The sequence below is a fragment of the Pteronotus mesoamericanus genome, unplaced genomic scaffold (genome assembly GCF_021234165.1).
Source record: "Pteronotus mesoamericanus isolate MK-2021 breed Mesoamerican mustached bat unplaced genomic scaffold, CSHL_Meso_final scaffold_118, whole genome shotgun sequence".
Lineage (NCBI taxonomy): Eukaryota > Metazoa > Chordata > Mammalia > Chiroptera > Mormoopidae > Pteronotus > Pteronotus mesoamericanus.
The window spans coordinates 14413807-14485895 of NW_026555301.1; positions in this window are offsets into that span (position 1 = coordinate 14413807).

Sequence of the window (72089 nt, forward strand, 5' to 3'; positions counted from 1 at the left end):
CTTGTTACCAAGTTACTCGTACCTCAATTTTCTCACTTGTAAAGTGGGCTAATGTTAACACTACTTACCTTCTATGGGTATTATGGAGACAGAGAGTTAATGTACGCAAAGGGTTTTGAACTATGCCTAGTATATACCAAGTAGCCAATGAATGTGGCTGTCCTGGCTGATGCTATTTTTTTATTGTTATTGACTAGTGCTCTACCAACAGGCTCCTTTGGTAACACTTAACTAACAATTCACTGTTTGTAACATTTCCCTGCTTTCAAACTATAACTACATCCATCGTGCTATTACCCAATCCTCATCACAAACCTTGGCTGGATGTGCAGCTCATTGTTCTCTTTATTTACCAGCTGCAGAAAATGAACTGCGAACACGGTGTTTATCCAAGGGTGCAAAGAAAGTGTCAGGATCAGAATTAACCCTGGCTTTCTAACCTTCGGACGTGGACCCTTCCCATAATATTGAGTTATCACACATACTTTGCTGGTAGTATAAATTATAATTATGAATTTTATTTCCTGGAAATAAAACTTTGCTTCTACTACTACAATAGGAAATTATTCCTATTTTTTCATGTAAACACACACACAAAAATGCTCCTTGTGTGTTCAGCGGTGCAGTGATTTTTAACAGTGGACCATGACCTTGTAGTGGATAATGAAATCAGTTTAGTGAGTTGCACTAGCAATTTTTAAGAAAAATGAAATAGGCTAGATTATACCAGGGTAGAACAGAAAATATCAGAATGTGATATTATTTTGTGAAACTCTTATTTGTTATTTTTTGTATGTGTCTATAATAGGTTGTATATAAAATGTAAATAATTTTTAAAAATGTACTTTTGCACCCACTAAGATGGCTATATTTTTATAAACAATGGAAAACTAAAAGTGTTGGCAAGGATGTGAAGAAATTGGAACCCTTATACAGAGCTGATGGGATTGTAAAACAGTACAGCTACTGTGGAAAACATTTTGGCAGTTTCTCCAAAAGTTAAACATAGAATTGCCGTATGATCCAGCAGTTTCACCCAGAAGAACTGAAAATAGGTATTCAAACAAATACTTGTACACAGATATTCACAGCATCACTATTCACAATGACCAAAGGTGGAAACAAAGTCAGCCGTGGGTGAATGGGTAAACAAGATGTAGCACATCCATACAATGAATCATTATTCAGCCATAAAAAGGAATGAAGTAATGAGGGATGCTACAACCTAGGTGAACCTCAAAAACGTTATGCTAAGTGCAAGAAGCCGGGCATAAAGCTCACATATTGTATGATTCCATTTATATGGACTATCCAGGATAGGTAAATCCATAGAGATAAGAAACAGATTAGTAGTTGTTTGAGTCTAGTGCTTATGGGGAATGGAGAGTGGCTACTGAACTGGGATAGCATGTCCTTGGGGGTGATGAAAATATTTTTGGAAGCAGAGACAAGTAGTAGTTGCACAACTGTGTCCATGTATTAAAAACCACTGAATTTTACACATTCAAATGGTTAATTTTATGTTATATGAACTTCACCTCAATTTTTTAAAGTGAAAAAAAATCTACTTTGTGTCATAGTCAAAAGACCTTGAAAGCCACAGAAATGTGGGGGTCATGTTTGGTTAGCTGAGCGCGTCCTCCAGGCACAGTGCCATGACCTCGCTATCTGTCCTGACCCCATGGGGGAGAAGTGAAGCACGTTCCTTCTTCAGTTTCACACCTGTCCTGCTTCTCCCTGCTTCAGGAAGGGGAACTGGATTTTGAGAAGTAGGCTGCTACCTATCTTGGACTTCTCAAGAGCTGAGAAAAAGTATGGACTTCTTCCATCTTAAGAGCAACATGGAAGGAGAGGCAGCAGCTTGACCTAGAGAAATGGGTATCGATTTTAAAGTTAGGTCTAGAGTCAAATCCTGATTTCACCACATACTTAATTCATGACCCTGGGAAAATATTGTACCCCTCTGTTTCTTTACATGCTGACTTTGCATTTTTGTTGTGAGGATTAAGTGGGATAATACCTGTAAAGCTCACACAACCTAGTAGATGCTTAAGAAACAGTAATTGTTATTATTATAATGGATATCATTTCAATAGTTCATCAAGACTAAGTGCCACATTTTTTCATGTTTTAACCTCTCCAAAATCAGAGTGTATCTTGCAATGGAAAACAGTTCACAGTTTAATTGGCTTCATTTAAAAATTTTTCTCAGTGGCACACCTTAAAATTGACAGCATCTTGGATATGAAGGAATGCTAGTTCTCTAGAAGAGTGAGTCTCAACACTGTAAAACCTAGTGCCTCTTTTCAATAAAAATATTTCGTAATTCTCTTTTTAATCTGAAGTAAAATTTGTAGTTAACATAACGAACCTACACATGTAAGTTTAAAACAATCAATATACTGGGCCCTGGGTGGTGTGGCTCAGTGGATTGAATGCCAGCCTGTGAACTAAAGGGTCGCTGGTTTGATTCCCTATGAGGGCACATGCCTGTGTTGTGGTCCAGGTTCCCAGTAGGGGGCGCTTGAGAACCAACCACATAATGATGTTTCTCTCCCTCTTTCTCCCTTCCTTCCCTTCTCTCTAAAGATAGATAAAATCTTCAAAAAGAACAATCAATATACTGCTCTGACAGTCATATAAGTAAGAAATTAAAAAAATTAATTTATACTAAGTAATTACATATGTCAATATGTAAAAGATTAGGAATAATCATACTAGAAGATAAAGTGGATAAATATTTTATCCATATGTAAAATCACTCCAAATACTACTACAAAAATCTTAGTATTATATTGATGACTTAAGAACTTAAACACGTAAGTGATATTGTTTGATGACATTTCCTGAAATAGTAAATAACTTTTGGTAAATTCTGAATAAAAACATTTTTCCTTGATTCTTGTGGTAATTGTATTCCTGAAATTTTTAGTGTGTATTAAAATGGTACAAAATACTTTGTGATTAGACATAACATGAAATTAAGTCTTACGTTCAGATTACTTAAATATAGGTTTTTCACCTACATATGAATGTCCAGGACTATATTGAAATGTCACAAGTACATGGGAAAATATACAGCATTGCCAGATGCCTATCATTCTGTCCCACAAATGCCAGATGAGCCCCCAATTTTGACAACTAAAAACGACCCACTTCACATTTCCAAAAGGCACGTTGCCTGGATGAACAGGGCTCTTCCATGCTGACCCATGAGAAAGCTTGTTAAATTTTCTATGTATGAAGTTAAAAGACCTCTCCAATCCACAGACTCAAACTCCACTCCACTGCCCTGCCCCATACATGTCTGGACACTGAGAAGCCGGGTTCCTCTGTGGGACTCATTATCCACCCCTGACACACGGGATAACAAAGCCTGCATTATTTATCCCAGTTACCTCAGAAGGCTCAGGTGTTGTGAAAATAAAATATGGCAATTGTTGTTGAAAGCATCAGGAAAACCTACCACATTATATGAACGTTAGACAGTGTTTTTTTTCTCATCATTAGTCAAAAATGTGAGTATGGAAGAAATTTTCAATAGGACAAAAAGGTAGTACATGATGCATCAAACTATTGCTACATCAGTGAAACTCCTATCAATCTTATTCTCAAATAGTTGTTGTGGTTCTAAGACAATACATTTGTGGTCTGCTGAAAACCTCATGAAGTAGCCTATGCATAACCAACGTTACCAATTAAAAATTTAATTCTAGCTTGCAAGTTATCAAAGTGGAAGTTTTGAAGATAAGATGGACTAGGAAAACAGAATCCCAAAGATTCCTGGAAATGGTATGTTTTTCAGTTAAAAGTAGAAAAATATTTCAGTCCTAGCCTGAGAGAGAAAAGAATATAACAGGTTTTTTTAAAATCCTGCAGCTTTTCCTTTAAGTCTAGTAACTCTTACTTAATCCTCAATAATACGCAGATGCAAGTACCAGATGTTTCTATTGGTTTCATTTTTGCTGCAAACAAACATTTGTCTCATCAGAAGGCAAAAGCCTACTACTAAGTGAACTGTCTTAACAGGATGGAGACATAATTTCAGAAAAGCATACATTAACCTTACAATAATAACTACTAATACATCTTCCATGAGAATAATGGGAAATTGTTTTGCTTAGAATTTACCCACAGCCAAAAGAAAGATTAAAGGTATGAGATAGCCATTTTTAAATTCACACCTTTTTAAATATCAAAAGATACACTAAAGAGCAAATGTGAATAAAACATGAAGGATATATATTTACATTTGACATAAAATAAATATGTAGTGTTTGTATATTTTAGAATCAATAAATAAACAAATACAAATAAAACAAAAATAGTTTTATTACCTATAGGAAGAGGAGGGAATAGGATGGAATGGAAGGAACAGAGATTAAGCTAGATTTCTCTAAATATACCTAGGAAACATGTAGATATTTTATAAGTACAATTAAAATTTAGTTCAAAGAAATAAATATAAATCTCAAAATCATATATGACATTAAACAATGAGCTTAAATATGTACTTGGTGGCTTAACTTTGAGCAACTCTAGTAGGCTACACCCTAAGTAAAAGAATAGCTAATAAAAATAATAATATAATTTTAAACCTTTTCCTACTAATCATAATGTTGATGGGAGTGTTGGCATTATTATTCTGAAGTGATTGTATACAGTGTGTGATAAGGTAAATGAGTGATTATATTTCTCTCTTTGAATACCAAGATTTTTGGTGTGGGCAAGAGGAGAAAAAGATGTAGAGTTGATTTATTACTGAACCTAAAGTGGAAATATCACTATGAACCCCTGATATATTTTATCTTTAAAAAGCAATGCATATGCTTATTTCCTAGTTCTGTTTACTGAAAAACCTAGAAACAATGACTAATCCAATAGCAATGATACACACAGAATCCAGGTTGTATTCTCTAATTACCATAGCTCACTAAAAAGAATCAAGGCTTGCAACATCTTTTCAAACCAGATATCAAAAACTTATCAAATATTACCAGGATCGTAAATAAGCTCCTATGCAATAAGTGTAGGGCATCAATGAAAATAATAATGCAGAAGATTGAAACATATCGACTATGTTTAGTCTTTGGTTGGTGTTTAAAGGACAAGCAATTCATACACTAGTAATCAAAAGCAAAAATCAAGCATTTATCCTGTCTTTTCAAGTACCCAGGCAATAATTATCAGTGTAGTTAACATCACATAAAGAAAGTCAACCAGACAGTATCTACTTCCTAATAGAAGTAAATACTTCTATCTATGAGGAACTCTTGGGAATAAAACAAAAGAAAGTAAAGAACTAGAATCCAATCAAACATCTAGATATAATTACCATTTCAGAGGCAGTACAGGTAAGAGAGAAATAAACATGTTAAATGACACCACAGGAATGTAATCAGCAAATACACACTTTGAGAAACTAGTAACTGTAGAGGACAAACAACCCTGTTTATGAGAGAATGGGTGGGGTGGAGAAGAATTGGAGAGCCTATAAATAAAAAGAGACTTCAACAACTGATTAATTAACTGTTATGTTCAAAACTGGTCTGGATCCTGAGTCAAAGAAACAAACTATAAAAACCATTTGTAGTACAGTTAGGGAAATACAAAAACTGGCTGGACATTTGACAATATGTGTTCTAGAATTACTCTTTGGTGGGGGTGGGGGAGGTGGTGGTTATTGATATTGTGCTTATGTTTAAAAAGGAAAAGTTCTTGTTTTCTTAAAAGATACTTGGAGAAATATTCATAGATGTTATGATATGACACCTGAAATTTGCTCTAAAATAACCCAGAAGGGCAAGTATTGGGGAGGAATACAGAGGAAGAAAGACTGGCTGTCAGTTGATAATTATTGAAACTAGATGGTGAGTACATAATGGCTTATTACCTCTATTATTGAAAATACTTGAAATTTTCCATAGTAAAACAGGTGAATGAAAACAAAAATATTGTACATAAAGCTTTTTTAGAAAAACATTTAGTGGTTCACTAAGAGATAAGAGCCTTTAGACTAGCCTTAGGAAAATAAACAAATGGGACTATATCAAATTAAAAAGCTTCTGCACGGCTAAAGAAACCATCATCAAAATGAAAAGGCAACCAACTGTATGGAAGAACATATTTAGTAATAATACATCTGACAAGGATTTAATCTCCAAAATATGTAAAGAACTCATGCGACTCAACACCAGGAAGACAATCCAATTAAAAAATGGGCAAAAAACCTGAAAGACACTTCTCCAAAGAGGACATGCAGATGGCCCAAAGACATATGAAAAAATGCTCAACATCACTAATCATCAGAGAGATGCAAATTAAAAGCACAATGAGATATCACCTCACACTTGTCAGAATCATTATCATCAATAAATCAACAAACAAGTGTTGGCAAGGATGTAGAGAAAGGGAACCCTGGTGCACTGTTGGTGGAAATACAGACTGGTGCAGATACTGTGAAAAAGAGCTTGGAGTTACCTCAAAAAATCAAAAATGAAACTGCCTTTTGACCCAACAATTCCACTGTTGGGAATATATCCTAAGAATCCTGAAACAGCAGTTCAAAAGAACTTATGCACCCCTATGCTCACAGCAGCGCTATTTACAATAACCAACAGCTGGAAACAGCCTAAGTGCCCACCAGTAGATAAGTAGATTAAAAAACTGCGGTACATCTACACAATGGAATACTATGCAGCAGAAAGAAAGAAGGAACTCCTACCTTTTGTAACAACATGGATGGAACCAGAGACTCTCATGCTAAGTGAAATAAGCCAGTCAATGAAAGAACAAATACCATATGATCTTACCTGTAAGAGGAATCCAACGAACAAAAGAAACTAATGAGCAAAACAGAACCAGAGGCATAGAATCAGGGAATAGACTGGCAACAATAAGAGGGGAGGGGTTGGGGGGGATTGTTTGAAAGAAGGTGAAGGGATTAGTCAAGGAACACATACGAAGGACCCATGGAAATGGACAATGGGGTGGGGATTGATTAAGGAAGCAGGGGGCAGGCTAGGTGGAGAGGGGTGAAAGGGGAAATAATTGGAACTGTAAAACATTTAAAAAAAAGTATAGCCACAGGAAAATATGAGTTTTCAGGAGAGTAGTTTTGAGGATGACAAACCATATGGTGAACAAAATTTATTAATCTAAGAAAGACAATGCAATCTTTGTTTATATTAACTGTATACCCATTGGCTGAATTTTTTTTGAAGTCATTTAGAAAAATCCTCACAGAGTAACTAGAGATTTGAATATGGCAAAAACTTTGACAAACTACAAAGTTGGAATTTTACCACTCCAGACATAAGACATAATCTTCACCGTGGCCAAACTCACACTGGAAAATTAACCTAGTCACTCAAATGGATGAGAAATGTGACATTTTGTGTTATATTTGCACAACCAAAAAAATTTCAAAACATACATCGATTTGTAAAGTTTCATTTGAAATCAATGGGGCAAGGACAGATAAACTTAAGTAAAAACCCCTAATATAAATATGTTGCCACAGTCGAGGGAAATTCCTGCATTTCTGCAGATATAAGGAATTCATTGATTCACTTGTCCTAAGTCAGCCAATCTCTTGAAAAGTGGCCAAATTGCATGAAGCCTATAAAGCAAAACCTCTGAAACAGTCCATTCCCACTGAGATTTAGCAAACTAAATTTCCTTTAATAATTCTTCCATATGCCTAAGTAATTCTCTCTGGAATATTAACTTACCCAGTTAAGAGACAGAAGAAACAAGAGAATACCGTATTTTACATTATCCACAGAGTCACTTGGAAAACCATTAACTGGTACCACATGGGATGCTGACAAGCTAGAGTGAAGTAGTCTTTGTGCCTTTTCATTTGTAGGAGGCAGAGCTGTGGAAAGCACACTGGACTGACAGTTGGAGACTTGATGCAGGGCCAAGACTTCAGTACGTATTAGCTGTGAAACCTCGAGCTGGTCCCACTTTGCTCACCTGAAAACTGAGTAGAACAGGGTAATAAAGGAAGACTCTTGTGCTTCTCTTCCAGCATTCACCACAGGTTTTATGCTAGTGAGTTGGACAATGCTTGACTCAATTTTTTATCAGCAATAGCAAGCATTTATTAAATGTCCATCCATTTCCAAGTACTATATTTTTTACTAGGATGGAAAAATAAGTTAAAAAATACTCTTTCCCTCAAAGCTGTTATGGTTCACAAATAGACAAAAAAACAAACAAACACACAGAACAATTAAAATACTTTTAAATACAATATGCCGTGGCAGCCTAGAAAGTGTGCCCAGGGTAGTGTCTATTTGTGCTGGTCTGGAAAAATGAGGAGGCTGGAGTGGAGAGGAGCAGGAAGAGGAGAAGGGACATTCAAGGCAGAGTTAAGGCTCAGAAACAGTTTAAGAAAATCCAAGGACATTGAGCAAGTATCTCAAAGTGGCTTATAAATGGGGAGATGAGATTGGAAGGCAGATTTGCTCATTTTATAAGCTGTCCCTCCAGCTCTTTCAAACCATTAAGACACATTTATTTTCCTGGGCTGTATATGATATATTTGCATTCTGAAAGAGTGAATATAATTCCCAAATGTGTCTCACTTGTTTCCTGAGACTATCTGAACTGTGGTGGAGGAATCTTTCTTATTTAGAGCTAAGAAAGTCAACACGTATTTAATATCATCTTTAAATACAGTTCTACACAAGTTAAAAGCCTCCTAGAGATTACAAAGGAAGAAAAATGGAGAAAAGCAGATTTCTGTCCTGGAGGGTTGGCAATTCACTGAGAGGCTACATAAGCACAAATAAAATGATTGAAAAGATTTTGATAAAAATATATTAAGGAGCAATTTAAATGTGACATACTTCAAACAATCTCCGCCAAATAAGATTTCAATATTTTTAAGGTGATCTCTCTCCCAGAACATGTCACTACATCTCTATCAATGCTTTTAAAAGTAAGCTTGCTAGGGAGAAAATTTTAAAATATAACTTACTTGGTAAATATCATTCTAATTTTGAGCCCTTAATGCCTGTTCCAATATAAGCCTTTTTCTTCATTAGTAGTTCTCATGCTTGGACACAGAAAACTAGGCTTTTCCTAGGTCTTTATGTAGTCATTTTGCCCAGTGCAAGTTCTGAAAATGAAATATCTCAGAGAGAGTAGTCAGCATCAGAGTTTACCCAGAATGATGGGGACCACGTGGAAATAAACAGGATCAGCTCAACATTCTCACTGCCCTCACTCCAGGCCTTCATGCTGATAAACTCTGTAGCATGCACATAGGACCATGAAGAAGTGGTTTTTACATGAGTAGTTCTGACCCAAAATCCCTAATCTATGATTCTAAAACCCCCAGAGCTCTGGAGACCAAGCATTTTTTGAAATTACTGGTGACAAAACCTGGCCCTTACTGATAATTAGATATATTATTTATTTCATTGAGTATAAACATATTTTCCTACAGAAGTATGTGTTTGATCATAGAATGTTGCCCCATCCCCCACTGACCACAGATATATAATTTATGCTTTATTTTATTGTTTAAAAATGTTAAAATTCTTAATTCTGAAAGAAATCTTGCCCTGAGGGTTTCAGACAACAAATCATGGCTCTGAAATAGTGGCTGCTGTTAAGCAATTTTCACTTGCAAAATGTTATATGTACAAATCTCACTGTGTCCTTTATGAACAGAGTATTAAAATTACTCTTTCAATGATGAGGGTACTAAGGCCCAGCAAAGTTAAGCAATTCGTCCAAGATCCCATATCTAGCAAGTAATAGAATGAAGATTCGAACTCGGTCTTTTGTATTCCAAAGCTCGTTCATTTCACTCTGTCTGGGGCTTCTCTGCTGCTCTGGTCCTCATGTCCCTACCCACCCACCCCATGCGGTGAGCCATGGTGTCCAGGATCCTTCAGGATTACGTAGATGCTGAGGGAGAGGAAGGTGTTAAACATCTATAAACATTTCTCTTGCGCCTTTCAACTATTTATTAATGGGTGTCTTATTGCGAGACCTACATTTTTATGCTGATTCATTGCCATCTAGTGGTTATTTTTAAGATCAGTGGTACATAAAATAATTAGGATATAGCATCATTTCTAACAGGTGATTTGGTCCTTAGGTGTTGTTGAAAAAAGTAACAAAATTTATAGTAAAAATAAAACAAAACTGAGTGTTTATAAAGTTCAATAAATTTTTATTTTCATCCTTTAGATAAAGGATTAGCAAGATGGATGGGTTTTGCTAAAGCTTTATAAAATCTCATCTATAAGAACTGACCTAAATAATCAGATTAAATCTCTATGTAGGCTGCTTAGGAAAATAAAAGCTTCCTCTAAAACCATTTCATCAGCCTTTCTCTAAAGATTACCAGGGATTGTTTCAATTTGAATTACAATATTTACAATGCAAATTGTGGTTGCAATGTACATTCTTTTCATGAAATTAAAAATAGTCATTAATATCCTCATTTGCATGTGTTTCTTTTCAAGACAGAGAAATTCTAGCTTTGGTAACAATAATTTATAAATTTGAATGTGGGTCAAAGGAAATCATAATATTTCCCATCAAAAAAAGTTTTGAGGCATTGTAAAATACTTATTTAGTGTCTTTTAGTTTAATAATATTTATTGAGCTTCTGGAAAGTCCTGAAATAAATTCAGATATTGGTTCAGCAGCTTCTTGGCCTCAAGTTACTCAGAATCTTGAGAAGGGAGATTGGCAAGTACATAGTTAAGGGGAAATACAGATGCAAGAAGATGATGCAAGAGAATCTGTCCAATACACTTGGAAAATGAAACTGCAGAATTAAAACCCCGAAGACACTCATTAGCTTGCTAGTTATGATGGCCTGGGAACCTCATGACACTAAAACGTTCTCAGATAAATTAAGATTAACCTTAACTGTCTAATTAATACACCAACAAGAGAGTTCAAGTTGCTTTGGGGTTAAAAATGTGTACCTTCAGTGGGCAATGCACAACCTTCTACTTGTTTTTCCAACCCAGTCCAGTTAGAAGGAAAGTTATGTGAATGTCAGAATCATGTGAATCTTCCATTACACATTGCCTTAAGGTTAAACAGTGAAATTTGTGAGCAAGGAACATGCTACAATATAGCATATTCCAATAATTCACTTTATTTTTTTTATTTATGTGCCTCAAAAGAAAAAAAAATGAAGACTTCTACTTGCTGTAAGTGCAAGGATATAGTAAGGGGCCACCAGCTGTGGGACACTAAGGTGTTTTCTTTTTTGAAACCAAAAAATCCTTATCACAATCAAGTAGTAGCCCAGTGCCATTGGTCTCAGCTTTTTTCCCTTGGGCACATCTCTGTCATGTTTCTTGCTCTCTAGATTCTGAACTGTGACAGTGTCTTGCTTTGTTACAAATGTTTATTTATGGGTCCTATTCACAGATTTCATTCCATCCAAGTAAAAATTCAGTAGTAATGTGCTTTCTATATTTTTGCCTCCGAGTGTGTGATGGTTCAATAAGAGCAAACTCAATAAAAGGCAAGACCCAGTAGAAAGTAGAACCCAGTTTGTGCCAGGGAAGTTGGAAGGTACACGGCACACTGAAGAGGGGCATCTGAAACGTTGCTCAGAGGCAGCATGCATGGCTGAGAGCAGAGAGGAAGTGACAAGGGACCCATGTAGCACTCAATTGCCCAGCTTTTAATGAAAACTCAGTACATCCTTCATTTATTCCTGAACTCAATCCAAATCCGCATTAAAGAAACAGAAGGTTCTCATCTAGGGTAGGCCAGCACGGAATGCACCATTTGTCCACTTGAAATATTAAAGTAATGAAATTACCGAAATGATTTCCAGAGTTTCTAATATATGTACAAACTTCATCTGAGCCTTTAAAAAAGCGAGCCTTTTGATGAGTTGTAAAACTCCTCAATGTGTTTACTGGCAACACATACTCTATTGGAAGTCAGCAATATAACTGTGGATAAGGGCACTTACCAACTCTAAATCCAGACTGCTTAGGATCAAACTTGACTAGCTATCATGACCTTGGCAAGTTCCTTAACCCTTCCATGTCTAGATTCCATCATCCATAAAGTGGGAAAGGGATAGGATTTACCTCACAGGGTTATTCCAAGGAGTGAATGAATGAATAAGAATAAGGTATTCAGCATGGTGCCTGGAACAGAAAAATCTCTCAATAAATGTTAGCTGTTTTTATTACTTAGTTCCAATAAAGTTTTGAGTTAGCTTTAAATAATTTAATGTAAAACTGTGAAGTGGCTATTGCATGCAACAAATAATAAAATAAACTTTATATAACAAGAAAAGATTGATGTTATCTATATGGAAAGAGAAATTAACAATAATTAGTGAAGTACCATGGAAAATGCTCTACGTATTTTAACAAATTTAATATTCCCTGGGGGAGATATTTTATTCCCATTTCACAGGCAAGAATACAGAGACTTAGAAAAGTTAAATAATATGTCATATAATAAGTACTGGATTGGCATTCAAAACTAGATACATCTAATTCCAAAGCATGGGTTCTTTCTACTATATCTCAAAGACAGATTCAATTGTTAAAAACACAACTTTCTTCTTAGCTTCTTGGAATCCAAGATGAAAAACAGAAACAGGATTGATGCATTCCTTTCTTTAAAAGAATTAGACTACTCTATCAGAAAAACAAAAGCAACTAAAGGGTCAAAATCTGAAAGGAATTCATAAGTATATACTGAAAATTTTAATAGGCAATATTCTCAAATGCAGTACTGTATTATGGAAAAACAAACAAAAAAGTTTCTTTGAATAACTGATTTTTTTTGTAAATGTCCCTTGCTGAAATTCATATTATTGAAGATATTTCTGGAGGCAGATCTATATTAATAACATATAGAAATAAGTATAGTATTCATAGACTTTAACTTGTTTCAAGGAGACAGTTTAAAAAACTTAAAGGACCAAATGTTAAGCACATACTTTGGAAAATTTCACCTCATATATCAAATTCTTACTTTGAATTCTTCAGGAGCTAGTCAATAATCAATTTTGCATTAAGTTCTCAAAAAATGGCAAAAGTACTAGCAAACTAGGGCATAACCTTGTTTGGGATTCAGTGTAATTTTTTCAGTTAAAAATTATTTTTAAAATGTCAGTACATGCCAACTGTGCAAGAAAAAGTCATAAAAAGAAAACCGCCAACCTCCAGTATATATAGAAAATGGAGAGACAAAAATTCAACTTAAAAAAAAAATTCAGGTTCTGGCTTCCATGGAGTTCCATATACTATTTGTATTTGGAAATAGTTTAAAATGATGTAATTAGCAATGTGTGAGAAATTACTAATAGTTCACTGGTTTATTGTGTACTGAAGCAGTACACAAGCAGTGGACTAATTATCTCATGGAGAATGTGATGAAAAAGTTAATGTTTGTAAAATGTTTAGAACTTTGATGAGCACTAGAGAAATGACAGAAACTGAAAAATCAGTGTTCTGACCAATTTTGTTGTTCTTGTTTTAGCCCCTCCCTTTCATATCTCCAGCCCACATTGCTCTCCTGAACTTACTTACTCACCTGCTTACTTGACATCACTTCAAAATTTATATTAGGAACACTGAGCAACCTACTTTTGTCATAGTCTTACCCATTGAAATAAATGGCAATGTCTGCTTCCGATTGCTCAGACAAAAATTTCCAGAATTGTCCTTGGTTTTGTTCTTCCTCTAAAAGCCCCTGCTATTATGTCAGCAAACCCCATCAGCTCTGTCTTCAAAATCTATGCAGAATCCATCCATTTCCTTCCAGTTTCACAGCTCCCTGATTCAGTCACCATTATCTTCCCCTAGGGCATTGCAATAACTTCCAAATGGGCTTCCAGCTTCCTCACTCATTGTCTTTGATCTGCTTTCAAAATAGCAGTTAGTGTGATTCTGTTAAAATTTTATGACAGATCACGTCAATCTGTTGTCTAAAATCTTTCAATGATTTTCCATTCTACTAAGTGATAGCCAACATCCCTATAATAGCCAAAGGCCCTGAACTATCTGTAGGTCTCTGCCCCTTGGTTCTCTGAACTAATTTCTTCTCTCTCACTTTCTTTCTCTCTCTCTCCCCCCACCCACACCCCCACTCCCTCCATTTTCCAGATACTCTGAACTATAACACACCAGTTCACTTCTCAGGGTCTGTTCCTGGCCCTTTACCCTGCTTAGATGCCCACTTTGTCCAATAGCCCCCCACCTCACCCCTCCTTTCATTGTGTTATGTACCTTCTTAGTAAAGTCTTTCCTCCTGGTATCTAAAAATTACAAAACCCACCCTCCATACCCTTTCATTCTCTTTCTGTATTTTACTTTTCTCTTAAGCATGTGTGATCATCTAACTTACTGTGTGTTTTATTTTACTCAGTTGTTTATCAATGGCCCCTGTCAGAATGTAGTTGCAGGAAGTGGAGGGAAGGAATAATTTTTGTATTCTCAGTGTCTGTCACTGGTGATCCTAGTGAGGAATCAACAGGGCTAGACTCAGGTTTATGAGGTTTAAAGCTTATCTATGCATTCTGAAGGACTCTCTTTAAAAAAAATACAAAATTATCAATACAAAATTAGGTATAAAAGTGAATATATAATTAGAATTAGAAATCACAACAAATTTTTTTAATTTTATTTTTTATTAAAATATGTCTTTATTGGTTTTAGAGATAGAGGAACGGAGAGAGAAAGAGATGTCAATATGAGAGAGAAGCAGTGATCAGTTGCCCTCCATTCACACTTCGACTGGGGATCAAACCCACAACCTTGGTATACAGGACAATGCTACAACCAACTAAGCCACACCAGCCAGGGCAGAAATCACAATAAGTTATTTTTTAAATAGTCAAAAACTAGCCTAAAGGTCACCAAGTCCAGAAAAATGACAGAATACGAGGTCTGTCCAGAATGTATTCAGCCATGCACTATGAAAAATAGACATTTTTGAGCCCTAGCTGTTGTGATTCAGTGGAGTGAGTGCCAGCCTGTGAACCAAAAGGTTGCTGGTTCGATTCCCAGTCAGGACACATGCCTGAGTTGCAGGCCAGGTCCCCAGTTGGGGGGCATGTGAGAGGCAACTGATTGATGTATCTCTTGCATATTGATGTTTCTATCCCTCTTTTTCTCCCTCCCTTCCACTTTCTAAAAATAAATAAAGAAAATCTTTTTTAAAAACAAAAAAACAGGCATTTACTGAAAAAGATACAAGTTACAAGAAACGTTGCACAGGACAATGATGCCTCATTCCCCTTCAAAGTAGGCACTTTGGGAATTCACACAATTCTCCTAGCATCTCTTCCACCATTCAAAACACTCTGCAAAATCCTTTCCTGAAATTGTTATCAGCTGCCCCATCGTATTTTCCTGCACCTCATTGACAGTCTGATATCTCTTCCCCTTCAAAGGTGATTTTAGTTTTGGGAAAAGCCAGAAATCGTAAGGTGCCAAATCTGGGCTGTAGAGGGGCTGAGTCACCTGCGTGATTTGATGTTTTGCCAAAAAACTGCAGGAAACATGATGCATGAGCAGGTGCATTGTCATGATGAAGCTTACAATCACCAGTTACCCATAGCTGTGGTCATTTTCATCATATTGCATCTCTCAACTGACCAAGAACATTGAGGTAGTACTCCCTATTAACGGTTTGGCCTGAAGGGGCGTACTCCTGATGGACAATACCATCCCAATCAAACAACACTTAACCTGGTCTTGATCTTGCTGCAATTTTGCTGTGCCTTCTTTGGTCGTGGAGAGCCAGGCAACCTCCATTGGGATGACTGGGCCTTCATTTCCAGACCATAGCCATAGATCCACCATTCACTTCTGGTTATGTATGACCGTCTTGAGGAAATCTGGTTCATTGGTAATAGTTTGTCTCAAGACATGAGCAGCTGCAGTGTGATGCTCCTTCTGCTCTGGTAGAAGAAGCCACGGAATGAATTTTGCCACAACACATTTCAAGCCAACGTCCTGCATCAAAATCTCAGACACATTAATTTTTGGAATCCTCAGATCAGCTTCTAGTTCTCCCACTGTCAGTTGCCTATCTTTGTTGATTATAGCCTGTACCCGTTCAACGTTCTCAGGTGTTCTGCTTGTTGCAGGCCTTCCAGAACATAGGTCACTTTGAACAGATTCTCAACCATCTTTGAAGCATTTGCACCACACTTTTATTTGTGACGCATTCATTGCATTGCCCATGAAAGCCTTCTGAATCGTTTCTGCAGAGGAATGTTCAAGCTTAATGCAAAATTTGATGCAGATTCATTGCTCTACTCACTTAGTCATTTTGAATGCTATGGCCACACAATCAATACATATTCTCACTCAACGGCATCTACTACCCCCACTGACTAGTACAGTGAAGTTATCATTGTTCACGCATGTGCATTTCAGTCTACTCTCCTTGGCTGCCACATTACATCGATGTCATGCAAACCGTCTTCATTGTATTAACAATGGCTGGACTTTTTTCCAGACAGACTTTCATATATTTATTAACTATCTACTTATATCTATAATATTTTTCTCTACATTTTTGGCTATGTCCTCTTAATGTCTCTTTTTATGACAACAATTTTATAATATTTTCTATAGAGAAAATTGAAAAGTAATTTAATCTTTTCTTTCACATAGTTTGTTAAAGTTTCATTTTGTTTTTTTATTGATTGATTGACTTTTTGTTTAGTTTGTATAGATAATTTTGCTTTAAAACTTGAAATTGTTAATGTCCCATAAGATATTAGGATTGCTGGCAAACTGGATAAACATCTATTAAGTTTCTTTCATGTAGGATTTCAAGTTCTTGTGCTGTAACCAATTTTAAATACTGTTTGAACTGATGACACTCAACAGTTTGTCATTGATGTCCTCATCTTAATGGCTTAATAGGATTGTCTTGTTATCTTTTTAAATGTCAATATTTCATGGGCATAAAACTTTCAAGTTCACATACGAATTCACTGTTTTTATATACAGGTTTCCATCCTACAAAACTAGGAATTCTGATAAAATATAGTACATATAATTCTCATCAAAAAGAAAATATTGCCCTGTGCATTTATAGTTGTATCTGCCACATTTTTTTAAGTGTATTCCTAACCAGAGAGAACTTTTGTTTTGACCAGGAGTCAATGAGAACTGAATTTTCTACTTTCAACTTTACATATCTGGTGATTAAAAAATTGTCCAAAGGCTAGTTCTGGCTAGTTTCTCCTCTATTGTCCACATTCTTACGATGTTAATCACCATAGGACAAATTCAAGATAACCTCTGGCCTTGTACTTTTATACCAGAACCTTGAGCAATTTGATGAAGTAGGCAGTAGGTGTATTCCTGGAAACCTTTATTACCTGACCACATGCAGAAATGATTTGTGAACTATGTACACATAGTCATGATACTCAAACTAAATGCATCCTCAATCAGTTTTCCCTTAGCCAGACCCTCAGAAATGCCTGTAGTCCTCTATTCCCAGAAAATACAAAGGGCAGTCTGAGTGGAAAGCAACAGTTGGTCTTAAGTGATTATGGTGAAAATATGTTATTGTTGCAGTTTTTACAAAAACATATGACCAAATGAGTGCATTTGATAGAACCTCTCCAAAGACTTTGAAAAAAGCCTGTACAAATGAGAAGCCCTGAAGGTTAAGGTTTCATTAGCTTTATAATAAATTAGCTTTTGACACATAATAAATGTCTGTTGAATAAAGTAAAAAAAGGGATAAGCAATGTCCAAGACTCAAATCCAGTTCTCCAAAATCCAAATACTATGATATTTCTATAATACTGGTGAATATGATGCAGTCTTATATGTTGAAGAATTCAAGCTACACATGCATTGAACCATTAGGAATGTTCTTAATATCCCTCTAGGTTAAGGAAACGTGCTACAAGGATTATGTGGTGATGGAGAGAATAGCAAAAAGAAACACTGAAGAAATGGTGAGATAGTATTTTAAAACTAGTAAACTTTCTATTCATGCCCCTGACACTGGCATGAAGTCAGAGAGATCAGGGGGTAAGTTACTATGACCTTAGGCAAGTTACTTTACTTGTAAAAGCCTGAGTTTCCCCTATCTAAAAATGTCTGGACCATAGTGGAAAGTCAACAAATAGTAGCCACCGTTGTTATTGTTGTTGTAATGAGAAGACTGTTCTGACACATAATTGATTACTCACCTCAGCTTCCTCTGTTCACCCTTCTAGATCCTGCCATTCCCTTTTTTATAAACATGCCACAAAGCAAACGAGGTGGGATACCACATTTGGCTGTCCCCTGTACATCCAAGAAGTTGGAATATGTAGGATCCCTCACAAATCAGGAAATCAGTCATTATAGTCACAGTTTCTACATTATTTCTACATTAATGTTTTGTTTGTATTTACCATTCAGCTAAGAGCTTTATCTGAAACCAATCTCCTAACTGGCTGCTGTAGCTCAGTCCATTATTGCCCTTTCCAAGAAGCTAGAATGATACTAGAGGAGGAAGAAAATAGCTAGCCCAAAATATTTTTTCTGCCTACTATGTCAGAAAGAATTCTAAAAACTCAAGATCAATGAGTTTTGACCAGATGTGGCACACTCAGTGGGCCTCTAGTTGACCAGCCCCTGCTGGCTCACCATTAGTATTAAATGTTGAAAAAGGAAATAAAGTTGAAAACTGACAAAATAATATAGAAATGAATAAGAAAGACACCCCTCTTAAAGTCAATGATATTCTTTATGAATTACATTTCAAAGCTAGAAGGCTATTTTAAACTAATTACATTTGAATGTTTTATTCATTTCTTTCTTACAGTGAAAAAAATTCCCAAGTTTAAGTATCTGAGGGTTTTCAGTGGCCACTGCAATGAGAAAAAAAGGCAAATGACGCTTCAGTAAGCAGACGTGGCCAGGAGCAATGACAGATGTATTGCCCATTCTGTCATTATTAAGTTGGGGCTTTTCCAAGCACAAATAGAGCTATTATTGTCACAATGAGTAAATGTACCCAAATCCATTGAGGAAGAGATTTAGACGGGATCTTACTTGGTGATAGAGGTAAATGCCATCATAGAGTACACCAGTGGGCAAGAATGACATAAAAATTAATAAAATGCAAAGAAATTATTTGAAAAATAGACATGTGTATTCTTGAAACTGTCTCTGGAATTTTTGTGGGTTTTGAAGCAGATATATAAATGTAATCCAATCTGTGTCAGTTCTGTGGACTAGTTATATTACATTGGAATTATCTCTTCCTTTAGAACATTCGGCATCTGCACATTGTCTCCTATTTCCTTACCAGTTTCATACCAGTTCCTGACCACTTGCCGACCTGTGCCCGTGCGGGGCCTCGACAGTGCCTGTGATCATTTACAAGGCAAGTGCTTTTTCCCAGGTGCATTTTCTGACTTCTAGCCAATTTCATGATCAACATTGGCCTCAATTATATACTTTCTAAAATCAATGAGAAGGATTTATTGCTCCTTTCTCCTGATGTAACACGCAAATTAGTGAGAAAATACTCTTGTCTCATTTTATATATTTTTTTCTTTCCAGTAATATTGATTGTCCCATTTTTCTCACTTGTCTCTGTGGAAGCCCATAGGGCTGATAGGGAGACAGCTAATTTGTTAAATGAGCCCCACAGCAGATGAAATTAGTTCATACTTCTTTCCAGGGGTTTTCTCTGCCAGGGTTAAAGTCATCCGTCAGTAGCAAAGCACCACAAATGCCAATAATATATTTTAGATAAAATGAGTCCCAAGACCAAGGACGACAACAGTTACAAGAGATTTGCCTGCAATTCTGTGCAATTATTTACCCTGAAGGTTGGACCTTAATTCCCAATAGGAGATTCTAAAGTTGTTGGGAAATTAGAACAGATTCATTATAATGGTCTATTCTCATAGCCTTTAGCACCCACACAAAAGACTCACAGTCTAGAAACCTCAACCTACCACAGCCTGAGAATATTTAAATAGTATTGGTGAGAAAATCATCTTCCTAATGTTTAAACAAAACTAATGTTTAAAAGGCATATTTCTGAATTGTTCTTCTCTCTTCCTATCTAAGCACAGACCTCATACAGGTTACAATCAATGTAAACAAACTTAAAGCTTATTTCTTACAATGATAGGCATAATCAATAATCCCATCTCTGAGGAGTTAGTACAAGGGTGAATGCTGAATGTTCTGGTCCAGAGCAGAAGTTTCTGCCTATGGCCAGATAAAGTACAATATGTTTAGCCTTGGCTGGGTGGTTCAGTTGGTTGGAGTGCCATCCCATCTTGCACACCAGGAAGCTGTAGGTTCGATGACTAGCATAAACATCACAGTGACCTTATGACCTCCTGTGTCATTACTCACCATCCAACTCTTGGCAATAGAAATTGTCACTTAGGCCCACTGAGGTCAGAGAATGATTGTCTCCAACCAAAATCCCTCCTGTTTTCTGCTTATTATCCTTGTTCCAATCTGTAAGGCTTGGCTTTTGCCCCAGCTACGTCCTTTATATTTAGGAGTAATTACATTAGTGTCTGCTAAATTAGCTTAGCTGCTGATAGGTTGGTGCTCCTAGAGCTGATTTAGTGAAGTTGATGCCTACTTTGGTCCTTTTGTTTTACTTGGTTCATATCTGTAGATGGGATTCCTTACCCTAGGTGGCCATGTCACAAATGCATATTTTTTGTCCCAAGTGAAATTGGACAAATCAGGCCACTATAAATACATTACTCCTTAGAAAATTAACTGAAGGTGCTCAACCAATGATGGGCCAGTGGCTTCAATTCAAAATTTCTGAAACATCAGAAGCAGGTTCACCCTGCACATCTTATCAGCCCTTAGTTAGCATCTTTGAATTCTGATAGGAAGTAAAACTAATTTTGTGCTTATTTTTGTGCTTCGTTTTCCATTCTGAAGCAATACCATCTTGATGTCTCAACGTGAGGAGGAATGAGAACAAGAATGATAGTGTTGATACAAATTTGAATGACCCAGTTTACTCAATTTAACATCCTCGCATTTCCAAATTCGGCTCTATTTAAAAAGAATGTTTTATTTCTTCTCTAAGATAAGAATTCATGTACAATGTTTTTATCATAAGACAAGCTTACTGGATGGTTTGGAGCCAAGCAGAAAGGTAGCAGAGTAACATTATCATTCTAAAAACACCTTATTCTTTTTTAAAGTTCATGGTAATTTTTATAATACATATTCACATCATACCCCTACTTGAAAATGGTAAAAGTTATTTTCTCTAAATAGATTCAGGGGGAGAAAATAAAGAAAACCAAAACTGAAAAATTTAAGTCAAACCTCATATCTTGGTAAGTTAGGTTGGCTTCATTGATTCATTCATACATTTGTCTTTTATCCACTCATTTCTTCATTTATTCATTTAATGAATATTTATTAAGTGTCTCCAATATAATGTGCCAGGCTCCAGTTATAAACGACTTGGTCAGGGTGTGTGTGTGTGCGCGTGCGCGCACACGTGCGCAAGATGTACTCTAAAAATGCTTTTACTTTTTAACATACCTGTTATTTAATAGTCTCATGTGTACTTTAGTTTTTATTGTTTTACCTCTAGGAATAATTAACATTCCCCTACATATGAAATTAAGAAAATCTCATACTCCTAGAAAAGAAGCTTCACCCAGCTGCTCATTTTTAAATGTCACTTTAGTGTGTTAAAATGTCAAAGATTTGTAATAGGAGTATGAATGCAAACATCAAGGCTGCACAATACAAACAATATTGCCAGAAAGGTGACTATTTCATCAATTCTTATCATTTTCTTTTAGATTAGTCTGAGCTTGTGTATGCGGCTGACTTTGGACAAATGGACTCAATGGAGGCTGTGGTAGCACTTTCATGGGCTGAAAAAAGTCCTGCCTGAGGAACACAGGCTACAGAGTTTCAGGTGTAAACACAGTTAGCCTGTAAAACAAAATAGTCCTGAGTTTCTCAACTGTCTGTAAGCTGTCTTAGCTTGTCTGTTCTGAGCAAAGACTTCTACATGGTTCTTAGTGTCACAAAATAGTTGAAGGGAACATAAACTATCAGGCAGCCTGCTGGGATACAATGCTACTATTATTTATTATTATTGTTGTTGTTGTTGTTGTTAAACTTTGAGTTGTGAAACCAATTATGAGGGACAAGGCCAGCATAGACTGGAATAGAACAGAACAAATTGGAAAGGAGTGGGAAATATCAGAATGGATTGCATGATACAGTACAAGGGTAAATATATTTGGGGAAAACCTTTTTTTTAAATATAAAATCTCCTACATCATCAGTTTTTCTCTCTCTTTAGTGAATCTTCCCATTATCACAAACATGCAATTATTTCATTTTAAAATGAAACCTCACTTGTTCCCACTAATCACCCTTGTTACTCTAATTCTTTCCCCCCTTTAAAGCTAATTTCCTGAAAGCAGTATCTGTCTTTTCTCATTTCCCTCCTTTCAGTCTATCTTGACTGCCCTTTCCTCAGTACTCTTAGCCCATCACTCCTGGAAAGCTACTATAGTCAAAGTCACCAAAGATGACCAGAGTCTCAAATTCAATGGTAATTTCTCAGCCCTGATCTTGTTAAGTTGTCCAGCGGTTCCTGACGTGGTGGTCTACTCTTTTCCCTTGCCCTCTACTACTGTTACTCTGGTCCAAGCCACCTCTTTCCCCTGTAGTATTATCGTTCTGATTCTTAACTGATTCTTTGCTTCTGCCCTCACCCGCTACCCCAATTCTCCCCTGCTACTATCTATTCTCAACATAACAGTTATATCATTTGCTCAAAATCCTCTATAGGCTTCTCATGTTATCCAGTGTTAAAGTCAATACTTTTACAGTAGCCTGCTGGATCCTACACAATCACCCTCCCCACCCACTGCTGGCCTGAGTTCATTGCCCGCTACTCTCATTCTGCTCTACCATCTGTGCCCACACGGGCTTTCTCTCTGCTCCCTAAACCCACCAGGTGCCTCTTGTAGGGGTTTTGTACTTGCTGTCCCTTGGCCAGGAATACCCCCCACCACAAAGATGTCCAGCTTGCTCCTCCATGTCCTGACCCAAGTACCATCTCAGTGATGCCTTCCCTAGACACTCAATCTAAACTTTAGACATACACACTTTATGTCCCCCTTCCCTTAGCATTCTTTACTATCTAAACACTCTGTAGATTTACTTTCAGGTTTTGTTATTCTCATGGGTCTTTCCCACTTGAATATAATCTTTATGAGGGCAGAATTTTTCTTTATTTTGTTCGCTTCTATATCCAGAATAGTGTTTTGTATATAGTAGGCATCAACAAATATTAATGAATTTGAATGCACAAATGGGTGAATGAATAATCTAGGTAGTTTTATAAATGTGGGTTGGGGTTTTTTGGGTTTTTTTTTTAGTATAGATGTAGTCAAAAAATTTTTAAGTCTTTGATATAATTTAAAAAAACTTGAGCTTTGGACACAGGTGGATTTGGGCTCAAATATAGCACCAATTGCCATCCTTAAAATATATTCACCCTGTTACCTCACAACAAGCTCTCTCAGGCCAGAGAATTCTCCACCCACTCTTCTTAAGTAACATAATAGAATTTTTCTTTCAAAATATAATTCATCAATAAAATACTATGTAGTCATAAAAATGATGTTATTACATAATATTTAATGTTATAGAATAATAATGCTAATATAGCATTACCTGAAAAAGCAATGTAGAGCTCCATTTTGAAAAAATCAACATATATATTGCTCCACAATTCTTAAGGAACAATTTATTTTTCTATGTTAAACCATGGTTATCTGTGAGACTCTGGAAAGGACAATATTCATCATTCTTGTGCCACCCTTGCCACTCCTGTGGTGCCAGACAGGGAATTCAGGTGGCCCAGGATAATGACGATTACCCACCAATCCAGTCAGTGTTGAAGAGCCACTCATTCGGTCCCACATAGTGTATCAAAGCAGGAGATGGTGATGCTGACCATATACCTCAAGGAATAGGCTGGCCCCTGAGTCCTATGATCTGTACCTGGCCAGCGCAGACCTCCACAGCAGCATCTCCCCACCAGGTGGCCTGGGGGGGAGGCCCATCCTTCCCAGGACTTCACACTTAGATTTTCTCTGTGTCCTGATCCAACAGCCTTCAAGGGTAAGCTCACAATCCCCCTCACAAACTTCAAGTCCTCCTCATCCTTGGTATCCAGTCCTTCAAAGCAAAGGCCTAAGGGAGAGTTTCAGGGCAGAAGTCAAGAAAGACCAACTGAACTGTCCTCCTGTGGGAAGAGCAAGGAAAATAACATAATTAATGTGTTGTTGGTGAGCGCCTATATAGCAGGAAAAAAAATTTTATTTTGTAAATAAAACCCACTATGATTGGGATATATGTACATAAAATAATGCATATCTCATCTTTTACCTAGCTGGTATCATCTCTAATAATTTGTTTTCTTTTCCCATTTACATATGTGTATGGAAATAAAAATGGTGAGTTTAGGTAGCATGGCAGACTCAAGGAAGAAAGGGACATGTTTGCGTAGGAAGCTTTGAAGGATGAATACATATCTGCTTCCTTGGTCTGTTTGAGGGGCAGGTCGGACTGGCAGAGAAATTCATCAGATATCTTTTCCCTAGTGAAAGAGGGGATTTTTCTGGTGAAGAGAATCTATTGTCGCTAAAATGTGTATTTCTTTAAAATTCAGGATTGATGTCAACAAGATGGTGGACTAGTAAGCTCCCAGCCTCCCTTCCTCTCCCACCACCCCTCCCACCCACCTCTGGTCCCCAGAAACACAAAATTAGCAATGAATGGGTGAAATGGGTAAAAGATATACATTTCTAGTTTTAAAATGAGTAAGTCATGGGTATGAAATGTACAGCATGGTGACTACAATTAATAACACTGTATTGTATATTTGAAAGTTGCTAAGAGAATGGATCTCAGAAGTTCTCATCACAAGGAAAATAATATTACCCTGAATCAGCATTAACTAGATTTATTGCAATGATCATTTCACAATGTATCCAAATATTGACTCATTATGTTGTACTACTTAAACTATTATGTCAATAATACCCCAACAAAAATAAAAAAATAAAAATTTTTTAATGTCCAAAAGCAACTATATATCTTCAAGGAAATAATATTGGTTTATAGTTTCTCTTTGGAAAGTGAATAGGGAAGACAGACAGATGTTCTTTAAAACAACTACGTGTTTAACTCTAGTTTATCAGCTGTCGGCTGTTTTTCAACTGCCTTTCTTCAGTTTCAACACTTTTGGGATCACTGAGGTACCTATCATCAACTCAACTTCCACAGCCTTCATCCGCTTCATGATTTTGTGTCTATTTCTGGGAGGATGTCATAGAGCATAATGTTAATTCTGGATGTCTCATGGGCATAAAGAAAACAGAAGCAAATGTTGCATTGGAAGGATTACCAGTAACCCTGGGGTCCACTCTCTTCAGGTGACCATTTATACAGTGTCATGGGGATCTCAAGCTGCCATAAGTCTGGAGGAATACATGGGTGTCTGAGGAACCATCTTGAGCTCCTTATAGATAGGTAGGTGGCTGTCTACAGCCAGTTGTCATTTTCTCCGCAATAACCATCTTCAGAAATCCAACTGCCACTAAGGCTGCTTTAGGAAAGCCAACACAAACACCAAGCTGTTTGCCAAATATGTAAACAAATCCCTTTATTTCTGATAATCGACTTTTCCTAGAGAGGGTAGGCTGGTGGACCTGGTGGAAACTGCTGTTTAAATTCACCTGTCCTCCTCTGGGGCAGGGTATTTGCCAAGAAGATGAAATTCTGAGGAGATTAAATTAGTTTGCAGTCAATTTCTGGGTAATTTGTTCAGGCACCAGTGTGTGCTACTTGGACAGTTTTCCCCAATTATGCAGGGTAGTCCTACAGGTCCCGGGAGGATTGGGTTTCAATATCCTCACTCTTCTAATGACACCATCGTGGAGTTTATGTGCCACTCCAAAAGAAATGCTGCGTTAACAGATCTGGGGATGAGCTCATAGCTGGTTAGAAAGTTTCAGGTGTGGAATAAACTCTTCCTTTTTATGCAGGTGTGTAGAACACCCCCCACCCCACCTCAGGGTCTAATCATCTAATCTAATGTGTGACTTCCTGCTACTTTCAGAGGATGCTTATACACAACGGTTTCAACTTATAATTCTTTATGTCCTCTAGTAATCATTTGCCTTTCTTCACATCTAACTCCACTAAAAACAGACAACCAAACAGACAATTGATCCTCTAGTTGCTACCCCCACCCATCAGCTGCCTCTCATGTCTCAGCTGCACAACCAGTTATCCTTTCATTAGGAGATGTGAATGTCCTGACATGAAGGTGAGCTGTATGTCTTGTCTTATTCCCTAGATAAGAGGGGCAGCTCTGCTCCCTTCCCCCATCTGCGAGGTGTACACTCCCATAGGTCTCCCATTCCTGACCCTCCAATGCAGAGAGGGCCAGACCTGACTTCTCCCCTCCTTTATTGACTCCATCAAAGACCCTAATGCCCCAGTGCCCACTTGCTTGTGATTGGAAATCTGCTGCTTGGGTGCTTGTCAGGAGCAGAATAAAGACTGGGTATTAAATTTTAGGACCAAGAAAAGGGAAGAATTTCAGGAATAAGAGGTCGAGAGACACATCTAGGGGTACTGGACATGAAGAGAGGAAGAAGGGCAGAAATTATAAGATTTTAGAGAAATATGAAAGCCGGGACCACAGGGTGCATAGCTTGGTCCTCAAGCTAGGAAGCAGCAGTCGAGGGTTCACCCCCTCACTACCTTGCCCTTTACGACCCATCCTCTAGTTTCCCCCATCTTTACTTTCAGCAGAGAAAGAGTATATTCATGCTGAGAGAGAGCTGACCCAAACACTGCCCATCCCTATGTGGATTGCCAGGGACATAACACTGTGGGAAGCTGTCATTAAGAGCATGCAAACTTAAGTTGTCTCAAGGCCAGACCAGAACCCTCATTAAGAGAAGCGCTGGTCTCTGCCCTCCACGGAGGTGAGAACTGTGACGAAGTAGAGCCACCATGCCCAATGTCATGCAACTTTTTTTTAAAGTCTGTGCTAAACAAACAAATTTTGTTTTGGGGTTACTGATCTTTAAGCCCTGTGGAATTCAGTGTCTCTATAACCCCCTACAAACAACCAGCCAGCAGCGGGAGGCCTTGAGAATTATGCTCCCTCCCATTAACAGAAATTCCAGTGTACCCTCATAGGTCAGACACTGTAGCCAATGTGCAGGCACCTGGAACACTGCTCAGCACACAGTAGCTTCCCAGGAAGTGTTCGTATGAGATCTGACCACCATCACCAAAGAGCTGTTCTGCATGTTGCAGGTCTAGCCCCATAAACACCTGAGCATAACATGCCCTGAACTTTGATGTGAGAAATGCTAACCTGACAAAATGCTGACCTGCCAAAGAGAGAGAGATTTCCACTGTTGCACCAGGTTTTCCAAGATCCTGAAGAAGGCAGGTCCTGCTGCCTGCCTGCACAACCACAGCTATTACAGAGTGAGAAGGCACTGATCATTCAGAGGCCCGGAGAGCTTGCAATACTTATCACAGTAGCAGTTAGGTGATGCGTCACAGTATTACACCTGAGTTAATGTAGAAAAAAAGGGAAAAACCAAGGAAACAAAGTTAAGTGATCTCAGCTAACATAAAACTTTTAATTAATTCACTTATTCAACAACTTGGTTTAATCTAAGTTCCAGGCATGGTCGTAGTGCTGCTTATGTTGTATGTGGAGGCGAGTGAGGAAAAACGAAAGCCTCCTGAAGCAGTTTCCTCAGCTGGTCAATATCTTGCCTTCATCAAGCTCCATGGTCAGCCCCCTGCTCCTCACCTCTACTCAGCAAAGCTGCTTACTACAAATACCTGTGACAATGCTTGAGGGATTTTTTTTTTCTTTCTAAATGCAGGGACACACTTGGCTCTTAGCTCTCTCACAGGGCGAGGCCAAAGCGATGGGAAGATAAACACCTGAAATATCACTCAACAAATGATGATCAGCGCCTGATGGATAAATACCCACGCAGTCTTGGCCCTCCGCTGGGTTAACGCCGATGCATGCTCTATGCTGCCCCCTAGGGGCTTGAGAACTTACAGGACGTCCTTCCCTTCCTTGTCTCTTCCCCATGTCCCTGCCAGTGTTACTTGGCTTCACCTTTCAAATAACTATTTGTGTTCAAATTCTTGTCTCAGGGTCTGCCTCTAAGGGAGCCTAAACCAAAGAACCGTATCACTTAGATTTTCCCGCATAGTTTTTAAAATTCCGTCCCACCACTATATGTCATATCTTCTGATTTAGAAAACCTGTTTGCTGTGTATTTGGGCTGCATAAGATACTTTATTTACCACAGGATGATCTGCATTTGTTTGGAACAAATAAAGTTCCCCAATTCCCACCATTCCATCTCCATACATGGATGCTAGAAATGAAATTAGGATAAAGAGAGAAGATTGTTTTAAATTTTCCTTTTAAGACATTTACTTTATATTTTAATTTCTAAAAATGGAGCCTGATTTATTTTTTTCTATACCCGGGATTGTAGGAAGTCTCCTGGTACAAAGTTGAAGGCTCACCTCCAGCCATGTCAGAGGGCACTGGGTGAATAAGGCCCTCAGGCTGGCTCTGCACAGCCCTGGCGCCTTCCAATGTGCCCTTGCTCCCTGGGGTGGCTTTGCCAGCAGGCATCGTGCTTACAGAATATCCTCGAAGGCAAAAAAAAAATCATCAGCTTTATTGTAGACAGTTTAGAAAAAGTACACGTATGAGATCCAAAATGGAAAAAAGATAAACAGTGAGCTTCAGGATTTGTTTAGTGTCATGTTACTTGTCTCCCAAGTCTTGATTTTAGCCAGACTTCCCACAGGCCAGTCTGAAATAAGGACATTTTGAACAGTTGAATCATCACCAAGCTGCATAAAAAGGATGCTGATATGCTATTTCTATTTTTTATTCAAGGGATTGTGAAAAAATGCATTCCTTAGCAGCTCTGTGTGACTGCAGGTCAAAGGAATCACAAAACTTAACAAATACCTACTAGTTATTTGGCCAGTTGCCTTGTTCTGTAGAATTTTACATGCCAGAGAAAATACAATGGCAGAGACAAACACCCACGTACGTACATACCCAGCAGCACCCCTCCCCAGCTTAACATTTTCTTAGACTCATATATCAACTTGCAGCACATTGCATATTTAGCTCGCAAAGACAAATTAATCTACAGCAGCCACTTACTTGGCATCCTTAAATTTGCTGGAGCATTCCAACTGGCTTTCACCCTCACAGGTGATGTGAGGCCCCATTTCATGGGCTTACACTGGAAAGTGACAGAAGCAGATAGTTTTAAGAACAGTGACATAGTAATCTCAGCCCCTGGGAAAGAAGAAAACAAAAAGAAAAGATTATGGGGAAAAAAAGATTAAGGGTTTTTGTTAAAATATAATTACCATCTAACACAAGATGGAATGTGCTTAGAATATGGAAAAGCAAAAGTGAAATTTTATCATTAATTATGATAAACCCAAACCATTAAAGATACTAAAACATTAGAAATAGTTCAATATGTAGCAGAAAAGTTTCATTTCATATTATTTTGAAATCATCATGTGTCAGCCTTCAGGTATACCACTGAAAAAAACGCTTTAAATTCTGAAACCAATAAAAATTAATATAAGAATATATTTTTACATATGTCAAAATCAGATAAAGACATATCACTCAGCCTATTTCAAAGGGGTAAAATTTAATTCAGTCTAGCTAATATTTACCAAAAACTTACCAGGAGCTGAATAACTATACTTAACCTCTTCCTGCATCAGCTTCCTTATATAAAATAGGGATAATTATAGTACCCCCTTAAGAGGTTGTCATGAGGATTAAATGAGTTAATAAATGGAAAACACTTAAAACGAAGCCTTGTGAATAGCAAGCACTGCATATGTTGGGCTTTCATCACCGCCACCGCCACCGCCACCGTAGCCCCGCCATTATCAGTGTGCTGAGCTCTGCAGAAGATGGGGAGTTGAAGTAGTCCTGTCACGTGGGGTTTGGCATGTTTTCAAGGAAATACGCTAAATACACAGGTAACCTCAACAAAAAGCTCCATGTAGGAAATTCCCTCAAAAGTGACCACAAAACTCAGATATGGAACCCTTGTTAATTATTGATTGATTGGATAGTTGGAAAAATGTGGAAGCTTTGCTGGGTATCAGAAATTTGATTCTTAAAGTCAAAGGTCCCACCCAGTTCAGGTGTCCCAGAAATGTTCCTTAAATCTGGGGCTTACGTGTGAATGGAAAAGGGGTTGTTTAGAATGACTAAACCTAGACTCTGTAGCAAGAACCACTGCCCTTTATGCACAATGACTTATAAAGGATGATGCTCGTGTCTGTTTTCAGGCCACCGTCATCACTAGAACTGGTGGAAGCCCTTTTCCAGGGTGCTAATCATCCACTTGCATCCTCTTTTGTGATGTCCAGACACTGGGATGACTGCATCTTACTTCAGGGCACTCAGGTTTGACCAGCGATGGTTTTCAGTTCCTGCTTTTAAACCCAGAAATGGCTGCATATTAAATACCACAGCTCCATCTCTTTGTCCTGAGTATGTGTCAAGAACTATCGACTGCTCCTCTCTTCCATCTGTGGGATGGGCAGTCAGCTATCCTAACAGCTGTGTTCTCTGACTGCTGTGGCCATGGGGGACGTCTTTAAATCCTTAGAGGAAGCATTGCTTCTAACTTGGGATCAGAGCTAAACATATATCCCTCATTTGTGCTCTGCCACAAAACTTCCCAGGCAACAGTATCTCAGCACTGCTATGAAACATTTTGGGTTGGGTATCATATGGGTTGTGATGTGAGCTGGCTGGTAGATGGGACTGGAGGTTGGAACATATGTCAGAAAAGGTATTTGATAAGGTCCTGGAAAACTGAGTATAAGGAGAGCAAAGAAGCGAAGGAAGGACAGAAACATTCTAGACACTGGGCTGGTCCCTGAGAGCAGCACCTTTCTCCACTGTACACCTAGTGCTCTACACAGTACCTGGCATAGTAGGTGCTCAATAAATATTTAGTGAATTAATGAATGGATGGATGGATGAGTCAAGGGAAGAGCTCAAGCAAGGTGCAATAGTGAATAATGATAAGATAGATTTTTCATGACACATTTATTATTCTATTTGACTCTAACATGAAATCCAAGTTGGAGACCAATGAGAAGCAAAAAGTATCTCTGTGTTGCTTAATAGCAATGCATCATTAAGCAAAAATTATTTATGATTTTAAAGTCTAGGCTACAGTTTTAAATTTAATCAGAATCTTTGCTTTCCTTTTATATTTCCATCTTTCTTTTTTTCCCCCTCTGTTTCTGGTCCCCCCCCCACTTTCATTCTTAAAATATCTACTATATATTATTTAGTTTACAAAGCACACATAATTTGACTTATGAAAAATTAAAATGAGAACCCATGCAGTAATGTATTAGTTGTCATAATTGCATAACAGACATGACTGACTATTCCAAAGAATGAGACAGAGATGACTCTTTGCTGGCCTCCCAATCACTGTCTTAAAGTCAGCCAAATGGAACATGGCTCTTAGCATAGGTGATTGTCAAGGTTAGACACCCATATTACATTGTGGTTACAAGTCTGTGTGCTATAAATAATATTGCATTTACAAATAGGCTTGAGAAAGGTCAGTGCATTTCTCTGCTCTTTAAAGCTGTTCTCTTTATTTATGAAAGTGTTTTAGTTACAGATTTGCTTTCTGCCTTTATTAATGTCTTCTGCCTTGAAACCAAAGTTGTACTTTTATTGCCTTCCTAAGTACCTTTAAGAATTTTTTCATTTGTGAATTTGATTACTGTCTTGAAGGAAAACATTTACCAGCCAAGGAAAAGAATCAAGAAGAGACAGAATCTGCTGTCCAGCAAGAAGTGAATCCTTGTCACAGAAAAAGAATAGAAAAGTAGAATTCATTTTTTTTAAAAGAACTCAGTGTTCTGGGGAAAAATTACATTATAAATAATTAATAATAGAAGGTCAAGTTTCCCTTTTTTTTTTTTTTTTTTTGCCATAGCAGTTTATTAACACACATTTTGAAGAAACACCTTGAAAGCAAAAATGGTGGCTTCACTGAGAACCTAGACACAGGCTTTTCTCCTTTTCTGGAACAAGCTGTTCACCCAGCATCTCAGTATTGAAATCCTGCGCCCGTCCCAAGCTGTGACTGAAACTTCTTCCCTCAGGGAGTCTCGGCAGCACAGCTGTAATTTGAAGGCAACTCTGCCTTCAATTCCCCAGGCCTGCCCACAGTGGGGGGCAGCCTCAGCTTCAGTTGCTCCTCCACTCACCTGGTCTTGTGAACACACACAGACATGCATTATTTTTTCTAGACTGGGTTTTTCACTCCAAACAGCATTGAGTAAAGAAATTCAGGAGCCAAAAGCAGGAAAGCATGCAATAGATGACCCTAAACTGCCCAGTGCCAGGCGCACTCATGTGTGGCCAATGGGTGCTCAAGCGGGCTGGTGCACAAAAGGGCCTGCAAGTGCGCACCGGACGGTGCCCTAGGGGGCCAGTGAGTGCGCCAGTGGGCCGGCATGCGAGTGCAGAGTGGCCCGCAGAAATAGTGGATCCCTGGCTGAAGGGGTCACAGAGCTGCACAGAAACCCTGGAGGAGAGACCAGAGACAGAGGCATTGGGGAAAGAACTGGAGGAGTAACTGGGGAGTCGCGGAGCTGACTCCCTCTCCAGTCCACGTTCTCCACCTTGCTCAGGCGGACCACTCCCCTAAGTGACAGCAGCCTATAAGGACACAACAGTCCCGCCATCAGGAGGCACTGCTCCGCCCTGTGTTGCCTAAGCCTGACAGATGAGGACAGAGTGACCAGATTGACAATTACAGGAGACAGACACAGACAGTAGATTCCTGGAAGGCTCAAACAAACGACCCAAGGTCAGATAGGGTCAACAACTGACACGATCAGAGGCAGACTCAGAAAGAAAAGAATAAATAAATAAATAAATAAATAAATAAAATGACCCGCCTACTACTATAGAAGTTTAACCCACAAAGTCAGGAAATTTAGACAGATCAATTGAAGCAGAAGCAAAAATAAATAAATAAATAAATAAAGACTCACAAAAATGGGAACAAAAAGAAGCTGCCCCCAAATGAGGGGAAAGGAGGAATCCCCACAGAGAGAGCTAAATGAAATAGAGGCAAGTGAACTATCAGATATTGAATTCAAAACAATGGCTCTAAAGAAGTTCAATGAGCTCAGCCAGCTCTAAGATAACTATGAGAAACTGCATGGAAACTATCAGGAATTTATGGTAAACTATACCAACCTGGAAAAGGACATAGAAACTACCAATAGAGACAAGAGGATATGAAGAATACCATTTCTGAATTGAAGAACACACTATAAAGAATGAAAAGCAGGCTAGATGAAGCAGAGGATCAAATCGGCAAGCTGGAGGACAAGGTAGATAAAAGCTCCCAGAAAGAACAAGAAATGGAAAAAAGACTCAGAAAGAATGAAGAGGCATTGAGGGAAATGCAGGACAACCTGAAACGCAATAATATCCACATAATAGGGATACTAGAAGGAGAAGAAGAGGAGCAAGAGAGAGGGAACCTGATGGGAAAATTTCCCATCATTACTTTTGAGGTTAGAAAAGGTCTCCTGGGTCCAGGAAGCACAGAGGAGCCCGTTCAAGAAGAACCCAATGAAGCCCACTCCAAGACACATCATCATTAAAATGGCAAATATCAAAGACAAAGAAAGAATCCTAAAGGCAGCAAGGGAGAAACAGGTAGTAACTTACAAGGGAGCCCCGGTACAGCTAGGAGCTGACTTTTCAAAGAAACACTACAAGCCAAAAGGGAATGGCAACAAATATTCCAAGTAATGAACAACAAAGGCCTACAACCAAGGCTGCTCTACCCAGCAAGACTCTCATTTAAAATAGAAGGGAACATAAGGAGTTTGCCAGACAACAGAAGGCTAAAAGCATATGTCTCAACCAAACCAGCACTACAAGATATGCTAAAGGGACTGCTTCAAGAAGATGAAGAAAAAGAGTGAGAAAGAGAAAAACACAGGAAAAAGGGAAAAAATGAATAAGTTTCTATCAAAAATAACTTTAAATGTAAATGGACTAAATGCCCCAATCAAAAGACACAGGATGGATAAGAAAATATGACCTACACATATGCTACCTACAAGAGACCCACCTCAGAACAAAAGACCTACACAGATTGAAACTAAAGGGATGGAAAAAAATATTCCATGCAAATGAGCAAGAAAAGAAAGCAGGGGTAGCAATACTTACATCAGACAAAATAGATTTCAAAACAAAGGCCATAAAAGGAGACCCAGAGGGACACTTTATAATACTTAAAGGAAGAATCCATCACGAAGACATAAACATCGTAAACTTATATGCACCCAACATAGGAGCACCCAAATATATAAGGAAAATCTTGGACAACTTCCAAAAAGATATAGACAGCAACACACTGATAGTAGGGGATTTCAACACCCCACTGTCAAAAATGGACAGATCTTCCGAACAAAACATCACCAAGGATATTGTGGAGTGAATGACGCACTGAATCAAATGGACTTACCTGACATATATAGAACCTTACATCACAAAGAAGAAAAATACACATTCTTTTCAAATGCACATGCCAGTTCTTAAAAGATAGACCACATGATAGGACACAAAGCAAGCCTCAGCAAATTCAGGAAAATTGAAATAATACCAAGCATTTTCTCGGACCACAAGGGCTTGAAACTAGAAATCAACCTCAAAGAGAAACCTCAAACTTGCAAACTCATGGAAACTGAACAGTAGACTATTGAACAATGAATGGGTCAATAATGAGATAAGAGAAGAAATCAAAAAGTTTCTGGAAACAAATGAAAATGAACATACAACAGTCCAAAACCTATGGGACACAGCAAAGGCAGTCCTGAGAGGGAAGTTTATAGCAATACAGGCTTACCAAAAAGATAGAAACATTTCAAATAAGAGACCTAGCACTACAACTTCAAGAACTGGAAAACGACAACAAATAAATCCCAGAGCAAGTAGAAGGAAGGAAATAATCAAGATCAGAGTAGAACTGAATGACGTAGAAATGAAAAGAACAATTCAAAGGATCAACCAATCCAGGAGCTGGTTCTTTGAAAAGTAAATAAAATCGACAAGCCTTTAAGCAGACTCATCAAGAAAAAACGGGAGGGGCCCAAATTAATAATATCAGAAACGAAAGAGGAGAAATAACAACTGATACCACAGAAATACAAAGGAATGTAAGAAACTACTATGAACGATTATATGCCAAGAAATTTGAAAACCTTGATGAAATGGACAAATTTCTAGAAAAGTATAGTCTTCCAACACTGAAGGAGGAAGAAACAGAAAGCCTGAACAGACTGATAACAGCTGGGGAAATTGAAACAGTAATCAAGAAACTCCCAGCACACAAAAGCCCTGGGCCGGACGGTTTTTAAAGAAGAATTTTACAAAACATTTAAGGAAGAGCTAACCCCTGTCCTTCTCAGACTATTCCAAAAATCAAGAGGAAGGAAGACTCCCAGACTCTTTTTATGAGACCAGCATCACCCTAATCCCAAAGCCAGATAAAGACACTACAAAGAAAGAAAACTACAGGCCAATTGTGCTGATGAACATAGATGCTAAAATCCTCAACAAAATATTGGCAAAACACATCCAGCAATACATTACAAAGATTATCCACCATGATCAAGTGGGATTCATCCCAGGGATGCAGGGATGGTTCAATATATGCAAATCAATAAACATAATACATCACATAAACAAAAGGAAAGACAAAAACCCCATGATCATCTCGATAGATGCAGAAAAAGCATTCAGTAAGGTACAGCACCCATTTATGATCAAAACACTCAGCAAAATGGGAATAAAGGGGGGCATTCCTCAATGTAATAAAGGCCATATATGAAAAACCTACAGCCAACATCATACTCAACAGGGAAAAACTAAAATCTTTCCCACTAAGATTGGGAACATGACAAGGATGTCTGCTTTCATCACTTCTATTCAACATTGTATTGGAAGTCCTAGCCACCACAGTCAGACAAGAAAAAGAAATAAAAGGCATCCAAATAGGAAAGGAGGAAGTAAAACTATCATTGTCTGTAGATGACATGATAGTGTACATACAAAACCCTATAAACTCCACCAAAAAACTACTCAACCTAATAAGTGAATTTGGCAAAACAGCAGGATACAAAGTCAACATTCAGAAATCAAAGGCATTTTTGTACAACAACAATGAAATAGAAGAAGAAGAAATCAGAAAAAAATACCATTCAATATAGCAACAAGAAAAATAATGTACCTAGGAATAAATTTAACCAAGGAGATAAAGGACCTGTATGCAGAAAACTATACAACATTGAAGAAAGAAATTAAGGAAGGCACAAATAAGTGGAAGCATATACCGTGTTCATGGATTGGAAGAATTAATATCATCAAAATGTCCATACTACCCAAAGCAATTTATAGATTCAACGCAATCCCTATTAAAATACCAATGATGTATTTCACTGAAATAGAACGGACATTTCAAAAATTTATATGGAACCATATGACCCTGAATAGCCATAGCAAGTTTGAGAAAGAAAAACAAAGTAGGAGGGATCACAATACCGGACATCAAACTATATTACAAAGCCACTATACTCAAAACAATCTGGTACTGGCACAAGAACAGACCCATAGACCTGTGGAACAAAATAGAAAGCCCAGAAATAAGTTCAGGTCTATATGGGCAACTAATATTTGACAAAGGGGGCAGAAGTATAAAGTGGAGTAATAATAGGCTCTTCAACAAATGCTGTTGGGAGAGCTGGACAGCTACATGCAAAAAATTGAAATTGATCATCAGCTGACACCATACATAAAAATAAACTCAAGATGGATAAAAGACTTAAATATAAGTCGCCACACCATAAAAGTCCTAGAGGAGAACATTGGCAGGAAACTCTCAGATATCCCACGCAGCAATTTTTTCACTGATATGCCTCCAAAAGCAAAGGACATAAAAGAAAGAATAAACAAATGGGACCTCATCAAAATAAGAAGCTTCTTCATGGCTAAAGAAAACATCAGCAAAATGAAAAGGGATCCAACCGTATGGGAAAATATATTTGCTAATGATACATCAGATAGAGGTTTGATCTCCAAGATATATAAAGAACTCACTCGACTCCACTCCGAGAAGACAAATGACCCAATCAAAAAGTGGGCAAAGGACCTGGCCAGACGCTTTTCCAAGGAAGAGATACAGAGGGCCCAGAGGCATTTGAAAGGATGCTCAGCATCACTAGCCATCAGAGAAATGCAGATCAAAAGCACCATGAGGTATCACCTCACACCGGTCAGAATGGCCATCATAAACAGATCCACAAACAACAGGTGCTGGCAAGGCTGTGGAGAAAAGGGAACACTAGTCCACTGTTGGTGGGCATACAGACTGGTGCAGCCATTGTGGAAAGCAGTGTGGAATTTCCTCAAAAAGCTGAAAATGGAATTGCCTTTTGATCCAGTGATTCCCCTGCTGGGACTATACCCTAAGAATTCCAAAACGCCAATTCAAAAGAACCTATGCACCCCAATGTTCATAGTAGCACAATTTACAATAGCCAAGTGCTGGAAGCAGCCTAAATGCCCATCAGTAGATGATTGGATCAAAAAAATCATGGTACATTTACACAATGGAATACTATGCAGCAGAAAGAAAAAAGACCTACTACACTTTATGACAGCACAGAGAGAGCATTATGCTAAGCGAAATAAGCCAGGGGGCGAAAGACAAATACCATATGATCTCACCTATAAGCAGAACCTAACCAACAATACAAAGATGCAAGAAAAATGAGACCAGCAACACTGAAAAAAAAAAGAAAGAAAAAAGAAACCAAAAGAAACAAGAGGGAAAGAGACAGGCAGGGGAAAAGGAAAGGAAAGGGAAAGTCAAGGAACATATAGCCAGGACTCATGGACAAAGCCAAAGTGGGGAAGGATTGAGGGAGGGAGAAGAGGGTTGGGGGCAGGGGAAAGTTGTAGGGGGAAGGCGGAGCCAAATGTATTTGAAAAAATAAATTAATTAAAAAAATAAAGAAATTCACTACAAATTACACGTACATCCATCTCAGATAATGCAACAAATTTGAGTTATATCAGGATTTCCTGGTCTAACAGAAGTTTCTTTCTCTCATACCCAAGGTTGAGTTATATTTCTTTTCTTTTTCTTTATTTTCATTGCTGACACTATTGCAAAGCCATGGACACAGACAACAGTGTGTGATGGCCAGAGAGAAGGAGAAACAGGGTGCTTTGAGATAAGGGTTGAGAGGGGAACATGGGGACACCTGCAATAGTGGGGTTTCTGTTTTTTCTTGTCTTCCTCTCCTCTCTTACCCTTTGCCTCCCTTTCTCTTCTTTCTTCTTTTTCTCCTTCCTTCCCTCTTTCCTTCTTCCCTCCCTTCTATCCGTCCCTTTCTCCTTCCCTTTCTTTTTATCTTTCTTTTATTCTTTCAAATTCGCAAAAATCTATTTTAATTATACATTAATATAAAAATATTTTTATTGTAGAAAATTCAAAATCAAAACTATATGCAAATTTGTTTTGACCCCTGTCCACAATGGCAGCCTCATTTCTTAGAAGTAAGACCTTGTTCTCAGTGTGTGGATAGCCTTCCAGATCTTCTGTTTATGCAACAACATACTCACAAATGTATGGTGTTTGGTCTGTGTGAATATGTTCATTTAAAGGGTGTTATACTACATGTAATATTCTGCAATTTGATTTTTAAAAAAGATTTTAATATTAAATCTTGACCAATATAAATTACTCTGTAATATGTGTGAGACATACAGAATAATAGTACAACAAATACCTATGCATCTAACACCCAGTATAGGAAAAAAAATCTTTTCTTTAATTTAGAAGCTCCTTTAGTCTCATCTGCTATCCTTCTCCTTCAGAGGTAACCACTCACATGAACTTTGTGTTTATCATTGCTTTATCTTTTTTAATTTTTTCATGTATGTCATGTCTAAAAAATGTTATATAATTTTATATATTTTGCACTTTATTTAGACAAGACCAAATCCATGCATGTGTGGTACGTGCATATGCCTGTAGTTGAACTCATTCATTTTCACTGCTTTACAACAGCCTCTTAAATGATTAGAACACCATTGATGTAAACTCGTACATTCTATTATTGTCTATAATTTACATTACTGTGAATTTTTTTCTGCTCTCCATGTCCTTGTACATATCCCTTGATGTACATGTACAAAAGTTAACAAGCACATATATCTAGGACTGGCCTGGCCAGTGGGTATAAATATTTTTTACATAAAGAATAAGTTGTTTTCCAGATTGGTTGGTGGTGCCAAACCATACCCCTGTAAGAAGGGTGTAAGGGCTCTTGTTGCTCTGCATCCTGCCCAACACGTGAACATTATTGGATTTTTAAATTTGTGTCAATCAGGTGGCTGTGAAATGGCACCTCATTGTCTTCATTTTTATTTCCCCGACTGTTAATGTGGTTGATTAGCATTTCCTCTTCTGTGAATAGCTTATTCACATTCTGGTTTCATTTTACTAGATGGTTATTTGTTTTTTGGTTGTAGGTTGTATGAGTTTTTGAGTGGCCATCATACTAACCCTTGGTGGTTATACTGAAACTACTTTTTTCCCTTTGGTTCTCTTCTCCTTTGGCTTATCTTTTTACTTTCTTTTGATGTCTTGTGATAAACAGAAGTTCTTAGTTTTAATGTAGTCAAATGCACCAATGTTTCCATTTAAAATTTATCATACTTTGTCTATTCTTAAAACTCCTTCCCCTGAGATTATAAAAGGAGACACCTTTTGGCTTCCATTAATTTATGGTTTTGCCTTTCACATTTAAGGTTTTAATCTACCTAGAGTCATTTTTGTCTGATGAAAAATAAGATTCAATTTTCATTGTTTCCATATGGATAATCACTTGACACTGCTTCGTTTATTAAAAAGTCCATTCTTTTTATATTGATTTGCAAAGCCAGCTCTGCTACGACTCAGGTTTTTATATGCATGTGGGTATGTTCCTGAGCTTCATATTTTGTTCCATTGGATGATTTTTCTTGTGCAAATACCACCATCTAAATTGTTTTAGATTTATATTAGACATCGATATTTAGGAGGGTAAATTCCCCATTTTATTCTTCTCTCTCAGGAGTATTTTATAATTTTGTTTATTCTCTACTTTAGAATCATTTCATTAAGTTCCATCAAAGAACCTCAGCTCAAAAAACAAACAAATAAACAAACAACAAAACCACTGGGATTTGACTGGAGTACATTGAATCTATAGGTCATATTAGAGAGAACTGATATGCTTATGTTATTAAGGCTACCAGTTTATGGGCATGGAACATAGCTCCATTTATTTTGGTCTACTTTTACATCTCTCAATAATATTTTATACAGTTTTCATAAAGTTCTTTCACATCTTTTGCTATGTTTATTTCTATGTAGTTTATATTTTAATAGTTTCAAAATGATGTTTTTGTTATATTTTATATGTCACTAAATTATACACATGCCATTTTTTTAAATTGAGGAATAATGTATAAGTGACATACATTGTATTAGCTTTAGGTGTGCAACACACAATGATTCAGTATTTGTACATATTGTAAAATGATCATTATAATAAATCTAGTTAACATTTGTCTAGACATAGCATTGATTTTTATATATTTTTGGCCAATAATTTAATTAAACTTGTATTAATTGTAAACATCTTTAGAGTCATGCCCTGGCTGGTATGGCTCAGTGGATTGAGTGCCAGCCTGTGAACCAAAGGGTTGCTGATTCGATTCTCAGTCAGGGCACATGCCTGGGTAGTAGGCCAGGTCCACAATAGGGAGTGTACAAGGCAACCACACATTGCTGTTTCTCTCCCTCTCTTTCTCCCTCCCTTCCCCTCTCCAAAAATAAATAAATAAAATCTTTTAAAAAATCTATAGAGCCTTTTGAGCTCTCCATGATAATAATATCATTTAAAAGTAATGAGCATTTTTCTGATGTTAACAATCCTTATAAACTTTCTTTTTCTAGCCTTATTATATCAGCTAAAATGTCTAGTACAGTATTTAATTAAATAGTGAAAAATGTCAATTTTGTTTTGTATGTGGTTTTAACAAAAGGTGTTCATGGTAATGTTTCACATAGCCCCTAAATAAATAAGCAATTAAAGTCTCTCAGGCTGTGGGAGAGCTCAAATGAAATACAAATCAACACTTGAGCCTAACGGTAATACAAATTAGTAACAAACATACTGAAAGAAAGCAGGGGAGGAGTAGAAAGCTAACTTAATTATTTTGGAAAAGAGTATCTTGGCTATATACTAATACTATAAGCCTTACTAAAGAATCGTACACAAATCTTGTACTTGAGATAATAAATTTGTTTTTTACTGGGGTATGAGTTAGAGATTCTAAAGCTATTTTAGGGGTACACTAAAACTGAGAAAATAAATACCTGGTAAAAGAATGTGGATTATGACAGCCAGGTTTCTCACTGTCAGAAAAATAAGTTACAAATAAGAGAAGGGGGAAAAGGTTTGAATGAACCTGGGGTGTTTGATTGGAATATAAAGTATCAGCATGGACTTCTGTGTTTATATTCAGTAGAAACAAGTAGACAGACATAGAAAGATTGCTGTACCCACTCACATATTTTTTTATCCATTTTATTTAGTTTTATTTTTCAATTACTATTTACACTCAATATTTTGCATTAGTTTCAGATGCACAGCATAGTGGGTAGACAATCACATACTTTACAAAGTGGTCTCCCCAGTGATTCAGTAGCCACCTGGCACCGTCCTTGGTTACCACAGTATTATTGTCTGCATTCCTTATGCTGTATTTTACATCCCTGGGATTATTTAATTACTTTTCTTTTGTATGTGTGTGGTGGGAAGGGGATTGAAACACAGCTCCTCTATGTTATTTTCCTTTCTTATTACTTTTTAAACTTTTTATTGTATTTTTTCAATTACCATTTAATGCCTTATATCCTCCTCCCCACAGCAATCACCCTACTGTTGTCCGTGTCCATGCACCTTTTTTCCTTTTTCTTTATCTCCTCTGTCCCCTAACCTCCTCCCCCATACTAGCTGTCAGCCTGCTCTCCATCTATGAGTCTGTCCCCATTTTCCTTGTTAGTTCAGGTTGTTCACTAGATTCCACATATGAATGAAATCATATGGTATTTGTCTTTCTCTGACTGGCTTATTTCACTTAGCATAATATTCTCCAGGTCCATCCTTAAATCCTAGTTTAATATTTTATCATAGTAAATATACATTTAATACTCTATATCTATTAATTACAATAGCTGAAATATTTCAGATGTGATTGTGTTGATTTCTATGATTCTTCCTCAATGTTGTTTTAGATGATAGATAGATAATAGATAGAGCTCATGTTTTTCAGATCTCTATGTATCTAACATAGAGAAGTTCTTTGGAGACTGGGTTGAAGGTGAACTTTTCTGGAACGTTCATATTTATCTGCTGGTTGTCTTGGTTCCTTCCCAGTTTTGAGTCACTTGAATTAAATTTCCTGATTTGAGATTTATTGATCCAGCCCAGCAGTATGAATTCAGACTGAACATATGTGAGGTTCAATTTGTGGCTATAAAATATGTGGCAGGGTGGAAAGAGTTTTCTTCCCAGTAACTACCAAAAATTGAGATAGGTAAATTTCCTTGCTGGGTGCTAGGGGAAGAAAGGGAATATATATTTTTGGCTCACATTGACATTGAAGATTTAACATTTTGGGTGCCAGATTTAGGTAAGGGGTTTATTAGTTTGTTTATTTGTTTATTTTAGTATAGATTCCCTGAAAAAGCCTGCAATAGAAAACAAAATTATAGTAATTAAGAACTTGAGCCTGCCTAGGTTTAAATTCAAGATGTTTAAATTCCCAGCTGTGTAGCTATGCTCAAATTATTAAATATTTAATCCTCAATGCCCTCATCTATAAAATGAGGATAATAAGAGTGTATAACCTTGTATGGATCTAATGAGGATTAGAAGAGATAATATATGAGGTCTGTCCAAAAATAGTCCACCCATTGTTAATATAACATGAATGGTTTGTGTAACATCCATGTAACCTGGCAGCCAAGGAGTGTGGACTGAAATGCGGATGTGTGAACAATGATGACTTCACTGTACTAGTCAGTGGGGGTGGTAGACACCATCAAGTGAGCATGTATACTATGTGGCCCTTATATTCAAAATGACTGAGCAAGTAGAGCAACAAATCTGCATCAAATTTTGCAGGAAGCTTGAACATTCCTCTTAGGGAACTGTTCAGGTGATTCAGAAGGGCACAGCTATTGCAACCGCTGATTGGCAGCTTCATCACAACAATGCGCCTGCTCATGCATCACATCTCATGAAGAGTTTTTGGTAAAACATCAAATCACCCAGGTGACTCAGCCCCACTACAGCCCAGATTTGGTGCCCTCTGACTTCTGGTTTTTCCCAAAACTAAAATCACCTTTGAAAGAGATGAGATATCAGACCATTGATGAGATTCAGGAAAATATGACAGGGCACCTGATGGTGATTGGGAGGACTGTGGGAGGTCTCAAGGTGCCTACTTTGGAGGGGATTGGGGTGTCATTGTACTATGCACAATGTTTCTTGTTTCTTGTATCTTCTTCAATAAATGTCTCTAATTTTCATATTACATGGCAGGATACCTTTTGGACAGACATCGTATAATGAGATAGAACATTTTCTTGGCACAAAGTGCTCAATAATTATTAGTTCAATAGATATAAACTTTACAGTAATAAAGTTGAGTATGCAAAAAAAAAAAATACACTCTTCTTCATTTCAAATTGAAGTCATTTTGGTCCCTGACTCTGGACTCTCAGTGCTAGGTGGTGGTAAGAAGTGAGAAAACCTGCTTTCTCCTTAGGAGTTGGTCTTCTGCAAGTATCTGCAGTAGGCTTATTTGTTCTGTGCATAGATGATGCCAGTAGTTCCCTTTGGCAGTGCTGAACAGTGTCCTTTTGCAAAACTCTGTCCCCGCCTGGCTGCTGCATTATTCCACTTCTGGCTTCCTGAGCCCATGCTTCATTTTAAGAGGTACCCTGTAAGGCCTATGGTCTTTTCCTTAGCTGACCTCCAGGTCCCCAGTTAGAACCAAGAAAAATTTCCTTTTCATCTGTTATACCGCATGGGGGCTTGTGGGCAGGGGGTTTATTCTTATACTACTCTGTCTGTCCCCTAATATAGGGCCTGGCCTTTGACTTCTGTATCCAAAAGCCTGTACAAAAACAAAAATGAAGCAAACAAATAGAAACGAAACATACATGCCCTCAAAACAAAAGCCTACTTGGAGTGGAGTCGAGTGAGTTCTTTATATATCTTGGAGATCAAACCTCTATCTGATGTATCATTAGAGAATATATTTTCCCATATGGTTGGCTCCCTTTTCATTTTCCTGATGTTTTCTTAAAGTTATGGTACATATACACAATGGAATACTATGCAGCAGAAAGAAAAAAAGAACTACTAAACTTCGCGACAGCATGGATGGAACTGGAGAGCATTATGCTAAGCGAAATAAGCCAGGGGGCGAAAGACAAATACCATATGATCTCACCTATAAGCGGAACCTAACCAACAATACAAAGATGCAAGGAAAATAAGACCAGCAACACTGAAAGGAAAAGAAATCAACAGAGACAAGAAGGAAGGAGGGAGGGGGGACGGGGAAAAGGAAGGGAAGGGGAAAGTCAAGGAACATATAGCAAGGACTCATGGACAAAACCAAAGGGGAAGAGCTGAGGGAGAGAAGGAGGGAGGGTGTAAGGGAAAGTGGTGGGGGGGAGGCAGAGACAAATGTATGTGAAAAAATAAATTAAAATTAAATTTAAAAAAATAATAAATAAATATGCAAAAAGTTGTTTTACCAAACAGTTAAAAAACAAAAACAAAAGCCTAATTCCTTGCTCTGCTTACCCTTCTGGGTCCCACTTTCATTTGCTGGTTATCCCAGGATTCCTTTACTCTTAAACATGTATCTGTGTACTTTAGAATTATCTTCCAAATCAGCGCAGAAAGAGCAGCTTGAAGATGAGTTAAAATCAAAGGGGGGAAAATTGGGACAACTGTACTAGTATAACGATAAAAAAAACTTATATGTATATATTTCTGTTATAAAGTTTTTCCAGTTAAGGTTCAATAAAAAGCTTACATAGATATTTTTGTTTTATCATATTCAGAACATTAGAATACTCCTCCTTAAAATTTATTTTATCACTTTAAATGAAACAAAACAAAACAAAATAAAATAAACAAATACATCTCTAAGTATTTTATAAAATAAGAAGAGTAAAGAATCATTTCAGAGACACACAAAGTTGAACAATATAATATGCATTCTTAGTTGTCATTATTTCAGGCTGCTCTCTGCAGAGCCTTATTCTAAGGATAAAAATCTCAAGCAAGATATGACACATTGTTTACTATTCCTTACGGCATTTTGAGTCCAGCTATGATTTGACAAGTTTTTAGACCTCAAAAATAAATATCTTTGTAAAATTCCAAGGATTTAAACATTGTCAAAATCTTCATTGGCATAAAGTTGTTCACACATGTGACAAGTGTGAAGCCTGTCTTGATTTTCTGGCAGTGATTTTTTAAAAATTTTTAGTAGAAGCTGCATTTAGTACACACACTTTGACAGTGTCATTAACATTTCCACGGGCATAACTTTTATAATATGCAGCTTCCATTCCATATTGGGATGAATATGTTTTGGCTCAATGATAAAACAACATTTTTACTTCCATGTCTTCCATATTTTAGTTCATGTCACTGATGCAATCAACAGAGACTAACTTTCTAATGAGAAGAAATCATTCACCCATGGAATTTTTCAGGGAAGACAAGCAACACACATGAAACTGTACGCACTGGTGTGTGAAGTTAGAAAGTGACCAACAACACTAAATGCATTTGTCCTCAATGACATGCTTTCCCACAGTGCTTTCATTTGAATGAAAACTGGCCGTCTTGAAGACCTGAGGACTAAAGAGCTAGTGCCCTCCATAAAGAGGCAGAACACTGGCACTTTAAAGATAGCAAGCCTTTAAGAGTTTGGCTTACATGCCTGCCTCATTAACACCTCTAATGAAGTTTAGTTTGATGTCATTTGGAACCCTTTGAATTATTTAATTTCACATATTCATCTTCTGTGTATGGCATATTTTTGGTTATTTATTATGTGGTGTGATAGAGCTGCCAGCAATGCCTTTAGAAGCCAAAGTGTAACTATGTACACACGCATAAAAATAGTTATATGACAATGTTGTATCTCAATCCAGAGAGGAATAAGACTTGATGAAGTGCACACAAAGTAATTTCTTCAGTTAGAATTCTTATATTTTGATGAAAATTAAAAAAATTTTTAATTGTGGTAAAATAACACCTAATATAAAATTTGCCATCTTAGTCTCAAGTGTACAAGTCGGCGTCATTAAGCCCATTCACATTGTTGTGCTGATGTCACTCTTTGACAAGAAATCTTTGTTTTGGTTTTTCTTTTTTGGTTATTGATACATGATGTCATTTTTCTTTGGCCTTTTTTCCTTTTTTTAGGAAGTGTGCAAAAAGAGAAAGTGTGCAAACTCTGGGTGCTTATGTGTGCTGTCTTGGATCCATAAAGATGGTGCCACTGAGCTGCACAGCCAGAAACAGTGAAGATTCTCCCTGATTAACTCCGTGCCCCTAGTCCCAGTGGAGACCATAAGCATCAGTGTTTTAGTGACCAGTTGAAAATTGGGGCTTTTTGCTGCAGCCATTTGGTTTGTTTTTTAAAGAGATAATTCTAATAAAATTAAAATAGTGATTTTGATCCTGAGAGAGCTCATTTGCTTCCAAGGAGAAAAAGATTTCAAAAATACAGATTATACCCTAAGCTATCACCCTAACACTGACCAACTAATTTATAAATGTATGATAATAAATTTTTTTTAATGCCTATGAAGGAGAACGAAGAGGAAGAGGAAAAAGAGAAAGAAAGAAGAACGATACAGAATGCAAATTCACTCACGAAAAATCACATATACGTAAAAGATATTGACACAGTAAAGCTGCTGTGGCAGAGGCTGCCAGTTGCCTGCAATACAATTATGTCTCTTCTTTTATTAATGGGTCCTACTTTTTAGCTGGGAATGTTGCCATCCAGCTACAAGGCTATTTGTTCAATTTTCCTGTGCAACAATAAGATGTAAGTAGGTGGGACATGTGGGGCTTCCACACATCTTGGCCCACAAAGACAGGGGATCCCTGCACACAGTGGCACCAGGACTCTGAAAGCTGTCACTCCCCGTTCCTGGGGCCGTGGAGCTGCCATGCCAGTCCTGGGACTGCGTAATTGCAAAACTTCTTTTAGATGAGAAAGAAATAAATTTTCCTCTTAAGTTGCTACAGTGTGCATTTCTCGTATTTGTAGCAAAACCAAATCCTAACAGACACAGCTGCTTAGCACTACAAATATTATGAAATCTTTCAATTTATTATTTCTTTATAGATTAAAAATAAACCTATGATATAGGTAGAGGAGATATTACTATTATTCAGGAAAAAAAGCAAGTCTAGAATTCACATCTTCTGGCTATAGTCTTCCATTCCAACATATTATGAATTTCCCCTGGTCTTTGAAAATTAGCTTACTAATATCTTCACTGTACAAATAATAGTGAATATTTATTGACCACTTACTATGTGCTAAGCATTATTGTAAGTTATTTGGCTTTGTTAATTCAGTTAAGCTTTACAGCCTCGTGGAATAGTTTTAGTATTAATCACTCCCAATTTGTAGGAGAAGGACTGAAACTGAGAAGTAAGGTATTGTAAGTTGACCTGATGATTAATGGCAAGTCTGTAACCTGATTTGAGGTAGATTGGCTTATGAACATGAGAAAACTCATCGGGTTGATGAACTGTGGTGTTTCTCCTGAGGAAAACAAAACATTTTTTCTTAGTCCATTCAGGGTACAATTACAAAATATCACAGATTGGGTAGCTTATAAAACACAAACATTATTTATTATAGTTCTCAATGCTAGAAATCCAAGTACATGGTGTTACCAGATTCACTGATAGAGGCCTGCTTCCTAGACATCTGACTTTTTGGTACACTTAGGGGATCTCTCTGGGGCTTCTTTCATAAGAACACTAATCTCATTAATGAGGGATCTATGCTCATGACCTAATCACCCCCCAAAGGCTCTACCTCCTATCCATGTCCCTCGAAATTAGGTTTCCAACATGAATGTTGGAGGGGCACACACAAACATTCAGACCATAGCATATATACAGTACTGTAATTTCCAGTACTGAGTATTTGTTTGGAAGCACTTCCTTAAGGAAATGCCAAGAAAGAGTTAATTGTCAAGGAGTTTTATAATCTTGGGTTAATTATTCAGTTGTCTGAGATAGGTAGGACTCTAAGTTAAATTATCTCCTTTTTTTGCCCCCTTATCATATGATGTTTTCTTTAAAAATTTAAAAAAAAATTTATTGATGAGAGAGAGAGAGAAACACCGATTTGTTGTTCCACTTACTTATGCATTCATTGGTTGATTCTTGTCTCACTTGGAATCGAACCTGCAACCTTGGCATATCAAGATGATGCTCCATCCAACTGACCTAACTGGTCAGGGCCTTTTGACCTTTCTTGAGTTAATGAAATTTTTAGGTCAATAGGTAGTAATCTTGAATATTTGGAGAATGAGAAGATATTTGTGTGACTGGATTACATAGCCAGAGAAGATCAAATAGATCACATATAAAATAAAATTAAAATTAAATTATATATATATATTTGATAAGAGAAACATTCTGAGGTGCTCTAAATTTAATGACAGCAGACCAGAGAATGTGGGAAGAAAGAAAGGAGGTTAATCAGTTAACAGCTATTGGCAGAAACTAAAGACTCCTTTTAAGCATGAATGCATGTTGAAACTTTCAACTTCCAGTTGGCTATTTCAGTTTTTATCTACAGTGAATAGTGAAACATGAGACACCTCCAATATCTTGTTTACACAGGACCTTTCTGAACTGTTTCCCATAGTCAATCTTAAAGTAGCACTTTAAGCTACTTTTGCTTAAATCTTCCTTATGGACTATTTACCTATCCCAGAACGTTCCTTATGGAACTATTTACCTATCCCAGAACGTTCCCCTCTTCATTTCTCCTCCTTCCCCCCTCACCTTATCTATAGGCAAAGTAAATTCTTTCAAAACGACTTACATCTTTCTTTCTCAAACCCATTGTATAAGGAAATCCCTTCAGTCCCCAAGCAGTGGACATGTTTGTCTTTGTGTAGCACTGCTGGTAGCTCAAACTACATGCCCTGGGACCTGGTCCTTTTCTGGTTAGCATATAGCTCAATAAATCCTTTCTTCCAGAAAGCATTCAGCTATGAAATGTTTTGTTTAAAATGTCATACCTAGATAATGCCTAGCACGTAGTAGACACTCAGTAAAAATAGCACCAATTATCTAATTGGTCTTCAAATGTTGTACTGTGTAGTATATGAGGTCTGTCCAGAAAAAGTTCGTGCATTGTTAATACAATGAGAACTGTTTGTGTGACATCAATATAACAGCCAAGGAGAGCATATTGGAATGCATATGTGTGAACAATGATAACTTGCTTGTACTAGTCAGTGAGGGCAGTAGGCACCATTGAGGGAGCTTGTGTAGTGTGTGGCTGTTGCATTCGAAAAGACTGAGCAAGTGAAGCAACAAATTTTGCATCAATTTGTTGCAAAACAAATTGGAACAAATTGTTACAAATTTACAGCATCAAATTTTGCGGTAAGCTTGAACATTCCTCCATGGAAACTATTCAGTTGATTCAGAAGGCCACAGCAATGGCCAACTGCTAATTTTCAGCTTCATCTCAACAATGAGCCAGCTCATGCATCAAATCTCATGCAGAGTTTTTTGGTAAAATATCAAATCACCGAGGAGACTCAGCCCCCCTACAACCCAGATTTGGCACCCTGTGACTTCTGGCTTTTCCCAAAACTAAAATCACCTTTGAAAGGAATGAGATTTCAGACCATTGATGAGATTCAGGAAAACATGACAGGGTAGCTGATGGTAACTAGGAGAGCTGTGTGAGGTCCCAAGGTTCCTACTTTGAAGGGGCCTGAGCCGTCATTGTCATATGTACAATGTTTTTTGTATCTTGTATCTTCTTCAATAAATGTCTCTATTTTTCATATTACATGGCAGGATACCTTCTGGACAGACCTCATACATCTATTGTTCATTTAATTTTGGGTTGACCTAGCCTTAAATCCTCCCTCCTCCTCTAATAACACTTTGATTTTCCTTCAAAAACCATTCTCATTCTCAACCGTTGTGATTCTTCCAGAACTAAAAAGTCTTTTTCCAGAGATGAGCATGTAGTCCAGGATTAATCAACAAGAATCAGTGAGTGGTCGAAGGATGGGCAGTTAGACCACTTTTATTCAGGCATATATATAATTATTAATATATAAATAAAAATTATTTATTATATATTTATTTAATATATAAATGACATATATTATTACATATTTATTATATATTTTTATATATATATATATGTCTATCTCCAGGAGTTCAAGGGATGAAACTCATTTCATTTGGAAACCAATATTTTCATGTGATTGAGCATCATGTAGAAACATTGCTGCCATTAGAAATTTGACTCCTAGGGAGTTTCAAGATGGCTGAAGAGTGAATAGAAGTCACACTGAACTTCTCCTAGGCCAATCTGGAATTACAAATAAATTGTGGAAAAACCACCTGGAAAAAACAACTGAACAAGAATGAGAGAGGAGCATTATCCCCTTGGAAAAACAGAAGAATCAGCTTTAGCACAACCTGACTGGTAAGGAGTGTGGTGGAGACTTGAAAAGGCTAGCTGGGCACCCACGGGTGGCAGCACCAGAGGGATATTTGAACAGCCAGTAGGACCCCCCTGAGAAGAGTGGGGTTTAACCGTAAGCGGGGATCCCCAGCCTACAGCACCAGAGCCCAAAAAGTACACAGATAACAGCCAGCTGTGAAAAGCAGCAGGGTTCCTCTCGGCCAGAGATGGGCAGCTGGAGATGCTAAGAGCTGTTTAAAGGGCCAACGCATGAATTTTTGTTTGCAGACACTTACCCTGGGCCCTGGGTGGAGGCAGAATGGGCTAAAGGCACCTGAGGAGAGACTGGGGAAGGCATCTTTGGGAAGAGAACTGAGAGAATAGCTGGCTGGATGCCGGTGCTGACTCATTCCCATACAGTGGCAGCCATCTTGCTCAGGCAAACTACTCCCCTTCCCTGAGTGGCAGCAGCATAAGAAGACACAATTAGCTCCGCCCCCATGAGGGACTTTACCCTGACCTGTGGTGTCTAAGCCTAACTGCTGAATGCAGAGTGACTAGATTAACAACTAAAGAAGACAGCCACAGACAGTAGATTCCTGGAAGTCTTGAACAGACTGCCTAAGGTCAGACGGGATGAACATCACACATCATCAGAGGCAGATCCAGAAAGGAAAAACAGTGGTAAACACCAGAGTCTACTAAGATGAAATCCACTGTGGTCTTCTCCATGATTTGCAATATTGTCTTTACTACATAGCTATTTAACATCCATTTCTGGTCCATCAAATTTGTGCATATTAAGTCATTCAATTTTATACTAATAGTTTATTTCTCACCTTTCTTATAATAGTCTTAATCTCTTTACAGCCTTATTAATACTGGTTCATTTGCTGTTGATAATGGGATTTGGGGGGGAGGGAGTTATCTTTATGGATGTGGGTTTGGTTCCTGGGCTTTGTGGTTTTGTTCTGCAGCACTGGCACAGAAATACACAAGACGTGGTGGGTAGAATGACCCTCAGTCAACCAGCTGGAGGGTAGGACCCACCAAAGAATGACCAAACAACAATCAAAACCAATTACTTCCAGAGAGCCAACATAAAAGGCATGAAAGGCATCCAAAGAGCAGCAAGTTCAGAAGATCAAGAAGTCTGCACCACTGAATCCCACAGGCCTCCTACCATAGAAGTTCACACCACAAAGTCAGTTAATCAAGACAGATCAATTTAAGAAGCAGAAGCAAAAAAGAAGTCTCACAAATAATGAGAAGACAAAGAAACACCCCCCAATCGAAGGGAAAGGAGGAATCTTCAGAAAGGGAACTGAATGAAATAGAGGCAAGTAAGCTATCAGATATTGAGTTCAAAGCAATGGTTCTAAGGAAGCTCAATGAGCTCAGTGAGTTCAGAGAAAATTACCAAAAACTACAGGAAAACTATGAGGAACTTTCTGCAAACTATATCAGCATGAAAAAGGACATATGAGCTATCAACAAGAGGCAAGAGGAAATGAAAAATACAATTTCTGAATTGAAAAACACAGTAGAAGGAATCAAAAGCAGGCTATATGAAGCAGAGGATAAAGCAGCAAGATGGAGGACAAGGTAGGAAAATATCTCCCAGAAAGAGTAAGAAAATGAAAAAAGACTCAAAAACAATGAAGAAGCATTTAGAGAAATACAGGACAACCTGAAATGTAATAATATCCATATAATAGGGATACCAGAAGGAGAAGGAGTGGAGAAAGGGATAGATAACCTATTTGAAAAAGTAATGATGGAAAACTTCCCTAATTTGAAGAGAGAAAGAGTCCCACAAATCCAGGAAGCACAGAGGGTCCCTTTCAAGAGGAACCTAATGAGGCCCACTCCAAGACACATCATAATTAAAATGACAAATATCAAAGACAAAGAGAGAATCTTAAAGGTAGCAAGTGAGAAACAGGTAGTAACATTCAAGGGAGCCCCAATATAGGTAGCAGCTTACTTCTCAACAGAAACACTGCAAGCCAGAAGGGAATGGCAACAAATATCCCAAGTAATGAAAAGCAAAGGTCTGCAATCAAGACTGCTCTACCCAGCAAGGCTCTCATTTTAAAATGGAAGGGGAAATGAGGAGTTTCCCAGACAAAGGGGGGGCTAAAAGAATACACTTCCACCAATCCAGCACTGCAAGATATGCTAAAGGGACTGCTTTAAGAAGATGAAGAAAGAGTGAGGAAGAGAGGAACACAGATACAAAGGGAGAAAATTAATAAGTACCTATTAATAATAACTTTAAATATAAATGGATTAAATGTTCCAATCAAGAGACATAGGGTAGCTGAATGGATTAGAAAACATGACTCGCACATATGCTGCTTACAGGAGACCCAGCTCAGAACAAAGGACCTACACAGACTGAAAGTAAAGGGATAGAAATAAATATTCCAAGCAAATGGACAGGAAAAAATAAGCAGGGGTAGCAATATTTATATCAGACAAAATAGATTTCAGAACAAAGGTCATAAAAAGAGATACAGAAGGACACTTCATAATGCTCAAAGGAAAAATCCATCAAGAAGACATAAACATGGTAAACCTATATGCACCCAACATAAAAACACCCAAATATATAAGGAAAATCTTGGAGGACTTCAAGAAAGATATAGACAGCAACACACTGATAGTAGGGGATTTTAACACCTCACTGTCAACAATGGATAGATCTTCCAAACAAAACATCAACAAGGATATTGTGGCTCTGAAAGATGCATTAGATCAAATGTACTTAACTGATATATATAGAACCTTTCATCCCAAAGGATCAAAATGCAAATTCTTTTCCAATACACATGGAACATTTTCAAAAATAGACCACATGATAAGACACAAAACAAGCCTCAACAAATTCAAGAAAATTGAAATCATAACAAGCATTTTCTCAGACTACAAAGACTTGAAACTAAAAACCACCTCAAGGGAAAAAACTCAAAAACATTCAAACTCATGGAGACCGAATAGCATGCTATTAAACAATGAATGGGTCAATAATGAGAAAAGAGAAGAAATCAAAGAGTTTCTGGAAACAGATGCAAATGAACACACAGCAGTCCCAAACTTATGGGACACAGCAAAGGCAGTCCTGAGAGGGAAGTTCATAGCGATAGAGGCCTACCAAAAACAGATGGAAACATTTCAAATAAACAACCTGACCCTACATCTTCAAGAACTGTAGAAACAACAACAAACAAAGCCCAGAGCAAGTACAAGGAATGAAATAATCAAGATCTGAGCAGAATGGAATGACATAGAGCCTAAAATAAAAATTGAAAGGATCAACCAATCCAGGAACTGGTTCTTTGAAAAGATAAACAAAATCGACAAGACTTTAAGGAGATTGATCAAGAAAAAAAGGGAGAAGATCCAAATAAGTAATATCAGAAATGAAAGAGGAAATTACATATGATTCCACAGAAGTACAAAGGATTGTAAGAAATTAATGTGAACAATTATATGCCAAGAAATTTGAAAACCTGGGTGAAATGGACACATTTCTAGAAAAATATAACCTTCCAACACTGAATTAAGAAGAAGGAGAAAGCCTGAACACCCAATAACAGCTGGTGAAATTGAAGCAGTAATCAAAAAACACCCGGCATACAAAAGCCCTGGACTGGAGGGTTTCACAGGAGAATTTTACAAAACATTTAAGGGAGAACTAACACCTGTCCTTCTGAGACTATTCCAAAAAAAATCCATGGAGAGAGAAGACTCCCAAACTCTTTTTATGAGGTCAGCATCATCCTAATCCAGAAACCAGATAAATACAAAACCTGGAAAGAAAACTACAGGCCAATATCGGTAATGAACATAGACACCAAAATCCTCAACAAGATATTGGCAAACCACATGCAGCAATACATTGAAAAGATCAGCCACCATGAACAACTTGGATTCATCTCAGGGATGCAAGGATGATTCAATATTCACAAATTAATAAATGTAATACATCACACAAACAAAATGAAAGACCAAATCACATGATCATATCAATAGATGCAGAAAAAGCATTTGATAAGGGACAGCATCCAGTTATGATAAAAAACACTCAGCAAAGTGGGAGTAAAGGGGGCATAGCTCAACATAATAAAGGCCATATATGAAAAACGTACAGCCAACATCATACTCAATGGGCAAAAACTAAAAGCTTTCCTCCTAAGACGAGAATAAGACAAGGTTGTCCGCTTTCACCACTTCTATTCAATATAGTACTGGAAGTCCTAGCCACAGATCAGACAAGAAAAAGAAATAAAAGGCATCCAAATAGGAAAGGAGGAAGTAAAACTATCATTGCTTGCAGATGACATGGCAGTGTACATTGAAAACCCTATAGAGTCCACCAAAAAACTACAAGACCTAATAAGTGAATTTTGCAAAACAGCAGGAAAGTTAATATTCAGAATTCAAAGGCATTTTTGTACTCCAACAATGAAATATCAGAATCAGAAATCAGGAAGATAAAACCCATTTGCTATAGCAAGAAGAAATATAAAGTACCTAGGAATAAACCTAATCAAGGAGGTAAAAGACCTGTACTCCTTGGAAGTACACTGAAGAAAGAAATTAAGAGAGACACAAATAAATGGAAGCATATACCGTGTTCAAAACTGGAAGAATTAACATCATCAAAATGTCCCTGCTACCCAAAGCAATTTATAGATTCAACATAATCCCTATTAAAATACCAATGATGTATTTCACAGATATAGAACAAACATTTAAAAAATTTATATGGAAGCATAAACGACTCTGAATAGCTGCAGGAATTTTGAGAAAGAACAAAGTAGGAGGGATCATAATACCTGACATCAAACTATATTTCAAGGCCATCATAATCAAATCAGAATGGTACTGGCATAAGAACAGACACATAGATCAATGGAACAGAATGGAGAGCCCAGAAATAAACCCATGTCTCTATGGTCAATTAACATTCAACAAAGTGGGCAAAAGCTTAAAATGGAGTAAAAATAGCCTCTTCAACTAAAGGTGGTAGGAGAGCTGGACAGCTACATGCAAAAATTGAAATTTGACTATCAACATACACCATGCACAAAAATAAAATCAAGATGGATAAAAGACTTAAATACAAGTCGTGACACCATAAAAGTCCTGGAGGAGAACATAGGCAGGAAACTCTCAGATGTTCCATGCAGCAATATTTTCACTGATGTGCCTCCTAGAGCAAGGGACATAAAGGAAAGAATAAACAAATGGGATCATCAAAATAATAAGATTCTGTGCAGCTTAAGAAAACATCAGCAAAATGAAAAGGGAACCAACTATATGAGAAATATATTTACCAATGATATCTCAGACAAGGGTTTGATCTCCAAAATATATAAAGAACTCAGATGACTCCACTTCAGGAAGACAAACATTCCAATTAAAAAATGGGCAAAGGACCCGAACAGATACTTCTCCAAGGAGGACATACACAGGGACATATGAAAGGATGCTCAGCATCACTGGCCATCAGAGAAATGCAAACTAAAATCACAGTGAGTTACCACTTCACACCAGTCAGAATGGGCATCATAAACAAATCAACAAACAACAAGTGCTGGCGAGGCTGTGGAGAAAAGGAAACCCTAGTACACTGTTGGTGGGAATGCAGACTGGTGGAGCCACTGTGGAAAACAGTTTGGAATTTCCTCAAAAAGCTAAAAATGGAACTGCTTTTTGACCCAGTGGTTCCACTGCTGGGATTATACTCTAAGAATCCCGAAACACCAAGTCAAAAGAATCTATGCACCCCAATGTTCACAGGAGCACAATTTACAATAGTGAAGTGCTGGAAGCAACCTAAGTGCCCATCAGTAAATGAGTGGTTCAATAAACTATGGTACATTTACACAACGGAGATCTATGCAGCAGAGAGAAAAAAAGAGCTACTACTCTTCACAACACCATGGATGTAACTGGAGAGCTTTATGCTAAGCGAAATCAGCCAAGGGGTGAAAGACAAATACCATATGATCTCATCTATAAGTGTAACCTAATTGACAAAACAAACAAGTAAGAAAAATATAACCAGCAGCATTGAAAGAAAAAAACAAACCAATGATAATGAGGGGAAGAAGAAGGGTGGTAATGGGGAAAAGAAGGAGAAGGGTCAAGTCAAGGAACATGTATAAAGGACCCATGGACAAAGCCAAAGTGGGGAAGGATTGAATTTGAAGGTGAGGGTGGGTGGGGCAGGGGATAGTGGTGGCCGGAAACTGGAGACAAATTTATTTGAACAATAAAAAAATAAATAAAAAACAATAAAGATAAAAGATATTTGACTTCTAGCATTGCCTCTCTGTCTTTTAAGATTTTTGATATCATAAATGTCCATAAAATTCATGTGTATGATCAACTCATTTCTCCATTATAATTGAGGAAGCTCTTTCCTCACTGGAGACGGGCAAAAAATTTTCATGTCATCTCCAGTATACCTCACAAGAGAAGAGCCTATGTTTTCAGAAGGAATGACAACTTTGTCATTATTTATTAGCCATTGGCTTATAGCTTGCTTACTATGATAGGCTAAAATTAAACACTAAATGTCTGGCCCTAACTCTATTAGTAGAATGCTATAAAAAAAAAAAACCTATATTCAGAAAACCTTGTTAAAAAGATTGTTTTCACGATATGAGATCCACGCTTTTTTGGAAAACTCTTTGGGGGGAGTTTTAAACCAGGGCAATTTCAAAAATTGCAGGCGCAGCACAGCTGTTGCTATGGAGATGCTACGGGAGGTCTTGACAGTCCAGTCTTCAATAGGTGGCTGTAAGTGAGTTATCCCAAAAGGTGAGGATAAAGTAAGGCAGAAATGCAAAATCTCTCAGAAAAAAAGGAGCGGAATTGTGTTTAGCATAGAGACTGCTGGAGTGGTGGTAACCTGCATCGCCTTAGAGAATAGGGGTCTAGTAAGAACAGAGAGCCAAGAAGTTAGCCTTTCAAATTAAAGCTGCTTTTCCAGATTATTCAGTAGTCTTTTAAAACAGAATAGAGAGAGGGTTGTGAGCAAAGGGGAAAGAAAGAGAAGGAGGAACGTGATCTTTAGAAAAGAAGGCAGACTCCTCCTCAAACATAGTCTGACAGAGGTTTTGATATCACATGAAATCACAGAGCGTGGAGCTATACAGAAATATGGGGGTTGTTGCTAAGGCCTGGAAGATGTTGCTAAGGATTTCTTTTTTTGAAGCTTTAAAGAAGAAAAAGGAGGAACCATAATACTTAAGGATTAGTAAAATAGGTACCAAGTTCTAGTTTAGATCAGAGATTTTCAGGTGGTAATAGAAACATAAGCAGCTAGTTAGTTGTTGACAAAGAAAGGGAGCAAATGAAGCCAGACGTATACTGTATTTTGCCATATATAATGTGCACCCACATTTTTGGACTGAACTTTCAGGAGAAAAAAAATATTTCAATTAAATTTTTTCATTTGTATATAAAACTGATTATTGTATTCCAGGGTATTATTTTGCATATGGATATCATTATTGCTTTCTACAGTTATACTTTTAATGCATAAGCATAAATAAAAGAATTAATAACATTTATATAAATACAGTATTAGTACTACCCATGTATACTGTGCATCCTTATTTTTCCTACAAAACTTTGGGCAAAAAATGCCCATTATACATGGCAAAAACGGTAATTAAACCAGATTAAGTAGGTAGCTACAGCTTCCAAGACACTCTCAAGGATAGCCTCATTGCCCCACCAAGGGAATTAACATCCCCAGCCCTCTAAATGGCGGGGAAAACTAGCTTTCCAATCTCCCTAGGGGGCAACTTTTCCATTCCCCCAGGTTACTAGGGGTAGGGAGAACATACAAAGGGGGAATTCTCTGCTGAGGCAGGCACAATAGAAGCCAAAATGTTTATAAAAGGGAGGAATCTAGCCTGGGAAAATCTGGGAAACAGTTAGGATTAGATAAGGGCACGAAATACTGGAAGATCCAGGAAAGGGGCTGGATCAGGGGAGGGCCTAGCACAAACCTGCAAAGAGCCAGGAAAGAAATTGGCTAGTTTGTAAGAAAGCTCCCCTTCCCAAACCCAAGACAATGCAATAAAAGGTTAACAAAGGCTCAGGCCCGTTCTTTTTTTTTTTTCTCCCTCGTTCATTCTCCCTGCATCTCTCTGCAGCAGCCCTGGGGGCCTGGCAGCTGTGTGGGCCCAAGCACTGGTCCGAGTGCAGCGCTGATTACAGCCCAAGCGCAGTCTTGGTGGCAGACATGCAGATGGGGAAATGAGACACAGAAGTTCTGCATCTCCAGATCCTGCCCCTCTTGGGTCTGATAAGCACCAGTGTGGGCTTTTGGCCCCAGAGGCTAGACTTCTTCCACAGTGGGATGGAGCTGAGCCATCTGATCATAAATAAGACACCAGCATCTGAAGACAGTCCTTTGTTTCACTCCAAAAAACCTTGCCACAATGCCTCACATCCTGCTATGCATGTGTCCCCGAAATGCTTTTCTTGCACCTCTGTGGAAGAATCCTATTTCCACCAGCCACAGTAATGTGCATACTTTCCCTGGAGAGAAATTCATAAAGTTTTAGGTCATGTAGCTCATGGAGTGACTTAAAAATCCTTCAATGATTTTCTATTGCTTTAGAAATAAAATCCAACCTCTGTACCATGGCCTTCTCCTCTGACCACAAGCTGGTTCTACTCTTCCTCCAGGCCTCATCTCTTACCCTTCGATGTTCACTGGCTCCCTGAGATAAACCTCACTGTTCATCTTCCTCATTGATAGCACCCCAGACTTTCCTTATCCAGGACTCACTCTCCCTTTGGCCTCTGTGTGGAACACATGTGCTGTCACACTGTGTCATACTCATCCTTGGGTCTCTGCTCACTACCTCTCCCAGAAGATTTCACTCCTCTCAGAAACCTCCCTAATTACTTACTTCCTCATGGGTTCATTTATTCATTTATTTTTTCATTTTCCCTATTAGAATAATTATCCATTCAAATTGTTATTCATTCACTCAATATCCAAAGAGCTAACTATGTGCCTAGACCAGGACTGGCTTTTAGGGTTTATCAGTGAACAAAACAGACAAAGGTTTCTATCCTTGGGGACCTTATAATGAGAGAGGAGACAACAATAAATAAGTGAAGCACCTCGTATGTCAGTGGGTGATATTTGCTAGGAAAAATATAAAGTGGGGAAGGCAAATACAGAGGGCTGAGGGAGGGGCTGCAGTCTGAACAGGCTGTAATGTTCAAGGCCCTGTGTGCAGCACAGTACATGTAGTTGTTCAATAAGTATAGGAGAGAGAGGGGAAGAAAAGCAAATACCCAACCAAGGAGATTTTTTAAATTTCCACCACATCTATGGTCATGGTCACATCCCATAGGTATGCTGGACTGGAAAAATGTTGAGAAGTACTTCTTTAAATGTCATTGTTTCTAAATTCTCTCTATGCATTTCCTGGAATGCCATAATCTGAGTGCTGTTGCTCTACTCTAGTATAATATGTTCCTGACTGTATGATAGAATTGATTGCAAAGCTCCCCAGACAATATGATATTAAATATTTATGTCAAATCTAAGATGCATCTTGATTTAAGACACATTAAAAGGAACTAATCAAGTTATATCTGTATAGGTGATTAGTAGAGAAACTGATTTTAATTTGGAGTTTAGCCAAAGCTCTTGCCCTATAATTCAATGCACCAGAAACTCTTGTTGCCTGGAGGCAGTAAACAGTCATTATAGGAAAAAGTGCTTGAGGAAGGAGAGACAGCCTGGGTGCTTTATATGAAAACACAGAGAGTGCTAATTGCAGATGTTGAAGTCCCAAGGTGCAATCGAACTGCTATGCAGGACCCCCGCTATATCTATGGTGGGCAATTAGACAGATATGAGCAAAACAAGGACAATGGGCCAGGCACAAAGGGTCACCAAGGCAGAAAGCCCCGGATGCCTAGGAACAGGCAAAACTGGGAAAACAAGGTCCTCACCCCCAGTGTAACCTTCTCTCTTCTAGCATATCACTGGTCATGTGGTTTAGACCCCCTGACCTTTCATATCATTGGTCATGTGATTTGAACCCTCCCCTTATCTTTCCTCCCATGGCAGGTTGCTAGTCATGCAAATTAGACCCCATTCGAGGGGGAATTAATAAGTGGGTGGGAGAATAGCCCTTAAGCATTAAGTTTCCAGAACGATGAGATTCTGACCTGCATTTAATACATCTAGGCCTCAGGTGTGTTTCAGGTCCAGGAAAAACAGCAAAACCAGACAAGTGATGCCACGGGTGACATCAGGAACAGTTGCATTAACTAAGACCCCTGACCAGGTGCCAACCAATCAGTAGATAACCTGACCCTGAAAGGACACACCTGGAAAACTAATGGATATTCTGTTGGGATCTTCCCCTGAGATCGCCAAATAAATACCTTCAAGAGAGAGCACCCGGCGTGGCTCTCTCTCTGTGGAACACAGCTGCACCTTTCCCCACCTGCCTTGCCCTAGGCCCGTTTTCCTTGCCTCCTAAGCTCCAATGGCCCTTCTTTTTCCTCTGTAACTTGTTTCCTAAGCCCATTTCTTCTACAACTCACTTCTACCTCTGTGACTTTCTAAGTAAATTGCTGGTGTTTGAGTCTTGATTCTGAATTCTTTCTAAGCCATAACTGATGTACCAGAGTTGCAGAACCAGTGCCCAATCTCCAGTAACATTCCAGTGTATTTTCACTGCCAACATATAGCACAAAGTTTTCATGTAGAAGGACATTTTAAATACTAAATTACAAAGGAGAACTTGTATAGGGAGTGATGCTCATTATAGATAAATCCTAGTGTGTTTTGCATTTATAATGTCTTATTTGCATTTAAAACTAGTGTGATAATCTCCATAAATGAGAGTGATAAAGAAGCCAATTAGTTTGAATTCCCTACCCACCAAACGCCACACTAACAACAAAGCGATTGATTCACTCCTGGAATAACGCACCTTGACCAGCTGGACCAGAAACGAACTGATCACAAAACGTGTCCTTCTGTGGCAATGCTGAAAAATCCAGTGATTTTTGTGCACGGTTAAAACATGTTATCACAAGCTCTAAATGAATGCTCACATAGGTTACATGTCTTGCAATTTGGTTGTATTTAATATTGCTTTTGATATGCCATGGGCTTGGCCCAGAAGTCTTTCATTGTAATGGAAGTCAGCCTGTACTTCTTTTGGATTTCTTAATTATTCATGCTAAATGGAAAAGGCTATTAATTATTCAATTAATCCCTCTCTGTGTCAAAATGCTCTTCAGATCCTTATGATGCATTTTAGTTACCTAATTAGATGTAATTAGCCAAATAAATGAAAAATCTCTCTTTTTAAGAACCACTCATGTATAGCCTTAGTTTCCAGAATGAACTTCTAAAACTAATATTATTTTTCTCAGCAAGACTGCAAAAGTCAGAGTCTGGCATCCCACCAATCATGAAAAGTGACTGGAGATCCTCTTTACTATATGGGTTGAAGGGTGGCCCACCCTCAATTCCAGCCCCAGCAAAGCTTCCACATATTTCCACCTATCCAATCAATCAATAATGTTTTAATAACTTAGGTGGTGGTTATAAATCATGTGTGACATGTTCAAAACATTTTATTGCTGAGCCAAAACAGAATCAAAATTGAGTTGGGCACTTCCTGCATACATTTCATGGTCCTCCAGAGCTGCCTCTCTGAGGGTCCTGGTTGCTTCTTGCAGGTGCACTCTCACACCTGCGCACACCTTGTCTTTCTTGCCCGGGGGCCTGCCAGAGGCTACATTGCAGGATGGAGGTAGGAGCCCATGTTGTATTTTCACCTGCACAAGTCAGAGGACAGGAGATGTAGAAAGGGGCCTACCCTCAATTCCCTACAGAAGACAGTTCTGAGACACATTTTACAACACTTCTCAGAATATCTGGACTAGACAGAGCATCAGTGGCAATTGTAGAATCCGTCAGAGAACATGTTCTTGTATTAGCTTTCCCTCCTTCCCCACTTTATGCCCCTGCACCATACCCTACTTCCATGAAATAAACTACCCACACATAAGCCTTTGTCTCATCCTGTTTCATGGAGAAACCCAGGTAGCACAATACTATTTAGTTTATGTCTTTCTACAGGAACAAATATTTAATTTTCTCTTCAAACCCAAACCAGATACAATCCTGATAGAAAATCATAAAGCCAATATATCGCATGGTAAAATGCTAAGAAAGGAATCAGGAAAGAGGGACCAACAGGCAAGGCGCTCACTTGTCTGGTAATCATGCACTCACTGGGCACCTGCCAACACTGGGCTCTCTGCCATCGCAGGTATACAGGAGAGTGTGGGCTGGTGCCTGTCTCAGCCACCCTCTACTAGGCATCTCCTTAGAGGGAACATGTATAGGACAGGGAGTCGCAAGCCTGGGATGGAGTTTCAACTCTAGATTATGTGATCTTATTGTTACCTAAATTATACTCAAAACAAAATAATGATTCTTTTTATAATACTTAGGAAAATCATATTGTTTTGTTTGTGTGAGATCCTGCCAGGCTGGAAAACCATGTTAACCCTTCAGGCCTCATGCCTCTCCCAGCTTTCCACACCACAATGGTCCAACCTTCCAGCACTGTTTCCACCAGGCTGGTGAGGTGAAGCTGATGGGCTGGGCTAGGGAAGGACGGTTATTCCCTGGGGAGCCAGTAGGTGGTGCTGAGGCAGCAAGGATCCCAGGCCCAATCAAGCTTAGCACCTTGTAGGTAGAAAATGAAATGTGATTCTTCTCCAGCTGTAAAGCAGTGTGTGAATTTTGTAATCCTTAGCGTTTTGCAACTGAAATCAGCAGGTCATTTGTCTTGAAGTAATTTCTGGCTTTATTGATCCTAAAAGTTCTAAATAGTTCTAAGATTCTTTAATAACATATAAAGCTACAGGCCTTGTCTTACCTTTTCGTGGTTGAGACCTAGTAGCTTTCAAAATGCTTCTTAAATGAACAAAGTATCCACCTAGGTGAATCCTTCATAAGCAAGCCAAGATTCTGAAGGCAAAGTGGCTTGTTCAAGGTCACAACAACAGCCTTTGACTAGCTCCAAATTTGATCCAAAGCCCCTAAAATCCTTGCTGTTGTTCCACACCACCTGGCTGCCTCTCCTGAGAGGCACTGGATTATTCTCTTTTTTTATTAATGTTTATGAAATATTTTAAAACTTTTTAGCATCCCTAGCCAGTGTGGCTCAACTGGTTGGAGCATCGTGCTGTAGACTGAGGGGTTGCTGTTCAGCTCCTGGTCAGAGCACTTACCTAGTTGTGGGTTCGGTCCCCAGTGAGAGCGTGTGCAAGAGGTAACCAATTGATATTTCTTTTCCTCTCTCTCTCCCTTCCATTCTCTCTCTCCCTTCCATTCTCTCTCTCCCTTCCATTCTCTCTCTCCAGAATCGGTAAGCATGTCCTCCGGTGAGGATTTAAAAAAATTTTTTAGCATCTAAACTCAATATCTAAATCAATGAGAATCCCATGTGCAGAGAAGTTGAACTAAGAAGCATAATCTGTTTATTAATACATACATGCTATATTTAATTTTTTTTAAAAGTTTCATGTCAAGGTTGAAACATTTCAATTTTCATCTGTACTTCAAATTATTCAGTGTAGAGCGTAGCATCATTATAAACAGCAGGGGAATTGTAAGATAATAAAACTTAATTTAGCCAATATTAGTGGTGGTACAATAAGCAAATTAAAAATGTAGTCACCAAATTCTACTTAATTAGTCCTCAAAATATTTTTGAAAAAAGCTAATCATTTTTGATGGATAGTTTTCTTAAATATAGTATATCTGTCTTGTCAGGAAAAATATGGCATGTACTCTAGGTGATTCTTTAAGGCTGGGTGTCCCCATTGCACTTAGGTTTTCCCTGTGCAATACCTTCCAGGGCAACAGAGATCAGGTTTGGCAACCAACCTTGTTCACTTCAACGTTAAGGGACTCGGGTTGCCATACTCATTTTAGTTCTTGTTTCTGCTTTGGGTTTCTCATCTTCTTTTCACTATCACACTGTCTGCTTGTCTTCTCCGTGCTTCTCTGTCTTCTTCATACTTCTGTTTCTAATGGCCTTCTCCACCCTGCCCACAGTCACGTAAAGCCACACAAGTGCAACCAACTACTTCCAGTTTTTTGTGGGTTGGGAAATAATTGTCTGTAAAACTAAAATAAGAGTAAAACCCCAAACTGTGTGCCTTGAATTAGAACATAGTGCAAGAAATAGTGATGAGATTGTTGACATAGATGGCCTTTGAGACTTGATCTTTGAGTATGAGTTCTGCACCCACTGCCAATACTCCCCATACCACCCAGCAGTTCTCAGACACAAGACAGGTGTTCTACGATTTAATTAAATCTGACAGTATTTACTTAGAGACAGTGTCAGATCCTTCAGGCGAAGAGCTCAGTCCTACAGGACTGCGAACACCCCTTGCCCCCTTCAGACACCCATTGGAAGCCCAGGTTGTTAATTGTGCTTCTAACCAACTGGCTATAGATCAAGAATTTTTAAACACCACTTCTTTAGATTCAATTAATTTTCTAGAGTGGCTCACAAAATTCAGAGAAACATGTTACTTACTAGATTATCAGTTTATTATAAAAAGATAGACGTTAGAAACAACCAGATGGAAGAGATATGTAAGTCCAGGTATGGAAAAAGGGTGTGGAGCTACCACGCCCTGTCTCAGTCATCACTCTTCCTGGATCACCATGTGGTCACCAACCCAGGAGCTCTCTGAAACCCATCCTTTGGGTTGTAATGCAGGCTTCAATATATAGGCTATGATTAAATGATTGGTCATTGGTAAGTGAACTCAACCTCCATCTCTGCTTCTCTCCCCCAATGTCAGGAGGTAGGACTGAAAGCTCCAACATGCCAATCATATTAGTTCCCCTGGAAACCAGCCCTCATCCTTAGGGGCTTTCCAAAGTCACCTCATTGATGCTGGCAGTTGAAAGGGGCTTGTTATAAATATTAAGACACCTTTATCACTCTCATCAATTAGAAAATCCCAAGGGTTTTAGGAACTTTGCTAGAAATGAGGACAAAGATCAAATATACGAAGCCTATCCAGAAGATATGCAGCCATGTATATGAAAAATAGAGACATTTATTAAATAAGATACGAGAAACATTGTAACAGGACGATGACACCTCAGTCCCCTTCAAAGTAGTCACCTTGTGACCTTACATAGTTCTCCCAATCACCACCAGCTGCTCTGTTGTCTTTTCCTGAATCTTATAACAGTCTGAAACCTCTTCCCTTTCAAAGGTGATTTTAGTTTTGGGAAAAGGCAGAAGTCGCAGGGCACCAAGCCTGGGCTGTAGTGGGTTGAGTCACCTGGGTGATTTGATGTTTCACCAAAAAACTCTGCATGAGATGTGATGCATGAGCAGGTGCATTGTTGTGATAAAGCTGCCAATCAGCAGTTGGTCATAGCTGAAGCCTTCTGAACCATCTGAATAGTTTCCACAGAGGAATGCCCAAGCTTAACACAAAATATGATGCAGATTCATTGGTCTACTCACTTAGTCATTTTGAATACAAGGGTCACATGGTACACGTGCTCATTCAACAGCATCTACTGCCCCCACTGACTAATACAGTAAAGTTGTCATTGTTCATGCATGTGCATTCCAGTCCATTCTCCTTAGCTGCCAGGTTACATTGATGTCAAGCAGACCTTTCTTATTATATTAACTATGATTGGACTTTTTCTGGGTAGGCCTCATATATTTCTTATTATAAGTCACAATATCACAGAGTACCTGCTCGTATAGTAGAGAAGCTTTTTGGCTGACTGTGCTCCATGCAATGACCTTTCTTGATGAACAATTTCCAGTTCTGTGACATTTTCATTTTTTTTATTTATTATGTTTAATGTGCTTGGCACATCCATTTAGCTGATTTTTAAGTTCAGTGAGCTCTTGTCTAAACATTTATAAAGTACAGCATTGGTAGAAACAGCTTAAACACCAGCAAGGAGCATGTGAGTTTTAAGACCTTAAAAGAAAGATCTCACAATTTTCAAAGAAAAGAAACCAAGTGATATTTACTTGCCACAGCCCTGGAGTAAAGCCAGGATTTCAGGGGTAACTATCAGTAGAGCTGAAATTTTAGAGAAGGGGCTGGGAGTCAAGGTTGCTGGCTGAGGACAGGGTGTTCTAAAAGTATCCATATGTTCAGGAATGATGAGAAAATGTATGGCTGGACTCCAAAGGCCTTTTTTTCTGAGCAGGACTTCCCTTTGTCTAAAGACCTATTTGACTGTTCTATAATTACTGTCCTCTTTATCTTAATTGTGGAACCACATCTTGTCTTTCTTTTTGCAAGACACGTCACACCCCTGGCTTAATAGAAAATTTTCCATTTTTTAAAAAAAGAATCCCTATTATTAATTATATTATTCAGCCAAACATGCTAAATTGAATACTGCCTATACTGCCCATAATTTCAAGAACTCCAGAGGATGTAAACGTCTTTGAAATAACATGATTTCAATCCCACACACTTAGTTTCTAGGTCCTTCACTGCCTGTCTCCTCCAACCACCCTGCTGGCTCTTTGTGTTGCTTTGGCATCTCAGCTCTTCTCCCTCCGCCCTCTGAATGAAGAGGCTTCACAGAGCGTGGCCGCTGGCCCTCTGCCTTCCCCTCCTACAGCCTCTTCACAAGCCCTCTTCCGCGTTCAGACTCCACTGACGACCTGGGCCTGCCGTGCGGGCCACACCCTCTCGTCATCCTTTCTAGGTCAACCCGGTTCTCCCAGTTGCCCGGCCTTAAAATCTGGAAAAATTGTCAACTTTGTTAACTCAATAGGTTTGGTATATCAGGCAGAAAAAAAAAAAAAAAATTCACATCAATTTCCCTTTCCAAATGCTGCCCCTTTCATTTTGTTCCCTGCCACACCTGCTCCCATTTGAGCCTCCAGATAATTGTGTTTGCCTTTGCAATGGTCTGACTTTCGTTCTCTCCTTTAATCCCACCTGCATTGTACCATCCGACTCATTTTAAAAATACACTACTTTAATTACATTAGTTCCCTACTTAAAACCCCCCTTGGTTCCTTTTTCCTTACAACATTTAGTATAAATTCCTCTGCTTGCCTTGCCAGGCTGTTTCTGTTAGCTGGGTACAGGCTACAGCGTCAGCAGGCAGTTTCACATTCACCTCTGGCACTTACTGTCTGTACAAGAGGGATAATCACACCTGTCTCGGAGGATTTTGTGAAAATTAAATAAGATTTTCAATGTCAAAAATAGAACCTGAAAGATGGTAAATGCTAAAGAAACACATACCATTTTCCACCCAACTTACTTCTTGATGAGACTGAAAACAGTTACATTATTGACACTAAAGCAAACCAGGCAGAGCCTTGTGAAATGTGCTTGATGAATGGATACATGAGGCTGGAAATGATCATTTGAGTAAGTGTTTTGAAGATGGCACAGCTTCGGAAGTGACAGATTTCATATTGAGAGGGTGGTCACAAGTGGCTGAGATGGTGGCGGTGAGAGGTCACTGGTGAGAAAGATTGTGATCAAGGATGACAGTACTTCAATAATGAGACTGTTACTGCCTGAACCTGAGTCAGTGTGAGCATCACTAATTGCAGGCATATCACATGTCATAAGCCTTCCAAACTAATGCAATATAAGCTCCACAGCATCACCTGTAGACCCCATTGTAGATCCAAATTCTTACATTCAATCTATTCAGTCTTTGGATATTGTGTCTATTTAGATACAATTTCTAGGAAACACAGGTGTGGCAACCGTGCAATGTGAAGCTCAGATCTCCTGCTATAGGGATGTGACTGACTGAGGTCTTCTGAATCCACGCCTGCACGGCTGCCTTCCCCCTCCACATCCCACTCATCAGTGGCATATTCTGGGTTCTACTGCAGCCTCTTTCTGTGAAATGCAGAATTTCTCTGGCATGCAACTGTTGTCTGAGGGCTCTCCACCATCAGTGTAGCTGGAACTTTCTTAGAAATGCATTGTAGTCTGATTATACTTCTCAATTCCTCCCTTCCCTTTCTCCTTTACAGGGCTCAGACTGGTATTATGGTCTGGCAGCTCAACATCTTCCTCTTTTCCCACTTATTTATAACTCAAGGGCATATCCCTCAGTAAGTATTTTACACATCTAATCGCATTTTGGCATCTGCTTCTTGGGGAAGCTGAACTAACACTTATGGTTCCAGGAGTTGTGCAAGAAAATAGTGGCTTTCCAGTCAAGATGGAAAAGTAAGTAAATTGGTACTCTCATCCTCCCTCACCATATGAAAACTACAGGACAACCATCATTCAGAACCGCCCAAAATCTAGCTGAACAGAAGTCCTACAACTAAGGGTATAAAGAAGCCACACTGAGACTGGTAGAAGCGGCAGAGATGTGGAAAAAACTAGTCCCAACCCACACGTGGCAGTTAAAAATGGAGACTGGATAGCTCAGCTGTGGAAATCCCCCCTATGAAGAAAGGGGTACCAGCCCTACACCAGGCCACCCACCCAGCCCAGGGCTCCAAAGCCAGGAAGAGAAGTCGCCAAACTTTGAAAACTAGTGGAGATTGCAGCTGAGTGAAACAAGGGCTTCTGGAGTCCCAGGCATTCCTCGTAAAGGGCCCACACACAGACTTCCGGACTCACTCACTCTGAGCTCCAGCACTGGGGAAGCAACTTGAAAGGTGCCAGGGACATGCAGGGAGGAACTGAGTGGTCCAGCAATGGCTGGAGGGGCAGCTTCATCCAGGACAGAGTGCTGGGAGAAGATATTGTTTCTTAGCTAAGTCCTGCCATAGAGGCAGTAGGTAAGTGCAGTAGCTGAGTCTCCATCAGCCTGGTGAACATTGTTCACCCAGTCCTGGCGATTCCCTGAGACTCTGCCCCACACAGCTGCAGGCCCACCCAAGTTGTTAACAGTGGCTTTTCCATACAAACAGCCTGTCTTAGCTCATGCTTTGAACTTTCCTAAAATCTTTTAAAGCTTCACAAACCCCAAACAAGCAGCCTCTGGCCTGGGTACATCTTGTTAACTGTCCCCATGCCCAGCACTAGCAGCACACAGCTATACCTCTCCTGGGCACCTAAAATCTCAGCACAAGTAGCAACCATCTGAAGATTACTTTTTAAGTCATGCTAGGTGGTGCTGCGTAAGGCCCAGGCAGTAGCGGACCTTGGCCTACACTCCTCAGGAGGCACCAGAGCTAGTGTACCTGCTGGACAGCTTCAGACCACACCAGAGCATCACCCAACCACTTCCATTTTTGACATACTCAAGGGGAGGACTCACTGGGCACCAGAAACCCATTAAAGCAATTCCTGCTCTGTGGAGTGGACCCTGCAAGGCAGATACTCCACTGTGGTCGCACAGTGCTCTCAGTCCTTGCAACAAATCAGCCTGGGGGTAAGTCCCTCCCATTCATGTGTCAACAGAAATCAAGGCTCAACTACAACAGGAAGGTGTACACAACCCACACAGGGGGCACGCCTGGAACTCTCAGACAGGAAAAGCAGTGCCATTGGGCCCTACAAGATATGTACTACACAAAGCCACTCTACCCAGACTGGGATACATAGCAAACTCAACCTAATACATATATACAAACACATATACATACATCTACATATAAACAAACAGGGAGGCAGCAAAATTGAGGAGACCACAAAAATGTGCCAAATAAAAAAATAAAACAGAACTCCAGAAAAAGAGCTAAACAAAATGGAGACAAGCTGCCAGATGCAGAATTCAAAACATTGGTTATAAAGATGTTCAATGAACTTAGGAGAAGAATAGATAAACTTAGTGAGTACTTTAACAAAGAGATAGAAAACATAAAAAGAGAGATCAAAAACATAAAAAGGAACCAGTCAGAAATGAAGACTATGTTAAGTATAGTGAAGGATACGTTATACAGAATCAGCAATAAAGTAGATGCAGCAGAAGATCAAATGAACAAATTGGAAGATAGGGTAGCAAACAACAACCAATCAGAAAAGCAAAAGGAAAAAATTTTTAAAATGAGGATAGTTTAAGGAGCCTCTGGGACAAATTCAAGAATACCAACATTTGCAGCATGAGGGTGCTAGAAGAAAAAGAGAGAAAACAAAGAATTGAGCATCTATTTGAAAGTGTAAGACAGAAAACTTCTTTAACCTGGTGAAGGAAATAGACATAAGTCTAGAAAATGCAGAGAGCCCCAAACAAGAACTGAAAGAGGCCTATACCAAGACACAAAATAATTAAAATGTCATAGCGTGAAGACAGAGAACCTTAAGAAACAACATGAGAAAAGCACCCACAAGGGAGCTCCCATAAGACTGTACACTCCCATAAGAAATTTTGGAACCCAGAAGAGATTGGCATGAAATATCCAAAGTGATGAAAAGCACAGAGATATAACCAAGATTATTCTACCCAGCAAAGCTATCATTTAGACTCAAAGGACAGATAAAGAGCCTCACAGACATAAACAAACAAACAAACAAACAAACAAAAAAAGCTAAAGGCGTTCATCACCACCAAATCAGTATTATAAGAAATGTTAGAGATCGAAAGATGGCGGAGGAGTGAATTGGAGTCACGCTGACCTCCTCCCAAAACCAAACTGGAATTGCAACTAAATAATGGAGTAATCACCTGGAAAGCAGTGGAGCGATAGTGGGAGAGGAGCCTTGGTGCCGCGGACAGTGGATTCGACTCTCACACATCCCATCGGGTGAGAATTGCGGTGGAGGCTCGAGAGGGTGGGCTGGGTGCCCACGGGCACTGGCACCAGAGGGACATTGAAACGGCCAGTTAGCTCCCCCCGAGAAGAACGGGGTCTGAATCATAAACAGGCACCCCTAAACTACAGCAGCTAAAGCTAAGAAAATACAGACAAAACGCAACCCCAAAAAGCTTAGGGGCGCTCTCTGCCAGAGACAGGTGGCTGGGGATGCAAAAAGACATTTAAAGGGCA